General features: G+C 36.8%; 1 protein-coding gene across 4 annotated transcripts; it reads right to left on the bottom strand.

Annotated features, from left to right (window-relative positions):
* Positions 1-15,955: 15,955 nt before the first annotated feature.
* SLC27A6 (solute carrier family 27 member 6) lies at positions 15,956-56,824 on the bottom strand. Of its 4 annotated transcripts, none has more exons than XM_052778521.1 (11): positions 56,515-56,821; positions 55,678-56,329; positions 46,519-46,725; positions 44,365-44,523; positions 43,187-43,311; positions 32,338-32,532; positions 24,047-24,137; positions 22,026-22,224; positions 21,322-21,419; positions 19,173-19,303; positions 15,956-17,085 (listed from the first exon to the last, which is right to left on the bottom strand). In XM_052778521.1, the coding sequence occupies exons 2-11, from the start codon at positions 56,189-56,191 to the stop codon at positions 16,909-16,911; spliced, it is 1,896 nt and encodes a 631-aa protein (XP_052634481.1). In that variant the 5' UTR covers positions 56,192-56,329; positions 56,515-56,821; the 3' UTR covers positions 15,956-16,908. The 4 variants fall into 4 exon arrangements, with proteins under 4 accessions (XP_052634481.1, XP_052634482.1, XP_052634483.1 ...); XM_052778522.1 differs by having other exon boundaries at positions 56,579-56,821; XM_052778523.1 differs by having other exon boundaries at positions 32,338-32,529; positions 55,678-56,823.
* Between the last annotated feature and the right edge of the window lie 3,227 nt (positions 56,825-60,051).

The following is a 60,051-nucleotide window of genomic DNA, read 5'->3' as shown; positions in this document are numbered from 1 at the left end:
TGACTTGAATCAGTTCCAGTTTTCCAAAAGAAAAGATGACAAATACTCAGTGAATTCTGTTTATTTTCTGTGACTTAAATTGCTTTCCAGTTCTTAATTTGTACTTTATTTTAATTCGGTGTAGTTCTAAAATTCAATATATTTTTAAAATGTAGCATGGGTAGTGGTTTTGTTGATTGATGGTATCTTAAATGGGCTTCCTTTTTCCATTATAGCAAGAGAGGTCTATCTGTATTAACAAAATATGCCACAGCAAGTGCTTACCTTTCTACAACTGCTGTTTACAATGAATACATTTGAATACAAATTACTCAGTTATTATGCAGAACTCATAACTGATATTTTGGTATGTTGGCCAGATTTAAGCTTATTTAAATAACAGAAGAATTTCTGCTAACAGGGTTAGATTTATGCAATGGCAAGGAAGCAGTACTCAGGTTCATCCAAAACCTGGACAAGGATAGGCTCCTCTACTGCAGCTGACCACTGCCCCCCCCCCCCCCCCTCAGGTCAAGGAACAAGCAGGGAGATGGACCCGGACATGCAGAGTGGTGGCCGCTCCTCCCTCCTTCCCTGTACAAGGTCTCACAGGCAGAGTAGCGCAAATGCTAGATCCCTGTGCACATATGAAGAAGGTAAAGGCTGATAGCTGCTTTCTTTACCATGCAAGCCATCTGTCCTTACCAAGTGACAACTAACCTTTGCCTTTATCTGCATCCTAACTCTGCTCATACCATACCATACCACCTTGGATCTTTCTGCATTCTGAATTCTCTCCCTTCCCCCACCAACTCCACAGTCAGCCTTTTCACATGTAGTTTAATTTTAGTTCTGAAAGCACTTGAGTCTTTTTGAGTAGCTGCCTGTGCTTGGATGGTACTGTCCCATAGAGGAAGACACTTCTGATAGAAGCAAATCTCAGACTGAATTTTTCCTCCCCTGACTCTGGTCATCTTCAGTTTTCAAAGTATCACCCTGAGACAGAACTCGAGAAGGGACACTTTCCAAGTATCACCAGCTGGATGTAAGTTAGATTCACTGACCTTTCATGTGTCTTTTAATCATGCAGCTCCTGTGGCAGTGGCAGATCAGGCTGCTTTTAATTAAGTTGCAAAGGTATGGCACCATCACAAATATGAGGCTCTAGCCCATCTAGAAAAACCAGCATAGCATTTTTTGCTTCACAGAAAGAAAAGAGGGTATAATGTGCTACACAGGGAAAAAGTCCAATGATCCACATTACACTGGCCTAAAACAAAGATGTACTTTTTACCCAGTTTGAACAACAGAAGTGTGTAAAAGCATTTGCAACACATCTCTTTTTGGCACTTCACATTGCAAGTAATGTATGATCGGTCATCGTACACAATAAAGAAAAATACAACTTCTACTAGAAAGTCAGTATTACTGATCTCCAACCATGGTTTTTTAAGATGCTGCCAATCTCACACTTACAAGATTAGCATATGCTGAAGTCATAAAAAAGCGGATATAATCACAGCGAATATGCCTTTGGGTGGTACATACAACAACACGCTATAAAGAAATATGTTGAAAACTACTGAAGTATCAAAGATTTTAAGTGAAGGCCAAATTTCCTTAGCTCAATTCTGAAACATTTCTGTCTGCATCAAGTCTTCATACTAACAAGTCCATTGGCATTCTGCTCAGACACAACACTCTGCCTGCCACCTGGGGCCTTCCTTTTCTGCAGCAGGACTGAACAAGGTCATCTGATCTGTAGCCTCTGGAAAGCATTTTTTTGTTTGTTTATTTTGAGCAGTTAAGGAGCACTTCCATCAGGAGCTAGGATGGATAAGGTGACAGAGATGGAAGCTTATGCTATGTCCACTTTAAAAATAGAGGCATGTGTTATGTTTCAGATTGAAGGTTGGAATTCAGGGCATTAAAATGTAAACTTCTTGGTATGGAAAGAGAAAAGAACTTACATTTTTGCAAGACAAAACCAGTTCAGTATTCTAACTTTTGGATGAGGGTTTATCAGTTTCTCAATTCAAAGTTTCGGAAGTATATTTTCTGCCTGATTCATTTTACTTGTTTATTTCAGTCTGCCTGAAAGCCTCTTACATGGTCATCTTCTGTAGAACTAAACACAATGTCAAGATGAATCTACTAAAATTACACACTCCCCAAAGTACTCCATTGAAAATTACAGTAAAATCATGTATAGAGTAAGCCCTAGAGAAAAATATTTACTGCTCTGGTGATGCCATCTCTATCAGTGAGAAAAATGTGAATGGTGAGGCATGTCCTGTAGTTAACAGTTTTGTGCTTTGAAAGTGCAAAGTGAGCAGGTAGCTTTAAAAGTGGAGAGAGCTGACAGATTTCTTACAGTTCAAAATCCTCTTTGGCATAGCAATTGCCTGAAATTTACACGACATCTCCAGTAGGAAGGAAGTCAAGGAAAAGGGAACAGCCATACTACTACACTTCATAAACTGGCGTGCCTAAATACACTGCCTTTCTGTGCAGTTTAATTGATTTTCTATTATATCATTGTTACTCAGTTCCCCTGTGATATTTCAGAATTATTTTCATCTCATGTCCAAATTACTGCTTTTATTTGCTGTGAGGGCTTGTCACAGATTATATTGTTAAAGCAATAGCATTGCCACAAAAACCTTCGTTACATCTCGCATCTTATCCTGAAAATCTGTATTAAGCTACCTTGTAGCAATGTAAGCACGTTATCACACAGCTCAGCACAGATAGATAGCTTCATTTTGCAGTCCTGGCTTTGCAGTCCCAGCTGAACTCTCTGTTGACTTTAATATATCTGGCTAGATCTGCACTGCATTTTAAAACTACCCTTGACGCTGGGCTTACAGCCATATTTACGTGCTATCTATGCTACATACCTGAGATAGCGTCCCTTGTGCTGGCTCTGGAGTAATTCTGCTGATACTGCTGGGGGGAGGACTTTGCACTTCAGATTCATGCCAACTGCAATGTGGACTTGCCTCAGCACCCCATACTTGGCACAGCCACTGCCATTTATCTCATCTGCAGGAACATTTTAACATTGCACAAAATCCTTTCTAAGAGACGTCTGTATTTCTGCTGCAGTTACCTATAATGGTAGCCTGTGTACGGAGCAGTGGAGTCTTTGGGCATTCTGGATGTCAGACTGACCCCAAGATCAGACAACACATGCGTTGCCAATATGTGAGCTAATAAGCTTACAACTGTGTTGATGCTGTATGTTCGAATGACAGACAGGTTTTTGCAGCAGTATGGATGGAAATGGGTGTGACCAGCAAAGAGCTCCTGGAATTTCCTGGAAGAATAAAGCACTCTTCACCTGGTTGGTTTTGCTTCCTTGCAAGGTTTGGAAATGAGTTAATACTGGTTTTAGCTTTACTTCTAATGTCATCTGCCCATGTTGCCCCTTTTATCAAGAACTGCCAGATTATTTTATTTCTTTATTTTTAAGATTGCCCACTACATAATGATACCTTAAAGTAAAAAGCTCATTATTGGGACAAATCTCTGTCCACCATCTGATTTTCACCTTGAAAGGTGTTTTAAAGCTCCACTGTTAATAATCAATTTGATACCATGTCACTTAGGCTATATTTTGTTTTCCTAAATTCCTTTCATGTATGACAGCAATTGGAACAGGATAGTAAAGGTGACAATAGTAACCATATTGATAAAATATATAAATATAAAAGATAAAATATATATATAAAAAAAGCTTACTCACTGAATAATCATATGATTGTTTTCACTGTGATATGTGAAAATAAAATGTCTTAGATCTTTTTTCAGATATTGTAGCCCTCACATTTCTGCCAATATAAATAATTACATCCTTCCTCATTACTGGCATTAAATGTGGTATGGTAGTTCTGTTAAAGCACATTCTTAATGATTCGATTATCTTTTACCTTTGTCTGAATCACAAAGTACAACAGACAAAGTTGTCAACATTTAGCAATTACTTCTTCAAGATCAAGTATTGCCGCCATATCTTTTCAGGGCACAGAATTACTTGGAATTACACCAGCTCTTGGTCCAAAATTTCAGTTGAGTTTCCTTTTCAGACAGGTTTATTAGCAAAAATTCTTTTAAAATATTAATGTAAATGTACAAACATATGCTTTGCCAGTCAGACAGAATCTCACCAAACAGGAAGGGGTTTTTTTGTGCCCTGGCTTCAAGCTGGCTAATGACAGTAGTAGAGATGTCAAGTTGTACCTGGTAGAATCCATTTAGTTGACTGAAGGTTGATGAACCTGGATACTTACAGCATTTGCTTTATAATATCTGCATCTCTTGCAGTCAGTCTTCCATCATCTTTATATGCATTAGGTTTTGTGCATTATTTAAAGTTTCTACATAATTTTTCCTTTGAATCAATAATGTTTGGTCACATGGGACACAGTTGCTATAGCGAAGATAGTTTTGAACTTTGTCTGTACTGTGCCTTTTGCTTGACCCACAGTTTATTCTTACATCTTTGATGACTTGCACATTTTTGGATCAAATAAGCATCAGTCACAAGCTACTCTTGAAAAAATTCCGTATGCAAGTCCTTCTTTGGATTGTGTAGTTCCTGTCCAGTTCAGAACTCTTCTAGTTGCTGTGATCCTGTTGTATATTCAGAAGTTACTTCATTTATTATTTTGTTTATAAGGCAGAAATCTTTTATGAACAGTTGCGTTTGGGGGATCTGTAGAGTTTCCACAATCTCAACAAACCTTTTGTGCTCGTACTTGGAAGAGTTCATACACTAGCCAGCAGGCAGTATCTTTTCATGTAATCGCATGTCTAAAGTGACACCTTTTTCTCTTCATTCATGCTGTTAGCAGTTATGGACCTTTCCAGTTTGTCTAATTGGTTGGACAAAGATCTAGGGAGCTATCAGACAAGTTCCCTGGTTCCCCAGGTAACCAGGTTTTTCAAAATTTGAACATTTTTTTTCCTGCAAATGAGCTGTTTATTCATGATTGAGTGGCTGCAAGTTCAGCTTGCTTCCCAGTTTTGTTGCCACCTCTGCCATTGCACTCTGCTTTGTTGACTTCATGCTTTGGCATCCTGTCTCTGTCCCCAGCTGTCATGGCTTTTGCTTTTTTTGCACAATAGCTGTAATAAAGGTATACATGTGTGTTCATACTACTAATATTTAATGGTACACACTTGATGTAATAGTATATATATAGCCACTGACTGTAGCTGCGGTAGGATGGGCAAGATTTTCTGAGCAGTCATTTGTGTGGAGTGTGCAAGCCATGAGCATATGGAAGTTCACCTGTGACTCGCAAGGGTGCTAAAGCATCATCCTGGAGAAAGGGCTTCCCCTGGCAGGAGGAAGGATTGCAGAGAGAGCAGGTCACATTTAGGGCAGAAGAACTGGCCTCTCCCCATCTGTACACTGTGGTAGCCTTTTCCACACTGGAAGATGAACATTTTGGTAGGATGTGACACTTCTTCCGGAAATGGGAGTAGTTCAATTTTTGAACTGTACTGTCTGGTTTGTTCTTTGTAACTGATGTGCATGGGATCACAAATGCTATTCATTTTCTCAGACAATCACTATTTTATTATGTTAAGACCTACTTTGCTTCTAATTGTAAACTGTATGAACTTCTTGTAATAACTAAAGCAGTAGTTTTCATGTACTGATTAAAAAGGAAAGCATTTGATGCATTTTAATAGTCAGGATAATGAAACACTTCTTCAGCTGTCGGAGGCGAGTTGACATCATCCCTTTTGTCACATTCTGAGAACAGAACTGAGCTTGCAATAACAGTCCTTATTCTCTGAGGTTTTACATAGTTCTTCACAGTCAGCAGCTTGAAGACATTAAATTCAGCCAATAGCAATATTTAAATTAAAAGAAGCCTCAGGGAATAGTAACTAACACTATTTTTCCTAATGCACCCATCTTTATGGGCTGCAAAACCCTCTGAGCTGTCTGTTTCAGGATCCTAGAAATAACTGAATGTGCGTGAAGAGTTAGCTGTGTACACACAGGCTATTCCAACAGGGAAGTATTGCCTGGGAGCTGGGGGTGGCAGCAAGCCAGCCGGAGGCAACGCTTCCACCATCAAGGACGTGGTCCTGCAGCAGTCAGACCAGAAAAGCAGAGCAGTTCAGGAACAGCCAAGTTTCTGGTGACGAGGCAGATCCAAGGTCAATCCAGGGAAGCTGGGACAGCAGGTCAGGGTTAGGATCAGCAAGGTGTCTGTCAGCAAGGTGTCTGTCTGGGCTCGGTGATACCCGTAACATAGCTGAGAGGCCTGAGGTTAGAAGCAGCTCCCTGGCAAAGGCGGGAAGGGCCCTGGCAAGGCACCTTGCAGCTCTTCCCCTGCAGCATGGTGCAAGCCCCGGCGGCTGCAGCGTGCCAGGGCTGGCCACCGGCACAGGCAGGCAGACCCCCCCGGGGGGTGCGGGGCACAGCTTGCAGAGCCTCTTGGTGCACGCAGGGTTTTGAGGTGAGGTCTGTCATTGTGTAGCACAAAGTTTGAAGCCTAGCTTTGGCAGATACATCATCGGGTGAGCAAGTTAGCCTTTAACCTTTAAAAATACAAATAGATTTTTTAGAGCTAAACTCTAGTGTTAATTGAAATACAATGGAATTTTTGCCCTCTGCTGCTTTCTCCGTGTGAATAGCTACCTGAATCAACAAGGTGCTTCTATTACATTTTGCCTTGTCTTTTGCTTTTGACATGCTTTCCTCTTTGGCATGCTTTCTGACCTACATTGGAAAGCGTAGTTCCACTTGTATCAGGTGTATCAGCAAACTGTAACAAGAAGGAAAGTATTAGATATTTTTAAGGAGAAAAGAAGTATCTTCTGTCTGCTCTTTCACTGTCAGTATTCACCTCCATTGTATCTATTTTTAAATTAATCACCCAAGTCCTCGGTTTTCCAGTTATAAATATTTTATTTTGAGGATGTAATTTACTAACTCAAGAGCTCTTTCAAAAGCTTTCCAACTTGATTACTGTCATTTGGAACATCTGCCTGACAAACTTCTGCATTAGGAGCTACTGAATGAAATGTGGTTTTCATTCCTCAGGAGATTTGTAGGTTTAGTTCCAGGAATCCTTAATCCATGAGTGATTTTGCATTAACTAAAGAATTATCCCTTGCTTCCTGTTTCCTTAAAATTAACTTTTTTTTTTTTTAAATGGAATAACAGAACACAGGAGAAAGAAGAGGTCCAGAGCACAGATATTTCTAGCTAGAATCTATTGTCAGTATCTTTGAGAGACCAGAATGAATAGCCTCATCGTCACTCCAGGTCTGGTGACACCTGCACAATTAATAGTTTATATTCATAACAGTGAAGCTGCATGGCAATTGACCCATTTTGCAAAAAAATACATAAATGTGTCTGAGAAATTTAGTAGTTACAAAACTGTTTCTTGAATTGGGTCTTAGGGCTGTAGTATCCAAACAAAAGCGAAAGATAAAAAAAAGCTGAAGCAAAAAAAAATTGAAAGGTGCTTTTTCTTTTCCTTAAAGTTCAACAATGGGGTCTACAATGAATAGTTGTTGAAAGCCATGGCTAAAAAATCAGTAATTTGAACAGGGTTTTATTAATAAAGAATGATGCAATGGAATATGCAGGCCCCAAATTATTCCCTATGTGTTTTCAGTGGGTTCACTGAATGGCATTGGTAGTGTTACTAAGAGTTTCAATGGCTGAAATCCTTTCCCTTTTTCCTGATAATCCTTGGGGATTACTTCAAAGTGGAATGATCATATGCATTATTTGGGGTTTAGAAAAGGAAAGGGAAAGCAGAACTTCAGTGCCGACTGCAGATTATGGCTTTGAGCCATCCATGTCGCTAGGCGGAATGCCCTATCCTCTGTAAGAATTTACAGTGAGAGAAACTCTGTGATGAGCAGCACCTGAGAGATGTGTGAAATAGCAGTTGCAATACAAATTCTAATTGTTCAGGAAAAACTTGTAATAAGATTAAACAAACCTGCAGTTTTGGAAACTTGACATAAATTTTTCAAATAACTGCTTCTGGGCGACTCCAGTCTTAATGTCAGAGCAAATACATAATTCTCTTGCAGCTCAAGAACATCTATGTAGAATGACATCAAATGAGTCATACATTTGTGTTTTAGTATTTTACTAAATGCAGCAGGCCCTATGCTATCTAGCACATTGCTTCAGTTGATTTCACTGTATAGTTTCAAGGTCCTGCCAGCTCCTGTACTGAGAATATGTAACAACTTTATTTATTAAACAGAGACAGGATGGTGGTGACACAAAGCAAGACACTGTGATTTATGGGATGTGGAAAGAATGATTTCCATTTAAATTCTTCAGATCCCTGAATATACAGGTTCTGAACATAACTGTGGGAATTGCCAACAGAACCTGTATATTGCAGCTAACACCAGGGTATTTGTCATCCGCTGTGTAAATAAAGACTCATCTGAAAAAGCTACTGGTAATTTACTGATGGTCCTCATTCAGCTCTGGGAACTTTTTTTATCTAGAAACAGTTTTAAGAAACTCCTTAACTGACAGTGGTCTTTGTCTACCAAAGCAAGGCAGAGATTATTTTAACTGGGTCACATGATGTCTAAGAAGAACAATACTTTTACTGAACATCATATAGAGAGGTTCAAGAAAGAGCTAGCTGAACAAAGGGAGTGATCTCAAAAATATTTGACAATATTTTGCTTTCTTGCATGCCACATTTCTCTAAAGGAATTTAGTTTTAATATAGCACAAGAGGAAGACAAAAGGTCTTTAAAAATAATCTGTACATCTGGAGAAAATTTACTACCTCAAGCTAGGTCAGAATATACCTGGCATATGGCATAGGGACTCCTCATTGTAGCAGAGGTATGCCAGTATAAAAACAGACTAAAACAGTGGTGAGTCATACTTAATGTTGTTTTGAACTATTAATTTCCCAACAAAACCAGTTTGTTGATGGCAGATTACAGGTATTTGGGTAGATGTAATCTTCTCTTCACAAAAATTGGATTTTTGTGGCCAGCAAACTGGAAATGGAGTCATATTGCTTATACTCCAAAAGAGGTTTTCCTCATTTTATGACAGAATATGTCTTTGTTACTGCAGTGATATATGACTGATTACAATGCTTTCACATGCCATCAATAAATAATTTCCTCTCCTATCTTTAATTTATAATTCTAATGAAACACTTGGATAGAAACTGGGCTGAATGCATATGGCTATCTTTTTGCTGACAATCTGTAGAATTACGAGCATTTGCAAAAAACTTGTTTTTGTGTAATTCCAGGATAGAGCTCAAATATTTCTGTGCTCCCAGCAAATGAGAATTAGATTTCTACATGCTGGCAGAAGACAGATTAAAGATATAATCCTTTTCTCACTGTTCCCCTCTAGTTGATTTAGGCAGTTCTTGCTCTTTGAGCTGACTTTTGTGGATCCTATTCTCAGACGTATAACTCTCCCCTTACATTTTTCAAGGTGCTGTCAATCCAATGTAATGTCTGTGAATTTCACTAAGCATTTGAGCTCTTGAGCTAGGCACTGAAACAATGCCTGTAGCAACTCTGTTTCCATCAGCTATTCAGCTTCAAAGATGAGCAGCATTTTCTCCGAAGCGTGATGGCTTCAAATGAAGCAGGAATTTAGATCTCTCTTGTTTTGTATGTGTATATATATATATAAGTAAAGACAGAGAGATATACATGTAAAGATATAGATATGTTTAAAACAATAAAGAAGATGGTAAAGGTGGAAGGTTATAAGTGGAAGAGCTCCAAGTAGTAGGACTTCAAAGTGTGCCACACCCTTGGAATTTAATCCAGACTTTGCCAAGATGATAGTCTCTTTGTATCCAAGATTTTGATTTGGCTTATTACAGAACCAAGGATCCACTTACAAATCTGGAGTACAGTCCAAATTTTCATACCTAATGTTTTCATTCTTGGTTTTTAAAGGAAGTTTCACAGGCTAAGGACTTCATCCCACTTTCTTATGAAAACTTACATAGCCAGGAGTAAATGCTAGTCTCTACCAGAAAATGGTAAGGGGTTTGAAACCTCCTCTTTCCTCCCTGTGTCTCTATCTGATTGGCTTAATCACCTACAGTTCCATAAATTGCAGTGGCTAATTAGGGATGTACTGTGTTTACTGCCAATTTGCAGTTTCTTTAACAACTTTATTTTAAAAAATGTAGGAAAGGTACCAAAAGTTTGCATGATGAAATGCAGCTAATGCAGATATTTAAGAGGTGTCTTTTTAGCTACACGCATGGTGTTCATTTAATTAGAAACAAAATGGAATTATAGTCTAGAAGTATTGAATTTCATTGTAATGTTAGTGAACTGGAAAGCAATGTACAGTTCCTCTATGCTGTTTTTTAGAAGCTGACAGACATAAATACCTTTTAATTTTAAAGCTCTACTTTGACATTTGAATGAATGCCATCATTAGCTTTTTATGCATCCAGTAAAGATGATAGCTGGTAGTTTTCCATAATAAAAAAGTTAAATGTCAGGAGACAATTTTGATGCTCATATCAGTTTTGCTGTCTATGAATATTCCTAACTTAGAGAGTCATCATTCAAATGTAACTGAAATATAGATCTGAGAGGGCTCTTATTTACTAATGTAAACGTGTATCTGTAGCATCCTGTTGCTGCATACCTTTAGGACAAGAAGCTGGTAGAATGAGCTGATGCTCAGGCATCCCTCTCCAGAGATCTATGTTCAAATTCATGCTTCTACAATACCAGTAAAAATGAATCCTCATACATGGAGAGTACCATTTGGCACAAATGAGTCCCTCTTCACAGTTTGCTCATGAGCTAGGACTCAGGTGTTTCTGCCTGAGCTGGAAAACCTGTGTAGAAAAGCATGTCCAGTGGGGGGGGGGGGGGGGGGGGAGGCAAAAAAAAAGGCAGTAGTATAGATCAAGTCTCTTACTATTAAAATGCAGTCCACTCAGTGGAGAAAACTATTAGCATATAATAGAAGACAGGTGTCTTAATACATTTTTAGAAAAGTACTGCAAGGTGCCTAGTAGCAATGACTTTGAAAAAAAAAACCAAACAATTTGGAATACCTGGGTAGCTAGGCAAGAGTTTCATGATCTCATAGCTACCTATATTTTATTTAATTATGTTGGCATTCAATACCATTTTTTTAAAATTAGTGTGGTTATGTCCTGTGTTTGGAGAAAAATTTGTCATTCACCAGATTTTCAAAGGCAGCTACCTGGTAAAATCTGCGTGTTTAATTTCTGTGCTTTTAGTGAGGCCATGAACCTAACTAGTACTTTATTTTAAAAATCCCTGAGTACATTTTCACATAGCTAGTATAAAAATGTGTCCAGATTACTAAACTCAGTACTCATTATTGGGTCCAACAGAATTCCCATGTGACATGACCAGTTTCAGCATTAGTTCTGTTCCTAACATACTTTTACCAATTTTTTCAAAAATTAAGAATGCAAGTATATTTTGTTAATAGCAATGAGAAAAGAATGAATGAGAAAGGAATAATAAAAAGAAAATTGAATGGAAATTGTGCTAGTCACTACAACATGTTTTTCTTGAATCACAAGTAACGCTCTAGTTGGCACAATTCACAAAGTCATCAGTTAGTTTCTCTGCCATCCATCATCCCCTACAGGCACCTTTTGCTCTTTATATTTCTATTTGTTTAGGTTGAGTAACTTTAATCAGAAAATAGTATCTTGATGGCCATGAACACTTTCATTTTTAGAACTGTAAAGCTCTGTACCTGTATATAACCATCTGATTAACTGTTGTTAACATAAATAGTGTCAACATCAGAGTTTGCCAATTATGGATACCTTCCATGTAAATTAGATTGAATGAGCTTGTCTGATTTGGAAACCCACGAGTGTATTTTGGCCACATATAGTTAACAGACATACAAACACCTGGCAAAAGAGATGAGTAATGAATTTTACCATACAAAATAAGTTGTCTGGGTTTGGATCAAATCTGCTTTTTTAGACAGTATTTTAAAACCAAAGATATGTCCTTCCATACAGTAAGCACTGTAAAAGACTCACAACTCTGCTTATCTGTACTCAGCAGGTTGCACTGAATGAGCAGGACTCTTTTCATATTAGAATTGCCATCAAGGCATTCACTCCTTTCTTGGAAAATATGCTTCAAATAATTGAGTACTCAGTACTCAATTTGTTATATTGTGGTTTTTTGTTGTTTTTTTTTCTTTTTTTTTTTTAAGTGAACTGAGCCATTTAGTTGAGTTCTAAACCCCGAACCACCACAAAGAGCAATTTACCAGTCATGGCCAGCCTTATACCGGTAACACTGTCCATATATACTTGCAAGAGCTATTAGTTTTGTCAGCATAGCAGTGTCAGTTACTTGACAAAAAGGAGACAACAACAAAAAGAGGGGTTTTGACAGTCTAAAAGTGCCCTTTTTATAAGTAAGAATTATTCCTGTGTATGGTACGGCTGACATAATGCAACCCCCCCCCCCCCCCTTCTAATGCAGGACCATGTAATAACGGGTACTATACAAACCTCACGGTGCCAGGAGCAGCTCCAGATGGAAATAGGTCAGTGTATCTCCTGCTGCAAGGCAGCAACGAAGACTGCTTTGTTATATTGCAAAAGCAATTCCTGACTGTCTGATTTGAACTGTGTCTGATGCAGTCTTTGGAGAAACTATTTTGGTAAAAGATTCTCAGACTGTGGAGAACTTGTGGATTTGTTAGTGATACAGGAATTTCATTTCACTCTGATAATGACCTTGTTTATTTAAAATGAGTATTGCCATCTACATCATATAATCTATTTGTCTAATTAAAGGTATTATATGTAAGGTGTTATGTCCTGAACACCAGGACAAAATCTGATGATCTTCTAATGTTACCCTTAATTATCAGACTATGCTATCAGTTATTGACAGAACTGCTAATAATATACATCACACTAAATTTATTTCTAAAATTACTGCTATTCGTGTGCAACTTTATTTGGCTGTCTGCTAAATATTTGCATCTAATTTTACTGTACATAGCATTTTTCAAGATAGCAAATTTTAAACAGGACATTATTTGCTTGAAATTAGTTATGACTTAATGAATAAGTTTCATAAATACTGGTATGTGTCTTTCAATTTCTGCTGTGTGTGAGAATGCATATCAGATTACTAGTTGCATTGTTAGTTGGGGACAGGCTACTGAAAATGAGTCATCACTTTTTTTTTTAAAGTAGAGGGTCTTTTTTGTCTTTCCTCTCATAGCCATCCAGTATTTTTCAATTTTAAAAATGCAAACAAGACTACTCCTCCCTTTACCTCTTTTTTCCTCCACAAAAAAAAAGTGCAAAACCAACAGTAGAAGATGTTTTCTCTACGTTATCTGCAGGGAATTTGTAGGTCAATTGAAATTCATTCTTTAAGGTGGCTGCTACAGGTATGGGAATGCTGGTGGGAGTGTGAAGGACAGTTTAGATGCTTCATCTCTTGAAAAGCTGTATTTATGTGACTTGGGTGAGGAGTATAAAATTCAGGCCATGATATGCTTAGGAACTTTGTGGGGTTTTACCATCTCCTGGGCATCCTGAGAAAGATTTATGAAAACTAATCCAGACTATAACTGTATTAACTGCACCTGATTCACTTGGACAAGAGAGAGGATATGTGTTTACCGTTGCAGAATTTTACCTTCCCTAAATGATAATTCCAACCTCACTTTTTTAAAATAAACATTTCTTTCATCATTGACCATCCCCAGCTGCAGAGGAAAACTTCAAGATATATCTGCTAAATCTCAAAAATAATTACCTTTATTTACTTTAATCTCACTCTCTTCTTAATATGTGAGGTTAGCAGTACAGCTCTCCATCCACACCCCAGCCACCCTCAGCTGCTTCTTTACCCCTACTACATGAAATGAAACTTCCCTGGCAAATACTGGGGCATAATTTTGCAGCAGCAATCAAATCCTCAGCCCTCAGGCATTCCACATGTTGATCTGGGTATGGGGTGGGAAACGAACAGGTTGGTCTGAATATTTTCTCATTCTGAAAGGAAGGCCCTTCCTGGTGTTTGACATGAACATCATTATCATTCAGCCTAACTTCAGTGCCAGTTCAACAACTTACATATCCATGGGAAATGTGACCTTTTGCTGCAACATGCTTCAGTGCATCTGCTGGCACCTAACCTACTGGCTGAAAGAGAGAAAACTACTGGACTGAAAATAATACACTGTTTTCCCCTTAGGAAATACAGAGCCTATGGTTCTGTAGATTTTCCCTTTATTTTCTTGATGTCATAAGCATCCTATCTCTTGAGATAGTGCATGGGACAGGACTCTCTTACTAGCCTTTGAAAACAGGCAGACTGCCCAGGCTGTCTTGGTTACACTGAGGAATACAGGGGAGTAGCTGGAATTCTGTATTTCTCTAATGGTCACAGCTGGGAAACAAACACCTGTAAGCTGCTCAAGCCGGCTAAATAATAAGAGTCCTGCTGCTGCTGAAATGTACCGCAGAGCTCAGAAACACCAACTGGCTGCCCTAGTGGTGGACAGAGCATGAAAGTTAGCACACATGCATTTTTCTTCTAATGTTCTCTCCGACCTAACCACTCCACACAGAAACAACCTTCTTCATCTTAGATACTTTACAAAATAAGCCACCAAATGGTGACACTCATAAACAGGTTTTTGTTTCCATTTTGTTTGTTTGTTTGTTTTGTGTGTGTGTAAAGGTATTTACTTGTTTCCTTATCTTTTTTTTTCATGGTTTTTTTTCCCCTCTCATTTCTGTTGCATCTAAGTGGTAGAACCTTTCCACTAGTCATAAATAGTATCAAATATTGTAAAGCAAAATAAATCAAAAAAGTGGTAAATCTGATACCAAAGCCAAGCATTTCATTTCAATGTATTAATTTATATTCTATTACAAGATTAAACATGCTACCATGGATCTCAGGGTACATTTCTTGGAATATTATTTTAAAAATGTATTATTTGCCATAGGAACTGCATAATTTTTACTGTTATAATAAAAGAAAAGGGATCCTGAAGTATACTTAGCATACACTGATGGTAAGATGGGCGTAAGAGATAAAATAGTTTTGATTTCAACAACCAATCCTTTGCTCAAAATTATAACCTAACTTGCAAAGTTGCATTTAACTTTGTGGTAAATACCTGATTCTCAAATTTGCAGTTCTTGACTAGAAAAGTGCAACTATCTGCAGAACAGAGCAATGGTACTTCTATCTGTCTGAATAAGTGGCAACCCCCCTCCCCCCGCAGCTTTCTGTCATAGACAGCCATTTTGGGAACTACATAAAGAAACATATATAAAAAGTGGGACTGCTCAGGAAGTGCTAGACCATAGTGACCCCGTCCATCCTTACCCAGCAGTCCTCCCCTTTCCCCATTATGTACTTAAGAATTACATTAACGTCTACCATAAAGCATGATGTTGGTGTAAATAATGTTTGGTCTTGCGGCTTTGTAAATTGCAAAATCATAAACTTGCTTATTTATATTGGCAGTCCCATAAAGACTATGATATTCAGAAATATAAGCAAGCTGTGAATCTTTGTATACTTTTTCACTGCATCCTTGGTTTGGGTTTTTAAGGAAAATGAATGAAAGTGATAATCAGAGAATCAAAAGTTAACACAAGTTCTACCATCTTGTTAGATGAACAAAGTAGAAAGAAATAAGAAAAGATAGTTTATTTTTTAAGTATATTACATCCTACTCTTTTACAAGAGCCTGGTTTCATACCACAGTTATGACAGAAGAGAGACTTATGATGACCAGCGTTGAAGACAGTCACCCTTTCAGTATTCTATGATACTGCTTCTGGCTGCCCAACACTGTCATCACGATTCATTAGAGGAGGACACTCTGCAAGCAGTGTATCAAAACAGGCTACAAAACAGACTTTACGTGATCAGACTTAAATCAAACTGAGACAGTACAGAATTTGGTTTAAATAACCTTATACTTTATTTAAAAACTTTTAAAAAGCGATGTGTTAGAACATATGATTTAGAATTTTAAATTTTCTGCTATATTTTATACTCATAAAATAATGATCTCTGGCAGTCATTAATAAGAGTGAGGAAGCTATTTGTTAGTCAATATGCATGACATAAAGTGCTGTAATAATTCTTTTTATGCTATACAAGCAATTTTCCCCATTAAGTGTGCACATTTTCTCTGCCTATTCTTGATCTGCTGCTAAACATTTCACAAAAGTTTGCTCTGTCTTCAGAATTTGACACTCCAAACAGCCAGTTTAGCAAATGAAAGAGCATGGCTTATGACAAAAAATCTCAGCAGTGATGTTAGTATAAACCTCTTAGTTTTGCGTTTGTTTGGAGAGTTTTCTTCTGCTTCACTTTCTTTCATCTTACGTTCCATCAGAAAAGTCCTCTGCAGAAGAGTTGTTTTCTCTTTCAGCCACTGTCAAGTCTTTATTTCTTAAAATATATATTCAGAAGTATATATGATATGTAAACTACATTAAAAAAATGTTACTGGCATATTTTCTCTCTCTAGAAACAACAACTTGTGTCACAATATCTTTATATGTTGAATCTTTTTTAACTATGTTTCATACCACATATCATTCATGTTCATTTAGTACTAAGAAAAACTATCAGACTCAGCATTTATATTCCAAAATTAAGATAAAATTGATTTCAGTTATGTTTTACAGGTCATTTACTTAGATATTGGTCTCAAGAGGTAAAAAATGATTAGTGAACAATAATGATCAAGTGAGGAAAGATACAAGACATACCTGAACATAAATATCAAGTATATAAAATATTATTCTAGATAACTACATACAAATACTGGTAATTAATGTTACTGTTTTCTCATACAGTACCTTGTATAGACTGTCCCTTAATAGTCTATTATAAGGTTAATTAAAGTTTCATTTTCCCAGATAAGATCATCTCATGTACTTCTTTGGTTAACAAGACATATGTGTTCTTAGAATTATCTAAAAAATAAAGAGGATCAGTAATCGTAGATGGATTAAAACCTTCATCCACCAGTCGAAATTTTTGCTGTTTGAATGTTCCAGTCATTTCCATTTTTTCCTATAGAAGAGAGAAAGATTTATTGTTCAATAGAAGAGCTTCTTTTCTTTTGCTCACATGCACATTTGTTTTTGAAAATCTTACTTGATAGAAGGTTAATACTGTTCTCATTACGCTGGAAGACTAGAACTTTTGTGCTGCTATGGACCAACACCTCGAGACATGGTGGAAAAAAGTGACAGCCCATTGCTTTCTGCATCGCTGTGCTGTGTCTCATCACAGTGTCTCATCTGGTGTAGACCCAGCCTGCCCGAGACAATCTAGGTTCTTCATTTGTGTGCATTATGAAACTACACATTGTAAAGAATCTGAAAGTAAAAACTGTCATCATCAAGAAATTCTTACTTAAAAAAATCAGGAAATTCTCTGTATCTATGATTACTGTCACGTTAAATAAAGGGTTGAAAGAATCATGTACTAAATCAGCCATACTCATACTCAGCCAGGTCCAAATAAAGGTGGATCTTTACCGTATATATTTACAATGTTTTCAAGCTTCTTTTCAGTGTCACTGTGTCCCTTGGAAAAAGTAGTGAGAGGCATCTCTAGTAAGAGTCTTTCCTCTATCTCCCTACCTCTTTTCTGCCCCACTTTATGACCTCTCTCCATTATCTTCTCTTCTGTCTTTACATTTTTATATATATGCGAACAATCTCTGAAAATGAAAAATTAAGTATTATCTCCAACAACTCAGAGAGCTGTTGTATCTACTCCATATCTACCTCCAGATTCTATCTACCTGCTTTGGTTGGTCTAAGAAACATGCTGACATCTTCTGAAGTATGACTACATGTCAGATCAAGCTCATAAGGTTTTTAATGTTTTCCCTCAAATTTCCACCCACTGCCTTCTTTCTTGGTTAAGGACAGCAGTACCAACAGCAATTCATCTGTAATGTAGGCATTTAAATTCTAATCAAAGTTCCAGATACTTAATATCCAAGCTATGTCCAAGATTCAGATTCATTCTGCCCAGCATAAAGGTTTTTTGTACATCTGTATAGCAATAAATCTAGACTAGGTTCTTATCATTTCATAAACTGACTACTGCAACATTCTCAAGTGTAATATTGCTTGTAAACCTGCTGCAAAATGTTATCTTCCTGGACTTATGAGATCTATAGATATACATATATTTCAATTTCAAGGTCCTTCATAACCTTTTCCTTTTTCCCCCTTTATTCTGAATCAGTATTCAACTTCTGATTGGCCCAGGGAACTACTTTCCATAATTCATCTTCTCTTTTCAAACAATTATTATTTTTTTCATCTTCTCCTCAGACTTATGAGACTTCCTTCATAGGCATCTTCAAAAACATTTTTCTGTTTGCCTTTGTCATGATGTTTTCAAAACACTTACCAAAAATGACTATGCTCCTCAGACTTCACCTATTGTGATGACCAGTATTTTATGTTTGCTATACTCTCCCATTTTTTTCTAGCCATATGTAGTCCATTGTATTACATTTACATTTTTAACTCTTTGGGGGAGGGACTATTTTTTTTCCCCCAAATTGGACAGTTACTACAGCAAAGTACTAGTACACAAATAGGGATGACTTTGATGATTATGATGGTGACAATAATAATGTACATTTTTAATTCACCTTTTCAATTTACCTAGTACCTTTTCAAATGCTTTAACTTTTGTCATTATATAACACAGCAAATAACATTTCATTTATTGTGCACAATCGGTGTCTCCTGCTTTAGCTCTACTTCTCTCTTCTCTCATTTCCACTGAATAAAATGGATTTTAGATTATTTTCTCCAGATGCAATTGTTCACATTTTACTAATCTGAATCTTTTTGTTTTCCCATGTTCATGCTTCTAATCTACCTAAATCCTTTGGTATGATCTCTATCCCTACTCATTTGTACAATTCCTCCTGTTTTAACATAATCTGCAAATTTAGTGACTTTTTGTGTAATTCCTTTCCCAGGACTCCATTAATGAAGACAGCAAGTAGGACCAGTTCTAAAACTAATCAACTGATATATGAACAAGCACTTTCTGTTATTCATTTAGCCGTCTCTGTGTTCAAATGATGTAGATGTTTGTATGCACTGTGCAATAATGCAGCTTACCTGCACTCTTAAAAAAAGAGGACAAGCATAACTTGGTAGATAGGTCACAACTTGCTTATACATTTGCCCCAAGTCTAATGATGTATTCTGCTTTAAAATAAGAGAGGCCATTCCCGCTTTTCCTTCATGATCTGGGGGAAAGGAAGTGAGAGGAGAATTTTGAAATGTGAATAAAGTTGGCATTTTAGTGATGAACCTTACAAAAAAGAACTGTAGTGCATTAATAAACTGACAGTCATATATCATCTTCTGAGTTGCAGTAAAGCTGGAAAATTACATTCATATTTTATATGGTATTACATATATTTGGAGATCACTCAAGTGATCACTTAAGCAATAATGCTGTAAATGAGTTTGGCAGGTAAGAGTAAATGGAGTCCCATGTTCAATATTAATCAATAAATGTGGAAAAAACCATCAACACCATTCCTCTCTCAAAAGCAAGAGTGCTGAGCCTCTTTCCTGGATTAACTAATTATGTCTTCTCTTCAGTTTTAGTCTTTCTCTCTTGCCAGCATCTTCTCTCAAACTGTGGATCTGAATGTTGTTAACAGAGAGATTAAAAGTTCTTACTGGTTTGTCTGGAAAGAGAGCACTGTGGGTCTATGGGAAAGACCAAAATGGGTAAAATCTAAAAGCAATGAACTCCAGCAATCAAAAATAACTGCACACTTCAACCACCAGCTAGTAGTAACAGCAGAGACATTCTGCCAACCTTATCTTTTGTCTCTGTTCTATTTTTTTTTTTTTTGCTAATGCTACAAAATCTGTAAGGAACTTGATTTCTTTAAGTGCAATTATCAAGACAGTTGCATAAACTGGATAGGAATCTGCAGGCAAATGTTGTACAGGAAATTTGAAGCTCTCATATTTTTGAGTCTGATTTTCAGTCAGTCTTCTTTATTACAGTCTTTCTTGTTGTGTGGCTTTAAACTAGAGGTAAGTGACACCTTTTTCACATTTTAAACTCTTATCATTTTGTGGTGGGTTCATCCTGGCCAACAACCAAACATCCAGCCAGCTTCTCACTCACTCCCTTCTCCCATGGCATGGGAAGGGAATAGAAGGAAAGCAAGAATACTCATCTATCAAGATAATGGCAGTTTAACAGGGAAAGCAAAAGCTGCATGGACAAGCAAAGCAAAATCAGGACTTCATTCATTATTTCCCATTGTCAGGCAGAAGTTCAGCTTCTTCCTGCAGGGCAGGGCCTCATTCAGTACATGTGGTGGTTGCCTGGGAAGACAAATGCCATAACCACAAACATCTCACCTTCTTCCTTTCCCCAAGCTTTTATTACTGAGCATGGCATTATATGACACGGAATATCCCTTTGGTCAGTTTGGGCCCACTGTCCCATCTACGTCTGCTCCCAACTTCTTGCCCGCCCCCAGCATACTCGCTGCAGGGAGAAAGCCTGGATACTGTGCAAGCTTTGTTCAGCAATAGCCAAGCGTTGGTCAGTTATCAACATCACCAATGAAAATACAGCACCACACAGACTCCTATAAAGAAACTTATCTCTATCCCAGCCAGACCTAGTATGTATTTTAAAAAAAGACTTAGCACGAGTGGGAATCAAGCCCCAATGATCTCATGAAAATTAACAAAAAAAAAATTATTAAAAAGAAATGAATGTATTTTCTTTCTTAATAATTTATTTATTTTTCTCTTCATTTTATTTTTCATCTTGTCCTTGGTTTTGTAATGTATCTGTTTACAGATGGTTTATGAGGCTACATGAAAAATGAAATAAGACAGAAAAATGTCTTCATACACTTACTTTCCTTTAGAGTTGCTTTAATTCTTACCTTGCTGACATTTTATTTTGACACATGGATGTGTGGATTTCCCACAGATGTGAATTTAATAAATCTTTAAACTTTAATTTAGATTATGTAGCTATCACAAATTCATGAAAGGTAACTTTTCAAAAATACATATCACTGCATACACATAAAAACGCATGATTCACTGGCTCATTCACAATCTGGTAGTATTTTCATTATCTACATCTACATTTTAGCTAGGTATTAAACAGATGACTCAATCAGAAGTGATTCATCGGTTTAAAACATGAAATAAAAGAGTTATAAGGGTTAACAACTAACCTAGGGGAAGAAAAATATACAGCTAAAGCTTCTTTTACCTGGCACAGATACACCATACACATTTGCTTCTTGGATGAAGTCCAACATTACAATGACATCAGAAACTTCTGTAGTTGCAACATTCTCCCCTTTCCATCTAAAACATGCGGAAAAATAATTTAATCCCATGAAAACATATGGACACCTCCTCTTTAAAAAAACATTAACTTAAGTAGGAACTCCATTCATTTCAGACTAACACCACCTCAAATTTTCTCCCACTTGTCACATTGGTATATTGATCTGATTACCAGAAGACAACGCTTGCAATTCAAATGGTACTGGATATTAGCTATCACTATACAGCACAATGAAAGCTTATCATAATCTAAGAGTTTTCCAAATTTTGACATGTATCTAAATGTATCAAATGGGACCAGTCATTACTATTTGATAAATTTTTTTCCATTTAGTATCCAACTTCCTTGCTCACTGCAAAACCATCACTAGTTACTATGCTTACTGGAAGGACTGTACAAAGAGCTGTAATTCCTACAAAACATTGTGGAAATGAGCTATCCAGCTCCACAGGAACACTTTTTACAAAATTCAGCCCCTGTTATCCACTTCAAGAGCATTATAAACTACATCACAATAGTAATAAACTGCACACTTCTGGTTGAAAACAAATAGAACAGTATTATTCTATTCTGCATGTCCATGTTTTTTAATGAAAAAATCTGAAAAGAAACAATGATTATACCTGAAGGTATCTCCAATCCTGTCCCAAAAATACAGAAAATTCTCATGGTCTTGAACCATTAGATCTCCAGTATTTAAATAAAGATCTCCCTTCTTAAATACCTCACAGAGTAATTTCTTTTCTGTGTGTCTCTTATTGCCAGCGTAACCAAAGAAGGGGTTCTTCGCATTGACTTTGGAAATGAGAAGACCAGCCTCACCTATACAGAGAAGTTGAAAGAATGTAAACCTAAGGTATCATGCACATTTCCTGTTCTTTACATTAATATCAATTTGGTACATACAATTTTACAAGACCAGGAACCAAGCTTAGCAGGGTTCAGTACATAAGACCCGAAAATGAAAACTTACCTGTTTCGACTGCTTTACAATTCCTGTGGTCACCTCTACGTGCAAAGTGACCACAAAGACACAGTACAATATTGTCCACTCAAATTCCCAGTCTTTTGTATCTCTCCCTGATGACTCATCGAACCGTTTTCTCACAGAACTGTTACCTATCAATTGTGAGTTCACTAGCAGGTTTACTATCCTCTCAAAGTGCAGACTTCAGGTGAATAGTATGTCCCACTCCCCACACCTTAATGAATTTCTAGTGATGAGTCTCAACTTTATCAGCTTCCTACTGAAAAACTGGTGTTAATAAAAAGCAGGTGTTCAACCCAGGCATTAATTAAATCCCTATTTAGTCTCCTTTCAGAAGTTCTGAGAACACCTCTTATGAATTTTCATTAATGTGATATAGCGTTATTGCTTTCTTTTTGGTGTAAAATATAGAAGTTTTAATACAATTTGTTTTCTCAAAAAATAGGGAGAGATGGGGATAGGATTATCCTGTTATGCATGTAGAGTATCAGGGTGTGAGTTTGCTGAAAGCAGAATAGTTGTATGAACTCCTAACCTTTCTGGAAGCACATTCTAACAACAAAGCTTAAGAGTTACATTACTTTGTATCAGAGACAAGAATTATAAATATGAAAATATATAAAAATAAAAATGTGTCCAAAGGTATGCACAATTTTTAATTTAAGACTGCCTCTTCATGAAAGAGCTGTGTCTTTTTTCCGTAAATTGGTAGTGTTTTAGGTAACAGCATTTAGTTCACTGGTAGTGTCACTGCAGCCACGATGCTCTGAAGATACAGGACATGGCTAAGACAAAGTCTATAGATATAATACTTTTTATTAGACTGACTGGTGTAATTGAAAAAAAATTAGACCACGTGTCTAATTAGAGCATGTGTTCCCCTCACAGGTCAGTCTGACATCCCTACAGATAATTTCCTACAAAATTTCATGTTTGGGAGACCGTATTTTCCTGAAAAGTTCCCATCTTTGATTAAAACCTGTTACAGAATCTCTTAACTCCTTTGAAAAATCTGTTTCAGCTCCCTGTTAAAGCTGCCTGCCTGACCTTTGATATAAGTTTTTCTTGCTTTAGCTTCCAAGCATTAATTACAGCTGTTACCTTCCCACAGTACAACAGAGATGCTTCAGTATCTGATAAACATTTTGAATATAGGTATAATTGAGAGATACGAGATATTTGAGAAGTATTTTGAAGACAGCTATAGTCAAGCAACGACTTTAAAAAAAAAAAATTTGATAAGCTTAATCAACTCACTTAGTCAGGAACACTTAATTTCTCCCCAAAAAGCATTTGCTCTAATCCCCCAGTCTTTCTTGTAGATCTCTTAGGTAACCATCTCACTATGTTAACTTCCTTTAAAAAACACAGATGTCATTAACTACATATTCAGAGATAATATCACATCCTCACTTTTGAACATTGCTCTTCTGTGAATATATCCAAGGATCTCCTAAGTTCTTCTGGTGTCAGCACTGGTATGTTTAATAATGTTCTGTCTTACATCAAAAATTATATTGCTTTTGTCAGAGCAAAGAGTAACAGTTGATGTTGGCATAGTACAGTAATTTAATAGCAAGGCTCCTTAAAAAAATTATCTGGAGTATTTGTATTACAATTAAAAGGCTGTTATAACCTATTAAAATACATACTTACCTTTCTTAACTTTTTCACACCAACCATCCTTATTTCTAATTGGTTCATCTTTTTGGAAATCATACTTGATTAAATCAAATGGGAAAAAAAGCTAAAAAAGGGAAAAAGGGCCATCAGTTATTCATCTACACAGTGACATCTGGTGGCAGCAAATATAAGCAAGTAAACCTTTACTCCAGTCTTGCTCATCTAAAAGTAGAATGTAGTTTCATTTAAAACTGAAAATACTTTGTATGTAAACTTACACCATTTCCTGGAGATAAGCAACACCAAAACATTTTTATCATCTTGTAACTTTCAAAAATACTTGGTGAAGGCACAGAACCGTAATTTTGTAAATTTTCTTACAAGTAAGTTATGGGATCCACATATCAGTGGGAGAGCCTACACGAGTCAGGGTAACAGAAGCATATCTGGAATTTAACTGACATCTAAGGGTGGTGGCTGATATGAAAAGTGTTCTTGGGGTCTTCTGGCACCTAAAACAAGTGGGAAAACAAAGGCCAAAATCTCCTTACAAAGGAAACCCTGCTTCCTGTTGGGCTTTACTCTTGTTTAACTAGCCTCAGTTCTTTCCTCAAACCTTCTCAGGCTGGTGTATGGTGGAAAGTCTTATCATGAGCACCAGCAGAAGGATACCATGTTGTTTGACATGGTTATGTAGCTGTGCATGTTCCACAGTTATATCACAGTTAGTTTTGCATTTTTCCGAAATACTGTGAACCCTTGAGTCCTGACACTGCTGACCTAGCTGACCTCCTAGTTATGTTTTACAACTAACCTTCCTCTTGTATAAGGATCACAGAGAATGTGGCTCTGAGTCAGCTGAAGGAGAAGGCAAGACGCTCTCATCAACACTAGAAATCGCAATACTTTTTTTCTCCAATATACAGGGTCTGACTCCTATTTCGCTTCATTTTTCTACTGTGATACAAATCCAAATTAGACCTTTGAGAGACATTGACAGATATCATATGCCTGATACTACATGGACCGCTGTGTTTGCAGTTATTATCCTAAGGCTTTAGTTTGCCCAGATGGGGATTCTGATTTCCCTTTTCATAAAGAAGTATATCAGCAATCTATTTAACAACTACTCAAGCCAAGGATATACGACTATCTTCTCCTGGAGAAATCCTGACAGGCAAAGAAAACAATTTTAAAAAACATGTGAATATATTCCTGCACTCTTCACGATAAAGAATGCAATATAATTTAAGGATGGTGTTATGAAAGTAACTGAAGTAAAGAGTAGGATGCTAAAACGTAAGCCCCTTTGCTTTTCTGCAACTAATCTTAATGAAGAGTTGCATAATTATGTTATCCTAATTTGAAATGTTGCTGTAGCTACACCACATAATTTTGTTTTCAAGGAAGTCTGAATAAATAGCAACTTGAATCAAACACCAAGCACACAATTTCAGCCTCATATGTACAAACTTATTTCACTGAGTCTTTTCAATGTTCACCACTGTGTTTTCCTTCTACCCTAAGTCTGAAACAAAAAGGTATTTTTAACAATTGTTCAAAGCAACAAGGTAATAGCATGCAAAAGCAAGTCATTATCCAAGAATTGGACACTTTTTGAATAAAGTGAAGGGTATTTTTTTTAATAACTACAGACTATAGCATTTACCAAAGTGAAGAATTTGAGAGCCAAAAAGTTGACCTTAATTTGAAAATAACTGTATTATTCTTGATGAACAGAATGGGAGGTATTCATAATACACAAGTCATTTTTTCTTAGACTCTTTTCTTTTGGCCATCTACATTTAATTGCTGTTCTTTTTCACTTTCTTTTTTACATTGATACTTACTACTTTGATAGGTTTCATATGACAGACCAAATGCAATGAATAATATAAATTATAAGAATGAAATGGTATAAAATGAAATGTTATTCTGATATTTTTGTGTTTGATTAGAATAGCAGTGTGCCCTGTTCAGATCCATTTTTATCCGTTCATTCCTTCAGAGCTCAATAGCTATAGCTTATCAACATATTAGTCTGTATGATGCATCATTTTGTTATAAATACTCAGAAACTTTAATTTAGTATCTGCGATGATCTAAAAACTGTTGATACTTTTACTATTTATGTTGCTGCACACATTTTTCAGTGCCTGCAACTTTAGAGTATTAACTATGCCTATTCCAGTTAGCTTTTTGAAATGTCATGCAAATACATAATTAAAAGGAGAAAACACCACATACTGCATTAGACATGCATAATGAAACTATGCCAATATACATTCAGTGCAAACAGCTTTCTTTTCACATTAAATACTAGAAAATGAAAGCTCCAGAGAAAAGCATTTAGTCTGGGTACAGGCCTACATTTGTTTTATCTCATTATTTAAAATTTATTGGAAAAGAGGGCCTGAGCTGTTGAAGCATTACCATATTATTTTCACAGAGTACTGCATGCAGCATTCATCATTTTAATCTACATTTTACTCCCTAAAGCACCACATAAATGTACCAAACAAAAAGCATCATTTATCTAGCTGAAACTTAAAATGAGTTAAAATGCAACATTATTGTCTGTTACTATGCTGCCTGGATGTTATCTAATAACAGCATTCCCTCCACCACCCCCTTTTTTTTTAATTGACTAGAAATATGTGAGTTTAAATATTATTTTGCAAGTAGTTTTGAAATGCCTAAAGTTTCAAGTTATAGTGAATGTTCACAGAACATTCATCAGAGAACAAAGATCACAAGCTATTGCTTTTTAATTAGTTACTTGTTTTAGAGATGAGATACTGTTGAATTGTCTAGAATATCTGTTTATAAAACAAAGCATTACATTACTAGATTTAGTTCCAAGCATCTTAAAAAAGTGAAATGTAAAGAAAAAAGAAATCTGCTGCATAGTATCACCATATCTTATAAATGTTTTAAAATTATACTTGTAATGCCTTATTTATGCCATAAATAGTAAATGTATAATTCCTCTGCATAATTTTGTTTAGCCAAAGTAAACACAACCAAGAAAAAAACCTTTTAAAACTATGCTTGATATTAACTGAATCACCACATATTATAATAAACCACCTTGGAATACACTTGAAGTACCTCAGATTATTTTAGCTCAAAACTAGTCCAAAGAGCAGAAACAATAATTTTCATTGGCCAATGAATTTAAGAGCTTCCATTGCTTGGATTAACACATGCCAATGTTCTACCTGTGAATCCAGTTTTCCAGGGTCTTAAGATTTGCTTAAACCTAACTTTGTTTACTTTTAAACTAAAAAGTATCTCTTCTGCCACTTAAGTTCTGTGACTGCATGAAAAAAGTGCATAATACTAATTCTGCGTTGCTGTGTGAAAGACAAAGTATTTTATATGTTGAAATGATCTATGATTTTTTATTAGATTTAAGTGTTTCTCAACTCAAAGCTGATTTTGATCCATATAGTTTTGAGTAAGAGAGATTTAGATTCCTGTAATAGTTGGAATACTTATGTTTAAAATAATGAAAAAATACGTTTATAAATAAAGTTTGGAATTTTTTTTTTACATGCTGTTTTTTCAGGTGTACTTGCCATGGGTTATATTTAGCCCTTCTTACAAGCTTCCTTGGACCTCATTAGTCCCACTCTCTCATTGCATGTTCTCTGCCATCACTCAGAATTTATTTCAGTGTAAGAAAGAGGTTTATATGTATATTTCATAGACACAACTGAGAGTCTTACAGATTTTTCCCATATCACATTTACATAAATACACACATAATGTATGTCATATATAATAAAATCAATCATGAACTACACACATATGTATGCCAGGTGTAAATATTAAGCAGTAATTTATTATATTACTATGTTAATCCATACACTACTTTCTTTGTAAAACATTTTAAGTTTTACAAGCTAAAAAGCTATTCAGAGACTTCTACTTTCCTGTTCGTTGACTCTATGTGAACATCCTTACTGAAGGATTTATTCATATACCACAGTGATGCATTCAAGCACATGGACCAATCCCTCTTACGTAAAGAGTATAGTGTGAAAATAAAAAAGTGCAAACAAGAGCACTGCTTCGAGTTAAATTCTCACACACAGTGGCCTCTTGGATGTCTGGCAACTGCTTTAACAATCATCTGTTTATTAACTCTTGTCTTCCAAATTATTTATGAAAATTAATGTGTTATGTAGAATATTGATATTTATCCCAAGTATTTGTCCCCAACCGTTAGCAGTTACTGACAGAAAAGTTACTTTATTCATTCTGAGACCTCAATTTGTCTTTTAAAGTTTTAACTTTTGTCTCCATTTCACCTTTAGAAACTGTGCCATTGCCATTACCTACAACAGCACTGCCTTCCTATTTCTTTTCCTTTTTGCCTGCTAAAAATATTATACTTTGAACCTACCTGCTATTATTCCCACTATACTTTCAATATATGTATGTATGGGGTTTTATACTGTATTTACTTCATTCCAATTGTGCAATTATGTCAGTGGAAAGAGCGTAAGTTTCTTCCTTCTCCTTTACTGTATCCCATACATGAACACACGAGCCTCTTTTCCCCTTTCTCAGTTCTCTTTCTTTCTATTCCCAGTTTAAGAAATAGGTGTTTAGGAAATCCCTAGAGAGTATGTCTAAGGGTATCTCCTCATATCATCCCATGTGTCAAGAGAATAATGTTTCAAAAGTTGTTGTAGCATTTCTTTGAAGAAACAAAAAAAATTAGGAATTGGATGGCTAGGCCTTGTCTGTGGCATTCTCTGCTTTCCAGGAGACAGTCTCCCTTTCCAACTTCAGATCATTCATGGGTCAGCAAATGAGAAATAAAGCTGCTCTCCTTTACATATTGCTAGATGTCCAGTAGATGTCATTCAGACTGAAGTAAAACAAACACAAAAGCTACACTTCAGAATGCATTGTTTAATAATCTGTAAGCTGTAAAATGTATTTTAAAAAAAACACAACAAATTCCTGAAGTAAGTCAAAACGAATTTATCTATGGCATTAAAATACATGGTTTGTGTCACAATACTCACAGATTGTGGAGTAATCAAACACACATATAAAAGGTCCCCAAACATAAGTATTTGTTTAAATATGTACTTTTTTTTAAAAAGAACATCACTAAAATGCATGTCTCGTGGTATTTTCAACATTCCTTCTCTCTCTTAATCTCTTCTAGACTTTTCTGAAACTGCACTATATCTAAACCCTTGTTCATGTCAACACTACTCTGCTTCAGCATACGAGGGAGCTAGCTGCTCCTGCAAACAATGTCATGAAGCAGACTGAAGGAACTGCCATCCAGCAGAACTGCACCGGTGACAGAAGCAGAGCCCCAGTAGTTAACAGCTTGCAGAATTGTTAATTTGAGACATATAACTATTGTACTATTATTACTATGTCATGTTGTTCCACTGACACAAATTCTTTCAGAGGGAGAGACTGTGTATGTTGCACAACCATAAATGCTCTGGATCAAAACATATTACTTATAAAAAAGCTCCATCAGGAGCTTTGGAGTAGTCTCTGAAACCTCCTTGATTTGGAAGAGATTTGGGGCAGTTCTATTTCCACATAAAATGGGTCACATAATCCACCCACTGACCTGGCTAGACATAACATGCCCATGTAACCAAGGCGAGGTAGCTGGTCTCTGCATTGAATCTGGTTTTCAAGTGACAACCTTCATTCTTCCCTCAAACTCTACAGTCACAGAATGCCAAATTGGGGGAAGGGTTGGGAGCCAATACACCTCAGGCCCCTTGGAGAATAGTAGTAACTAAACCTTGAGCCTGCTCACAAATAATGTGCTTTAGCTACTTTCCTTATGACAGAAACCACAGCAATAACTGAAGACTTACTGTAGATTTATTTCTAGGGAAATGAGAGTATTGAAAAAGACAGTGTAAAATTGATCTCAAGCCAAGCCAAATGGAATGAATGGCTTTTTCTGGTTCATAAAGTATCTTATGGTCTTTCCATATTCATACTAAGTAAGCAAGGGACAATCCATAATTATCTTAGCAGACTATACTGATGTTTCCATAGACTATAACAGTTCCAACTCGGAATAGTATATAAATTACAGAAAAGAAGACTAGTGAGATCAAGTATTCAGTTACAACTGCATTTAGTTTTTAATTGCAGTTTGCATGAGCTATTTTTTCTCCTAATCTGCAGTGACTAACTCAAATCATAAGTCCAATCATTAAAGAGGAAAAAGTAGCATGTTTCATGTGCAAAAAACCCCCAAATACTAATCTTCCTTTTGGAAACACAAACAGCATATGTTATTGACACATGAAGTGCCACTATTAATACATGCAAAAGCCCCACACTAGTTGATTAAAACCACAGACAATTAAACCAATAAATACGTAATTTCAAGTCTAATCCTTTACCTGCTGTAACCTTTAAATGGTATTTTCAAAAGGTTAATGACTTATGACAAAACTCTGTCTAAAAGTTCTGAAATACTGAAAACAAGTTTACTCAGGTTTGGAACAAATATAAAATTTCATAAGATTAAAAAGAAAAAGGTTTAAAATAATTAAAGCATGTGGCTTAGAAAGCTCTGAAACAAAAATTAACATTAGCTCTAAGGTTCCTGGTTCACCTACTGCTCCCTAAATTCCAGATTCCAGATTTCCTGTAGTGGATCTGTACCCTTCTAGAGCCATCCATCAGCACCAGATGTCCACCATGCATGCTACAGAGCATCAGTCATGTAGAATAGAGAATCAGCAGAGTTGGTCTGCTTCAATTCCTGAGCTCTCAACAGTTTCTGAAAAACACACTAGCTCTTGTGGTGTTTTTCTGAGTGTTTCCAGGTTCCTCCCTGCAGTCTGGGTTCCAATCCCAGAAATGAAGTTCCTCTGGCCCCAAGTTGTAAAGTAGTCTGCAGTGATCATAATGTGGTAATGCTGTATTGAAGTAGTGGACCCTGGAACATATGCTGCCTAGAAACCTATTTGCATGTCATCAGAAGATACCTCTGATACATTTCCAAACAATATTTTTACATCATTCTCTGAAAAAAAGTTTTGTCAGGACATTTTACTATCGGTTTTCCTCAGGAGAACAAATGCCACTTAAGTCAGCAGGATTTGTATATATAGATAGGTATCTCAGTATAGATACATATCTCAGTTAATTTGCAAATTCTAGGCAATGTGTGTAGTCCTATTTATTTCAAGAAGATAAAAAAGTGGTGTAAATAACAACAAAATGCTAAATATCTAGTCTCCTTGCTAGAAAGACTTGCCAAATAATCTTTCATATTGTTAGCTAAAGCTTGGAACACGTTACTTACTGACTTCTCAAACCATTTAAGAGATGGTATTAATAGGATGCAAAGGGAAAAACCTATCTGTGAATTTCAAGCTGAAATAAATTCTTCTTCATTTACTCAGAAGGATGAAGGAAAAGCCACCATACGTGATATAATTAATATGGATTCCTCTTTCCCAAGACATATAACTTCCATTGCCAAAGCTGATGAAGTAAAAACCAGAGACTATTGAATAAGCAGTGAAAAAAATGTATGTTTTTTCTAGTTTTAGTAACCTAGTACAAACCAAATAAATACAGCAGACGTGGTAGATAAAAGGGCATAGAATTCTTAAATTAAATGCGCTTGGCAAGTATTGTCTGTCACAATTACTCAACAGTGATTATATTTGTATTGTGTTATCTTTGAGATTTCTGAATAATGATACAGACTAGATGTAGAGTAGTTTGAGTGGCTTATGTTTAATTGCACCTAGGTATAAAATATCTGTTAAAGTTATATCTGCCTATATGTTGCTTTATTTTAATTACTATTAATTCCTATTTATGCCAAATATTTACATAGTAATATGTGATATAAATATACTCTTTGAAAACAGCTCTAAATATAATCCATAGAACGCTAAGTCAGAACAGGACACTTGTATGTTTATTTCACAGATTATGAGTTCTTAGGTATTAAAACAAATCCAACTTCCTCTTTGGTCCTTTAATATATTAGAGGTTTGAAATGATACTTGGAACTTACTCAAATGTCAGAAGAGAGGCAAGGTCTTTTTGACTCTTGCGAACTTCAAGAAAAATCCAAGTATTACTGCTGAAAGTATAACTGGGTGGGGTGTTAAGCACTATCTGCAATGCTTTGGCAGCCACGATTTTACAGAGAGTCAATTAAACTTGCAATAACTAAGCTAGAAAATTTACCTTGGACTTATGACTGCAGCCCCATGTCCTGTGGTCAAACTGAGAAACACATTTACCTTCAGTACTCCTATTTACAAAGTACAATGTAAATAAATAGTCACCTTATAAAAGAAATTGGTGCATCCAACAGATCCAATTTTTCCTGTGTGGTTCATGAAACAAATGTTTCCTTCAGTAGCACCATAAAACTCACAGATTTTAACAGCACCAAATCTATCTAAAAATTCTCTCCATACATCATTTCTTACTCCATTCCCAACTGCTAGTCGGACCTTGTGATTTTTTTCTCCTTCCTTCTGTTAAAAAAAGAAAAAAATAATTTAAAATATAATATACTGATGACTGTATTTGATTGTTGCATATATCGTGGGGAAAATCTACGTTCTTTAAATACATAAAGTATAAACAACAAAAAACTCCCCAACAATTAAGAAGTTGAAGAAAGCTGCATAGCTCTCCTACAGGTAGAGTGTAGAAAACTGCAATCAAAAACCCATTACCTTGTTGAACAAGCAACTTATTTCCTGAATAAAGGCTGCATTAATTTATATAAATGCTTCCATATTTTAAAAGTTGTATCATCTCAGCCTGTTTTCACTCAGAGGAATTAGAAAACTGGGAAGAACAGAGAAATGCAGGAATTATTTCTGTCAAGGGATTAAAGTCAGCAGACATTAATAGTTACTTTCTTGTGTCTTCAGACTGATTATTAGAAACAATCAGATTTCACACATTTGTAATATCTGTTCATTCCCACACATTGCATACAAGTCGTCTTCTGTATTTCTTTCAATATTAAGACTTGCAAGGCTTTGTTCAATGTTACTTGGAATACATTACTTCTTGGTGATCTTGAGTCTTTACTGTTGTCAACTCCCATGTTTTATTACAAGAAACACAATAGTATGTGTTCATCCAGTTCAGTGAGACTCTCTAATTTTATGAATACATTCCCCAAACTTGCAATTGCATGGAGCACCTTTAAAACACAATCAGATTGAAGTTGAAGTATCAGAAGGCAAAAAGTCTAAAATGTTGTTTGGTTTTGTTGGTTTTTTTTTTAGTTACACCGATATTGAAATAAGACTCCCTTTTTAATCATTGCAAGTAGCAATATAGAATGCCCCAGAAGTGAGACAGCACAAAATAAATATAGGTACAGTTTGTTACCCCATACATTTAAAACTACATAGCACTCTGGTACTGCAACACTGTCTGTATATACCTCTATATATGTACACTTACACAAACGTATACAAACACCTCTATACATATGCGCATATATATACATATTCACACTCTTTATATATGTGTGTGTGTGTGTATATATATATGTATACACACACATCCACATACATATACTAAAGAAAGCAGATAGTCTCTGTTTTCTGTTCTTCTATTCTAGTTTCCTTTTCCCCTCCCAACTCTAATCCAGTATGGATTAGGTATGTCTTTATAGTGAAAATGCATTTTAGCACCTTTAATCTGGCATAAAATCACAGCAAATCATTTCTGCAAAGAGATCTGGTCAGCTGACTGAAACAGGAATCTTTATATATTTCAGATGTTAAAAACAAGCGAAGTTTCTGCTGAGTACACAGACAGGAGCGTTCCTCAGAGGCTTATGCTTTGGCCAAACTCAATTTTTCATAAGGATCATGAATTCTCACTTCTGTAACAAAAACTGCAAGCACAGTGAAGTTTTAAGTTCCGCCTCTAAATCACAAAGACTAAGTAAGTTTTCTTCTTCCTTCTTCAAAACCAGTAACTCATAGAAAGATAAATTACTTTATTGACTTTCACAGTCTTTCTTCTGGAAATTAAGTTCTCTTGCTGGGATGATTCAGCAAGGAACTCACCTATTTCACTAGATGCAGACAGCTCTTGGCAGACTACAATCCTGCTATTTTACCTCAAACCTACATCACTCACCAGCCTCCCTCAGTCACTAACCATTCTGTTTTTACAACAACCCAATTCTTCTCTTTTCCCTTCTCCTCTCCTACCTTACTTTAGATAGAAAAGTCATTTCTAAACACACAAGCACATACTTCACTGACTTCATGCTAAATCATTATTAAGAAGTGCTGCATTACATCATAGTACAATGAAACTGACCATGGCCGTAGCCTGGAACAAAGTGTCTAAAAATTGCCCATAGATGTAATTTTTGGTGTGGTTTGTTTTTTCAACTTCAGATGCAATATCACAATGCAACAGTGTAGATATTCATATATCTGAAATAATAAGGTCTGTTATATTACACATTCAAAATCACTATACCATCAATGAACAACGAAAGTATTCATTTTTTTAAGAGAAAGTGTTTCAGTGCTACTTTGAACTTTGTCAGGGAAGCTTCTAATTCTTTTTTGTCCCCCAGAAAACTGTCCACCATCTTTAGAATATTCCAGTCAGTTCAACTTAAAACTTTTCAAAGTAGGTTATTTTCCTTACATTTCATTGTTAAACTGAAATTAATGTGTCAGTAACTGAACTGCAGTTACCCCTTGCTGACACCACTGAATTATTCAAATGTACTGCCTCTGCTAAGATAGGAAAAATAGTCCAAGAGATTCTTTCACAGTAATCCTTTGTTGCACAATGAACAGAAGAGACAAATATGTGCATATATATACACACACTAATTAATTGTGTCATTCATCAGGCTAGGAACATTCAAAATCTCTACAGACCAAGTTAACAAGCAGGTGAGTTTGCTTCTATTATCTATACTTCAAGAAAAATAAAAGCATTGATGGCTGTTTGCTGAAAAGACACAAATTAGGATGAACTAGAAAACAATGGCCCACATGGATTATGGATTTTCTCCAAAAGGACAAATACAGCATCATTTATAAGTGCAGTTACATCAATACTTTCAATTCCTCATGTGATTTTAGCTGGTTTATATTACTACAGCACAAAGTTGTTTCTCTAGTGGAAAAGACGCAGAGTAAACCTGACAGCTCAGCATTCTACTGTACTTGCAATGTTAACACCTATCAACAATACAATGTATGACTATCTCACTTTAGGAAGTATTCTTTTAAGGCATTCAGCCCTTTTGCAAAAATACAAAGAAGGTGTATGATGTCATCAAGAACTGATCGCAGAAAGCAAATTTTCTTAAAAGAGAGGGCAGTAATTCACTTCTTCACAGCTAAGGTAAATTTTCTGCAACTGTCATATTTGTGATTTAGTCAGCTCCATCACAGTTGTACCCATCTGTTGATAGAGGACTCCCTGAAGGGTACTGCAGGGCTTTCTGGGGAAAACACATTAAAACTGTCATGCATTTAGCAGTCTTTCAACTATAGGAATGGAAACTATATGTAATTTAATCTCCCGGCCAGTTTAATAAGTATGAAGAGAATGATTATAAGGGAAACTTTAAACAGTGGTAATTCACATTAGTTTTACATGTGAGTAAATTCATATAGCTATTTTTAACATATTTTTACCTAAACTTTTTTATAACTAATACAGGACATTAATTTATGTTATCTTAATGTGTAACTAATTTTCACTGGAAAGTGAACCACAGTAAATAAAATGGAGTTAGCCATTTTATCAGCTTTTTCATGACTTGATCTACGTATTCACCATCTGTATTATTGTCCCAATCACTGCCAGAGTCCAACTCTAGGGCAGGCATGTTGGTATCCATGGGCACCATGGTCGAAAACTTATGCAGTAAATAAAATGCAATAAATAAGAGAAGGGAAAGAAAAGGGATGATAATTCCAACAAATTCTAGAAACATGGTTGAGTGACGCACGCTTAGGGTGTCCTAATGTATGAAAACGGAAATACATATGCAGGAACTTATGCTTTAAACAGGCTATGGTACCAAACAGTCATACTTTGAATTTCTGCCATATTGAGACAGCATTTCATCAACTAGCTTCCCTTCCGTACAGTAGATAGAATGATAGGAGTAGGAGGAATTCCAAGGAGTCACCTAGTACACATCTCTTCTGGGACATAAACTCTGCTATCCCTGTGCTGTTCTTGACACCTGAACGAGCTGTGGCATGTCAGCCAGTTACCCTGCAACAGTCGGTATGCAGCAATTGCCTGCATGCGTATTCTTAGCCTGCCGCAACAGCATAGTACTTAATTAACACTTCCTTCACTAAAAGCTGTATTTCCTCACAATATCTCATTTACGAAGGACTCCAGTGCCTTGCCCTGGTCAATTATCACAAATAAATTCAAATAATGTGTGTCCTGTGATAATTTGCTCATGCTTTGTGTTTCTGAATGGGATTAATAGTTCTCTATAGATAATTAGGAAGATGGATTTTAGAATAACAGAATGTTAGAACATCTTTCTGAGGTTTTTAAAAATGTCTATATCTTTATTCTCCTGCACTGTGATTTTATTTTCCTACAGAGTGATTCTGAAATAAAATGGGGATTCAGTCTATAACCACTTATTTCTAACAGTAAAGATGAAACATTTTTTTCAATGACTTTTTGAAGCATTAATAAGCAAGAACTGTTCTTAGTTTACACCTGGACTTTTCTTCAGTTCATTCTGCTAAGACCTTTGAACCGTATACCAAATATCTGCATACATCATAAATCAGTTTCTGACACACTGTTTCTCCATTTTGACTGCTTGTTTCATTTGTATAGTAATCAATTGACAAGTCAAGATCTGCCTTATTACACTAAATACCACATACCTGGGATTTTTCATCTGCTAGTCTTTCCTCCTTAAGTGTTCTTTGTAAACTATGTGGACTATCTACATGATTAAGTTGTTGACAAAAGAAATGCCTTTTAAAGGGCCATCAACAGTGTACTAACTGGTGCAGGAAGGATTGATGACTGTAGCTATATAAAAATGTACTTAACAGTTGCTTTAAAAGAATACAAGAAAACAGGTTCATTGTCTTACTTATAGCATTTCTGCAGCAGGAAAAGCCAAATGGAAAGAAGCAAAGGCAATTTCAAACAAAGGAGGCATGAAATGTTTCCTGTATTATGGCCTTGATGAAACTAAAAGCAATCTCAGGGCCTGAGAAATGCAAACATCTGTTAAATATAAAATATAATGGACAGACCACACAGGATTTACATTCCTGTATTTAAAAGGAATGAGTTTAACAAAACATTCACCAGTTCTCTATTGACACATTAGCCCTGAAAAAAGGGGCATCAGGGAATTAGTAGGGACACTGTAAGATGAGAGATATCCTACTGCCATGATTATGACAGATGTAATAAATTCTTCAAGATGCATGCTTACATTCACTTTTCAGTAATGCCTTATTATAAATTGCAACTAGATTTTTTGAGCAAAATACATACCCAAATTTAAAAATACAAATACAAGAAAGCAGGAAGAGTACTGAACACAGGCACCATAAGAAAGGAACAGGAATTCTAGGAACAGGACACATCCTTCCAGTTCAGGAACTCGTGGGTTGCTATTTAGTATAGCCACTCTCACCATGCTTTCATTAATCAATCTCCTGATAATCTAATAGATTAGATTATAATGGGAGTTTTCTTCCTTTAGCTCTTCTAATAGGAAGAATTCAGAGAATTAAAGCATGCACAGATTATTTCTTGTGCTCCATATTGCACAGTATTCTGTGAGCAATATGAAGCTTTACTTTGTGAAAGTATGATTGAGATTTCTAGGCTTCACTACCAGGGCATTTTCTGCATCTCCACTAGCTTAACCCAAAAGATGAGTATCTAGGAAAAGAAGCTGGAAGGAAGGAAATTGGTCATGTTATATGACCTCTTAAAGACTCAGAAAAGGCTTGAGCCACCATGCTGGAACCAGTAGCTGACATCACAACTAGCCTTCAGTGCTGTTTTGAGTATGGAAAACCAATGCTTCCTAAGGCCAAAGGAACTCTACAAACATTACAGAAAACTTTTTCAGGAAGAAAACCTGAAAACCATTACCATTATTAGTGGGAAGAATGAGAAAATAGACACAGAATCATTGTGTGGATGGAGTCCAAGAAAGGTATGCCAGTACATTTAAATATCAAAAGGCAGTAGCCAAAATGGACGGGATTATAATCTGCTTTGAAACCCACTTTTTAAAAATAATGCTGCTGTTGTAGTCATGGCAGTTTAAAGCACAGACAAAGTTTGTTGTGATATACAGTGTATTTTTTATTAGATCAACTGATACAGTCTGGAGGCAAAAAATACAAGCTTCTAAATCCCAGGTCCATTTCTAAACTTCATTTCAGATGTGCTGAATAGGTCCTTAGTCTAAAAATTCTATTTTCTCAAACTGCATATACAAACAGTGTTCGATTCTCCTTTTAGGCACTGTTAATACTGTAGTAAGTCAGTAACAACTTCGATTAAGAATGATGTTTGCTTATGACATACACAAGTGGTTGCAGATTTTTTTTAAAAAAAGCCAAGAATAATAAATAAATTTCAAAATTCCCCCCAGTAAATAAAATTGTAAAGACATATAGAGATTATTCAGAGACTTCAAATGGATGGTAGAGATGTGGTTATCTGTAACTGTGACACATTACTGGTTTGGGGTATTTAATAAAATGTTTATGTTGAAAACCTGCAAGGGGCTTGACAAATTTCCACTCTACATTTTAATGATAAGAGAAATAACAATTTCCAGTACTGAACATAAATTGAGCTAAACCTTAATGGGGAATAAAATGTGATGTTGAGTAAAACCTGCATTGTAGAGAAGTGCCTGCTGACTCATTTTTCCTTCCTTACCTGACTATCAAATCCCCTTCCTTCAAAGAAAGCTGTTTCTAGGTGGCAGACAGTGCTATCCAACATACATAAATCCCATTCTTACACCCCTTCCTGCAACGCTTGAGTCAACAGCAGGGAAATAAGTGTTCATTCTGTTTGCTTATCCCAGCAGCATTCACTTCCTTGTTTTCTCCTTCTAAATTACTATTGTTCTAACACAGAAGAGTTTTAATAAAATAAATCCTTAAGCATCTTTTCTAAAGTCACTTCAGAGAGCTTAATCCCATCCAAAGAAACCTTGGCCAAACTGGATCTAGTAGAGAGATTGGCTTGCTTCATCTTAACAAAATAAAGTCTGAAACCTGAATGGTCTTATACACTTGAGGTAACCCCAAGGAAATAGGAAATGTTACTGATGCCAAAGGATAACACTGGCTCAATACCAAATGTACATAAAACAGGACAGACAATGAAAGAAAATTTCTAAGCAATGACATAATTAATTGTGAAATAGACTTTGATTACAAGTAGAAGTGAACTCTGACTTTGAGAGCTTACCAAGTTTATGCAAGGTATCATAAATCATATAATTAATGTCATAATGTATGACAGCTTACAAGAGTAGAAAACAGGACATAATGATCAAGAAAACCGGTTTCTAGCCTCTGTTTGTAAACCACTTCAGGTTTCAGGTCTCCTTTACAGAAAAGCAGGAAAGAGATCCTGCATTACCATTCATATCTTTCCAAAAGCTTCAGGATGCAATGTATTATTTAAATAGCTCATTACTTCAAATTTGAAATAAATCTGCAAGTGCATTAGGAAGATTTTGTATACACTTTAAATGTTAAATTTTAAATGTGCTGCAACCCTCTAAGGAAAATATATCCACAGATTAGTAAAGAAGTATTGCCAAGGCCTCTGCTTAGAGAGGAAATAGGGAGCTACACTATGCCATACTTCTGAAATTTCATAGAACATTGTTAATAGAGACTTAGAGCAATGTCAGCCAGCAAGACCAAGTTATAATTTGCTGAATATTCTCTTTCACTGGAGTAGTCATGCTAATATTTTAGAGCAGGATCCATTTTGTAGCTACTGATGGCTACTAGCCATCATTGCTGGCTCTTGTACTTTCACTATGATCAAAAGACTGCAGAAAAAGAGCTTGGAAGAGGGCAGGCACAAGGATTACTCAATTATTTAGGAGCCCAGCAAAATCTGTGAACGTCACATAATGCAAGGTCCCTGTACTCACACTTAAGGAAAAAAGGCAACTTCCTTTTCTAACCAATGTTCTTTCCAGACAACAGGTTACTAAACCAAACTGGATGCAGAACAGGTTTCAGAAAAATTCTACTGCAAAAGAGTCTTCAAGAGCTAAGAGCTGTGAGTGGGAGGCAGAAAGTTCAAACAAGACAAAACTAATAAGGAAATCTAAGCCAAGAGCCTATATGCTACCACAGAGACTTGCCAAAAGTTCTGTTCAAAATCTGTGAAATAAGAGGCCACACTGTGGCCTCCAACTATTAGAATTATAACATTTATTTCAAGTTTAGTGTTAAAGAAACAAATGAAGCACTTAAGATAATTGTTATGGTTTTAATCTGTGTTCATTGGAAGGGCTTTATAGCACTCTAACCTTGAGAACACTGCCCACATAATATCTTCACAGAGCTTTAAAACTTGTATTAGCCATATCTTTCTCATGCTGCCAGTATATATAGTACTTCTAAGTTAATGAAACTTAGAGAGAGATAACAACTTGGCAAATTATTTCACCTACTTGAAAAATAATAATGGATTGCATAACATATTTAAAATCTTTCCACTTATTCGTGTGAACATGTTTCTCTTCCAGTTTTAACATGACAAATACTTCCTATTTTTCTTCAAGTACCTAGCTGTCAAAATGATTCATTTTGTAATTTTATTTTTTCTTGATAAGGTACATTAAGGTTCTCTTTAGCCAGCTACCAAAAAAAATCAAAACCAACCCCCTGCCCCGCAGCCTCACAGAGCAAAGAGTTTAGACATGCCAGCTCCTTTAACTTTACGATGGCTTGGTAAGGATTTAAAAATGAGTGAGTTTTTGGTTTAGAAAATGAAGTATATTAATCTATCATTCTTGCTTTAAGACCCTGAACAGGATAAAACAGGGAAAACAAAATGCCATTCTCTAACTGTACAGTTAAAGGACAGAAAAGGGGAACAAATGATATCTGAGGCTGCAGACGCAGCAAAAGTTGGGAAGTGTTGGAGAGAAGGGATATGACTGGGGAAGTCATGTTAGTCTACAATGAAGAAAAATCACAGTTTAGAAAAGCTAGGCCCTTCATATGTTTTGATTTTCCTTTTGGTCTTTAACTTGACTTTACATTATCCTGTAACTTTTTGTTTATTTTATTAAAAATTTAAAAAACAAACAAACAAAAAAACACCAAAAAAAAGAAAGAGAGGGAGAAAGGTATCACTATTCTGATTTCACATCTCAGTCAGTGGTGGTCACTGGGACATCAGCGATATTCAAGAACATCCTCTTTGCTGAGGCATGCATGGATAGTGCTGCAGGATCTAGGACTCACCACTACATTACTTAAACATACTTCTGAAAATTTTCAGGAGGAAAAAAAAATCCAATATCTTATGAACACTGACCTTTTCCATTCACTGGTCAGCAACTTGAGATATTAATGGAAATTGTTATTCTGCTGGAAAACAAGACTGATTTGCATTCTCTTCAATTTATTAGCACACTGCTTAAGGAGGAGGTTATTCTGAAAATCATAAAATGAGGACTTGGATTAGAAAAGAATTTTCAGATTAATTAATTTGAATTATTGACACCATTTCCTAAGAGATGAGTCATTTCAGTAAAATTCACTGAAAAAGAAATAAACCACTGATTATTTTTTTTAAATCACAAAATGAAATTATGATAGAGGCAAAGGGAGAATGTTCAAAGAAATAACAGTTGCATTGCATCCAACTTCTGTACACTTTCACAAATCTCTGTGTTCTCCTAAACATTTTGTTACATTAAAAGAGGATACCGTTCTTTTGCTTAATGTTATACAGGTACTTGGAAGCTGTTATTTATTTTTACTTAGTATTCAAAATAAAACCTGTTTATGATCATAAGTAACTGTGTAAAGCCATTTATTAAAATGCTTAACCAGATAAGATAATGTATGATGTAACATTTAGGATTTATTATTGAAACACAGTAGGACAACCTGCAGCTCCTAAATGGATGGAAATTGCCAGCATTAGCAAGATGAATTTCAGTTTATACTGGACTATGAATGTTTGTTTCATATTCATTTTGACACATTTAGCACAAGCATTTGAGGATAGAAAGTCAGTTGGGTTTGCTATGCAGCAGGTTTTAGCTGTTCTGTCTATATTATTCTCTACATCTTGAATTAATTCCAACAAATTTTAGTCATTTAGCTTTGCCTAAGCATCTTGGGCTCTCTCTATCATCAATGGGTAGATACAGAAACACACCAGCAAATAGCCAGATCAAGAGTTAATTCAGTTAACCTGAGTCAGCTATACTTGGTAATTACAACAGGTTCAGCATACTTAGGGCTCAATACCATGTAGATAGACTATCACACCACTGACTGCCAAGGGAAAGGAAGTATTTTCAAGTTAGGGCTAACACAGTTTCAGAGAGGAATGTCACTTTAACAAAACTAGCTTTGCTGTCTGGAATAGCTTTCTAACTGCAACAAAAGGCATTCTTCCTTTGAGCTGCCAACCAAGACCAAACCCCTTCCAAATTTTAAAATATGGTTTAGATGGTTTCAAAACAAGCACATGTCACAAGCCAAAACAGTGCTAAAACATGACCTACAAAACTTGAGACTTCTGATATGCTTACATGCCAAGAAAAAAAGTTTTGAAAATTCTGAAAAGACATTGAACAGTAATCCTGGTTTTCTGAACTTACATTGTGAAACTCTTGTGAAATATTTTTTCACCAAATGATACTGAATCAGTTTTTAGTCTCGAAATATTTCTTTTAGTACTTTAACATCTTCCTGAATCAAGCCATTTGTTTTTTTTTACAGTCTACAGATCATCAAATATTTGAAGAACCTCACATAAAAAGAATGGCAGAGGGACAGGTTGAGTACAGTTTTATTTCCCTTTTAACATAACCACACTAAGAACAATAAACTTAAACATCACTTACAGATGAATAGCCATCATTTTGGTTCCACTTACCACTGGCTGGCTGCAAAGGTAACGACAAAGTTCTCCAATGTACTGGATGACAGTCACATTGTACTTTTTGCAGTCACTCCAAAACTGACTAGCTGAGAACTTCTTTTTTAACACACAGGTTGCACCTTCATGGAAACAGTAGAGAAGGAAATGAAGCATTTTCTCTATATGGCAGCTTAGCTAGCTATGTTCACTATTCCTACAAAACAGAAAATGAGAGGAACTAAGAGCAGCCTTGTTCAGAGAACTATATGGTATTTATTAGAAGACATGCATTCAAACCTGGTAGAAGGGAGATGAATCCAGTCTCCTCCTTGGTGAGACAGTAAACCAATAGATAAGAGGTTACAAGCAAGAAGACAGCTTCTCTTAGTTGGTGTTGTAACATTATTCAAAAGAGTTTAACTGGAAATATCCAGAAAAGTCAGCCTGAATTAGCAAATAATTTGGGTATCACTGAAACTTCATTTTTCAGCAAAGAAAGTATTCATTGATGCACATTCAGACAGAATTAATCCATAATTGAATGATCTTTCCCTTGCTCTGACTTGTCCTTGATGATTCAAGAAACAGGAAATATTTGCCATCAAGTTCTAAATAATCTTTTATAAGAGAGTCATTGAGGACACCTACATTGTCCCAGTAAGATACGTATTTTATTGTCCGTGCCAAAACAGTATACAAATTAAATGGAAAAAAAAGTTATATATCATCTAAATATATATGACAAAGCTGAATGTTTACTATAAATATATTTGTCAGTCTTTTTAAGTTCACCAAACTATATTTTAGTTCTATTCCACTGTACAATGCTTGGTCTGTACATCCACTAATGCATTATACACACTGCCAAAATATTACAAATGTCCTTAAACTCCTTTTTACCTAAATAAAAAAGAAAGTAAAAACATTTGTGACAAAAATGACTATAACTAATTCTTATCCATTCTTATCTTATCCTATCCACAAAGATATCTTGTAAGAGATCCTTTGCAATTACAACGCTCCTCTATCCCCAAAATACAGAAATACAAAGCTATACCCAAAAGAGTATTCATTTGATTTCGGCAAAGCATTAGTTTCCCTAATGGCAGTGAACCTAAGTGTGTTTTATACATTTTTATAACAATTAATTCTCTATTAACAACACAGTTATGTGTCACAGAAATGAGCCCTACCCAATTCAATGCATCCACCGATGCCAAGAAGAGACGCTGCACTGTGATAAAGAGGCAGAGTGATATAAATGATGTCTTCTGCAGTAGCACCAAAAGCCCACAGTCCAGCAGCTCCTTTAAGAACCTGCATGTGACTGATGACTGTGGCCTTTGGAAGACCTGTAATGAAAACACAAAACCATGCATAAAGATAATTCAATTTTTTTTTTTCCTGTGTAAGGTCTCTAAAATCACAAAAGAATCAATTCTTTCTTCCATATAGAGCCAACAAAGGGCCAAAAGTTTTAGTGTACATAGGGACTTCCTTTAACATAAAGAGGCATCATACTAGATCTCTTTCAGGCAAGAGTCATAGTGACTGTAACATCATTAAGAAAGGTATAGGATCTACACAAAGTAGATCATGAAGTGGGTGCATATCTAAGATATGTACATCTAAGTCTACCTTTTTGGTTCAGAATGCTAGGAAGACTTGTAGAATTAAAAAAAAAAAAAAAATCCAGCAAAAAGTCCATTCCAGTTAGGTCCTTCTTAATGAGTTTCTTCAGGTTCAGCACAGAATTTCTGTTCAGCAACACAGAGACTCACATGCAAGAGCTTGGGCTACTACTCTGGTACCCATTATTTTGAGTAGGGGATGTGTTCTTGCTTCATATATGTTCTCATATACACACAGAAATTTCAGGCTGAGTCCTGACGATGAACAGTGAGAACTGTTAAAAATTTAAAAAATGTAACAGTTCAGAAAGTTTTCTCACTTATTCTAGCAAAGCTATCATTCATTTGAAGACTGAACTAGAGCTGTTAACTGGAAGTGTAATCTATGGAGATTCTAGCTACACTTCAAAGCTATTCCAAAACCCCTCACACTAAAGAGAAAAGGCAATAAGCCTACATTGCCAATGAACCACTTATAGCAAGAAGTGCTCTACAGAATCTTAAGTTTTTTCCTACTGCCTGTACAGACAGTTGACTACAGAGTGTGCAAGACACTTCTTCCTTGTAATTAAGTTTACCAGTCATTGATTTTAGGAGCAACACTATGTTCTTGTTTTATCAAATAAGTGTGAAAATGCTCAGTTACTTTAGATTAGAATTAGTTATTCCATACTGTTCAGACTAAACAAAACTTACTCTTTTAGTTACACAGTATATAAAAGAAATCCAATGTAATTTAATGTAATACCTACAAGCATTCAAAAATATTTTAAATTCTACATAACTAAAATTTTGAGACTTCACACAGATATTCTGAATGCAGTTATAAGAACAAAATCCTCCTACCTGGTGAATTCTATATTTTTTAGCTAAAACTCCTTACTTTTAACCAGCAAGCTCAACAAAATTTGTATTAGCAACGTTACAAACATACCTGACCTTTTGACAATATTTATACCTTCCAAATTTTTTTATGCTAGACTGACATTTTTATTTCCTAATTTTACCCCAGAACCCAAAGCAAATAAATTAAATAATTAGTTGTATGAGGGAACAAAGCCATAAAACACATCTTCATTTTAAATCTTCTTGTGACTAAAACTGTTGTGTTCAGCTGAATGGGAATGCCAATCTGCTTATCTTAACATCATGCTGCTTTTCATGTCAGTGATCAGTTTTTTTAAAGTCTTAGCTTCCTAGCTCCTGCAGCACTGGTAATAAATTCAGCCATCTGTTTCTAAACTAAAAGGCTAGTAACTTAATCCTATTTTCTGTCTTTACAGTGACCTGCATAGAACATGATTTAATGAAGAAAAACCAAACGTGTATTTGCTTGTTTGAAGATTGTTTTTTGAAGTTCTATATACAATGTTAGCTATATTAGATAGACAGTGGTATGTGATCACAAAATAATATTATCATTGTAAACCCACCAAAAGAGCAAAACATTTTATAAACACTTTAGCTGTGAAGTAATAAGAGGTAAAAGCTTCTCATAGTATTTGCACAATGTGGCAGGAAAAAACCAGAAGAGAAGCCCATAATCCACTGAATATAAACAGTCACTGACAAAACATGCTATTTTCTACCATAATGCTTCTAGATGAGAATATGATATTCTACCATGAAAAGATGAACCAAAAGATTAGTGTTTCAGAAAATCAAGTTTCTAGATGAAAGCTGAAGGAAAACATAGACTCTTTAGCAGACATGTACTTGTTGTTCCTGAAGTAAATATATATAAAACAGATGACTTGAGGTTGTTGGCAGAGTGTCGATTAACTGGAACAGGATCTTCAGATGCAGCCTCTATTTTGTCTAAAAGGGTATGCACACTTGGAAAAGTGGAGTCTTTGGTCATTATCCAAACATTAACGTCTTTCTGGAGGTCAGGAAGAATTTCTTCTAGTGTCCCAAGCAAATCTTAAAAATTAACATAAAATAATGTTACTTACATTATGTCTTCACAAAACCAGCAAATAAAGTATTTTTCCTCTGAAAGTTTTATTTTTTATAATCAAAAGAGGAATGAAAGTCACCTCCATGGACATTAATAAATTCAATAAAATAATGACGAACTAGAATGAAAATTCACTGAAAACAGGATATTATGTGGTAAAAATACTGCTGACCCCACAAGGTCTAAGTGTCAGCTAGCCCTCAAGGCAAAATGGTGAGCCTTGATTACTAGCTCCTGCTTCCCACCTCATTTTGGATAACCCTTGGTCATTGCTAAGACCAGAATGAAGTGTAGTTAAGCTTCAACTTCAAATAAATCACGAAGAAATCTATTGAAGATACAAGGCATATATATACATAGCTGGCAATTACAGTGGAGGTTTGCCTGGATGCCCTCAACAGCAATCTCTCATCAAGCAGTATTTTTCTTAAAAGCACAGAAGTGACTAATTTAAAAACAAATACACAAACAAAAAACTGTACCATATATGGAGGTACCTGAATTACACAGAATAGAAATACGATACAGGCCCGTGGCTTATTCAGACACTGCCAAAGAACCATATGGCTATTTACGTAGCGCTTTGAGTGGTTTAGATACCTTATTTTAGGTACATCAGATATTTTATTTTCTTATAATCACATGTTCATTCACTAAAAGGCATTCATTCTATTGGCTTTTACCTGAATATAAGTACAAACTCACTTTTATAAAATAAAACCAGCAGCATAACTAAGATCTATTTTGTTGGCTTATCAGGAAAGAAACCATGAGAGAGGGTCCCAGGTTAAACAAAAAGAAAAAATACAAATAGAGGCCAATGCTTAAGTAATACATTTGGTATTTATATTTATATTTCTAAGCATTTTTACAATGTGTCACTTTCTCAGAACACTGCACAGGCATTAAAGTACTAATCCAGGAAAACTCTCAAGAATAGGAATAATATCACTTTCAATAGAACTATTCATATACTTAAAGACTCATTTACACTTAAGTGCTTTGCTGGATCTCAGCCTATGTAATTAATCTTGCAAATATTCCTGTGAGTATAAATTTATGTTATTATCTCAGTTTTTATAGATGAATAAACAAACAAAGTTGACATGCCTCACCCAGAACCTCATAATGAGGCATTGCCAGGGCCAGCATTTGAAATTCTGATGTCAGCGCCAAGCTAATTTTGCGAATATTAAATACGGATACCCTTAACAGAACTCCCTTGCATAAATTTTACACCAAAATAACTGAAGATTTTTAATCTTTCAGAAAACTACTTTCCTAATGACAGGCTGCTCTATATATTTTACTGAATGACATACTAGTCTCTATTACTGTAACAGAGATATAGCCAACTGTCACCAACTAAACATATGTCTTACAAACCTAAAGCCTACAGAGTACAAGTTCTATATATTTTATGAACGTTTAGCAAATAGATCTGATGGAGTGTGACATTTAAAGTTTTGTGTCCTAACTTCCTTGCACTGTAGAATGATTTCAGGAAGGAATCACTCAAATAATTATGAAAATCTAAAAGATAGATAGTCTCCTGTTTGAATTATTGGAGTACAGTCCCCTTCCACTATACATAGCAACAGACTGAAAAAATGTGAATAAAAAATAATGTTAAGGACAATAGTGTTATCTGCAGGAAATCCCAATGCACTGAAAGTCAAGGTTCATTAGCATATCAATTCTGTTTTGCTGTTGTATTATAAAATTAGGGTATATTTTTCAAGTAATAAATATGAAAATATAACAGCATTATTCCTAATGAGAAACAGCTATTAATAAACCAAGTCTGACAGAATAACTATATACTTATTACCTTCTAATACTGATTTTTGTCTTCTTATTATGCATATATATACATATATGTCTCCTAAATGTACTAATGATAGTTTGTGTAGCTATAAGGTTAGTCTGAGAACCTAGCAAAGAAACACAGGTGTTAGAAGTGGCTAGACCTCCATTTCTGTTCTCAAAAATAGTAAAGGAATACAGCATTCTCTGTCATTCTTTATTGGTGCACTGGCTCCAACTACAGTGCCAGCAAAGATATTAAGGATTGTTAATTGTTAAGGATCGTTAAGAATTTCTGGGCTCCTCCAAATTCCAGTAATAATTTGAACCAGCCTCAGCTGTCCATCCTGTGTAGTGTCCTTACCAGATAACAAACGTGATGTACAAACATTGAGAAAAACTGCCCAACAAAGTCATCATGCAAAATTATGCTATGTAGCTGAAGTGTAATTATAAATGAAATCTCACCTATTGTTTAACTGAACAAGCAAAAGGTTTGGCAAAAAAACCCTCAGTGAGTATCACCCGTTTAAAATACTGCAGATACCAAAGGGATCATTGCGGCATTTCCTTATTTTCCATAGATAAATTAATTCCTTCTTGCATTTCCTTAAATTGTTTTGCTTTTTACACTTTTGAAAGTGATGAAGATGAAGCTGTATTACCTACCAACTCTTAACTTCTCTACAGAAGACATCTTTGTTTAGGACTGCGCGACATGAAGAAATTAGCAAATATTTCTAATTTTTTAGTATTCAGAAGTTCTAGATAAGATGTGCACCAAGTTCGTTGTGTATTTGAGTAACATGAAGTGCAAGTCTGTCACAAAGAAGAGGACTTACCTCTTCTTTTTCCCTCTTTCCTTCTTTCAAAGGAAGAAAGATGGCAACTATTAATTTCAACTCTAGACACAATTATTTAAGATTCAGGAATGACAGGAAGGCATAGCTCCCTTTTAGTAGAATGAAACATATTTACTCTAAATAATTAAGATCGATCTTTAAACATACACACTGTTCATTGTTTCTCTAAACACTCATAAAATCTATGGGTTTTGCTGTTGCACAAGGCTTGCTTGGTTTTTTAACTACTATTGAACTATGAATAGATTATACAATAGGATTTTTCTTCTGTGCTCAGGAATCTAGTACTTCGAACAATATATGTGAACAGCTTGTAATTATACATTATCTTGAAAGAAATTTCTAGGTAGATAGCAGAGAACAGCAGAAACATTAAGTGATTTCCTGAATAAGAAAGGGTAATTTAAAACAGCTGTATTCAAAGTGCCAGAAACTGAAAATTACTTCTGGAACACACAGGAGCATCGGGTGTTTGAAGAAAACTCTCAGTTGTACTAACATATTTACAAAGAATAATTCTGATGATAGTCAACTAATGTTTTGTTCCATGAACAAAGAACTTCTGTGCCAGATGTTGTGTAGGGCTCATTGGTCTTTACATACCTTCTTGTGCATGTGTCAGGAAGGAACAGCCCTCTTGGAGGAACTAGTTTATTTCTAGAGGTACCTGGTATGTGTACTTTACCATATAGGAAAGCAATTATGGTTAAACAGTTTAGCTATTTAAACTTGTGGCTTCTCTAAAGTACTTGTTTGCTTTTTACACTATGAAAGTATATTCAGGTTTTGGTTTATCTGTTTGGGAAGCAATGACTGTTTATCTGAAGTTTGGCAATGTAGTCAGCAGTTCTGTGTGCGTTGTTTACATAATTTGTATGTGAATATTTACCATTTGCTAACTATTTGGCTTCTACTGGGAAAAAAAATATCTGTAATTGGTCAAGATGAATATGCTTCTCCACTTTTTTTGCTTTTTATTCTGCCTCTTGCTCTTAAAGCATTTCATTATTCAATAAAAAGTTTGTGAAACTGTTACATTAAATTCACATGAATACATAACTCAGTTACATCTTTAGAGAAAGCAAGAAAAATATGTTTTGGTTTTGAACTACTGTGCTTGGCTGCAAGTTGCACAAAAGGTTTTTTATGTTATTTTCTAGCAAAGAAACAAGGCACCCTTTTGGCAAGGACACAGCTCTACACTGATGAAAGGAATACATCAGATTATGAGATCAACTTGTATTGAACACAAAGTTACTCAGAAGGAGAACTGTATGAAATGGTTCTTGCTTAACTTTGATGTGTACCATGGCTGATATGCTCAGTAAGCTATGGCAAGTCCAAACTCTTCCCCACACTGTCTGGCCTCAGAAAATAATTGTTACTGTACTTGATGCCCCAAGTGACTCCTTACACTCAGCTCTTACTCTCACTAAGTAATAATAATAGAAATTACAAGTCAGTTGTGGCTCAGGATCAGTGTTGGTATCTTGAAACGCCACTGAAGGCAGTAAAGGTAGTAAAACAGAAACCAGCTTGGGAATCACAGTTGGCACTGTTTTCCACACAGGCTGTCTGGAACAGAGGCACAGACTACGTAAAAGCAAGCAATCAAAGAGATATGGTGTCTAACAAAGCAGATAAGAGTGTCTTCTGCAGGTCTTCTACAGTTTCCTTGTCCTAAATGTTCAGGTCTAAATAGCTTTTTATTCCAAATAGTTAAGAAAAGATGGTTTGATAAAATCCATTATTTTTTTCACTCAGTGACTAACATATGAGAGATACTGCTACTTGTATATAATACCATATGACCTTAATTCACACATAAAAAAACCCCTTTGTTTACTCTCTTTCTCCAGGATGTAGATACACTTCTGTCTGAACTTTAGTCCTGACAGCATAAACCCTGGTTCTGAGCTTAGATGGCAAGGTGTTCAGAAAACACACAGCAGCAGCAGAAAGTGCTGCTGATGCCTCAACAGTAAAGAATACTTGCACAGCTGGGAGATGTAATTCTGTGAGGAACTGCAGAATCACAGAATTGCTGTGGCTGGAAGGGACCTCTGGAGGTCATCTTGGTCCAACACCCCTGCTCAAGCAGGCCCACATAGAGCAGGCTGCCCACACGTGTCCATGTGGCATGTACACTCCCTGAACAGCCTTTGCTATCAGGACTGACGTAAACCAATCTCATGGAATTTAGTAACGCAATCCTTTCACAGTTGAATCCTTGCATCAGAAGTCATGGTGGCAATCTGGCATGTCCTACTAAGAGCTGAACTCTTCCGAGTAGCAACACACTATAAATGCACAGGCAAATTCTGTTTGTACATTTCTGGTGGGTCACTAAATAGTAAGTGTTGTTTAATAGTATTACTGTTACACAGGTACTGTCCAAAAAATGTAATGCTTAATTCAAGCAAGACTCCAATAAACAGAAATATTCCCTAGAAAGGACACAGTGCCTTAAAAGGTGCCTTCATTTTAAGCAGTACCTTACTCCTCCGTTTAACCAGTAGTTTTTAAACGAATAAGGGTGGCATAATCTGTAACAAATGCAGTAACGACGAATACCTTTTAAACAGGTCAGATTGCTGTTAGAGTAAGCTAATGATGGCAGTCTGATAGAAAAAGGGCATACAGCTTCTTTTTTTTTTCTCCTTTACCAAGTTCCTCATTTACTTACATGTCAGTTAACTGCTGTTTCATTAAAAACGCAGTTTTAAACTGCAACTTTTGGATCTCTTTCAACAAACGTTCCCCAGAATGGGAGTGGTGGTAGACAGTGTTTCTGGGAATGGAAGTGTGAGAATGTTACGTTAACAAATTAAAGCAAGAGCTAAATGATCTGAGAACACAGCGGACAAATCAAAGCAGCTAAAGCAAAAACTGTCTCTGCCACAGACGCAAGTGGAAATACTGGAAAGGAAAACAAAGTCTAAATATTCAAAAATCAGAGAATATATATTTGCCTTACAGCTTGTGGTTGGATAAGAGGGGATAAAACAAGTTACTAGATTGTGTTAAATAACTTGAAAGAACATTGCTGTCATGGAAAAAATTCAACCTTTTAGAGATAGCCATTTCGTATAAGAAACAGGCAAGAGGGAGAAATTTTGAAGTTTTTGTAACATATCTGAGGCTTAATAATAAAACATTTAATTGCAGAGAGTTTGTAGAATACAGAAGTCAAAACCAAACCCCCAAAACTTAAGTACCATTGGAAGACTCTAATCTAAAGTCAGAAAAAGCAATCAAAATATCAGAGAATTGTCAGACCAGAAGAAAGTCTGACTGCAAGTGCTGAAGGAAAGACAAGATGATACTAATTGGACCAGGTTACCAAACCACAACCTCTGGAAAATACGCAGGCACAAAACAAAACTGAAGAGTACAAATTCCACAAATGACAGTGATCTTTCTTGCAAGAGACAGCATGAAAGACTGAACAAGGCATGGAAGAAAATGCAACCATAAATAGTACCCAGCTTATTTGGATAGAGGTATCACATCTGTAAAAAATAAAAGCATTTCAGAAAAATGACAAGATGTACCAAAAGAAGCTGCAAGATGCAATCATCTTACGCAGAGGAAGGCTACATCACTGTTCTGAGCAGGGAAGATTTAGCAGTAAACAATTATCTGTGGGAACTGTTCCAGATATCAGGAGAAGGTGGAAGGCTCCCTTCAGCACAAACGAAACCTTAATATTAAGTGGATTTGAATACAGGTTCCCGATTTAATGTGCCATTACAGACAAGAATTTCAAGAGCAACTTCGGTCTTGCTGAGCACAGAAAGTTAATGGTCAAATCGTTAAGGGGATGATTTCTGCTGCGCTGCAGTGTACGAACAAGATTGAAGGTCATCCAAAATATTGCAAAGATAGTTTTGTAATGGTTACAAGAAATGGAATTGGTAAGTCAAGCCTACATTTGTTTGTGGAGGGTGAAAAACCTCCGTATTTTTGAAAATTAGAATTTCACTATCCAGAAATAATATCATTACATACTAATCTCTGATTAAAAAAACAACCTTAGTTGCCAAACATGATGCCCAACTATGACAGTGATAGATATTGGACCACAGGTTGACTGCTTTTAGTGTAAATATTTGCAAAAAAAAATACTATGTTCAAGCTACTCACAATCCTGTGGAAAATGGTGCCATAAGAGCAAAACACACAAAGTTCAAGTCATGCCTACTTTTGAGGAAGAATCCCTTGAAAGACACACTAACACTGGATGAACAGACCTCTGAGAATTATCTGTGTAACCTCAGTGTTAAATACTGCCCTGCAATTTTTATAAACATTAGGGGGAAATTATTATGTACAATAATTACGTACGTTTTTGTTTCAAGAGTGGTATGAGTAAGTCCTCACAGTCACTGAATGGTATATGAACCTTCATTTGCAAAACCTGGACTTCTTTGGAGAGGCTCCTTTTCCATATGACATGGCCAATAAACAAGAACATAACAGAACTTCAACTTCTTTCACAGATACCGATAAAAAAGAGCCTCTAAGCCCCGAAGAAGAATATTGTGCAGTTTTGCAGGCTCAAAGGACTGACAAACTTAATGCAGAGACTAAAACCCATGAATAAAGAAAGAAGACCAACACACAAAAGATCAGCTCAGAGACTAATTTTGTTGGTATCTCTTGTATTATCTGTCTGCATATAGCTCTTCTGTGAGCACAGGCAGACTACTGGAACAAGTTAGTTCAACATAGTCGCTCTTACTATCAGCTGCTGGTAACAAGAGTGGATAAACACAGACCCCGTTCTTTTTTTGCAAATGCTTTTTTCATTCATTAGTTAACCCTTCATTTTAATAAAGACTACTCTTAGATACAAGTCTTGATCCAAAGTTCTCCTTCACCACAGCCAATGAGCAAGAATTTCCTGAACATTAATTCTGTTCTTCAATTCATACACTCAAAAGTACATATTCATGAAAGGGTGTTAAATGAGATTTTTTTTTTTTATTAAGTAAGTAAGAAGGCAAAATTAAAAACTGTCAGTTCAGAAGCATCATTATCATGTGTTTTGTGATTATATTTAAATTAGCTTTTGTTTCACTAGCTAGTTTTAATTACCAAGTATTCTTAAACCAGCATACCATATACAATCAGAATGAGAAAATTTATAATTAAAAAATATGCAAGGGAAAAATCTTAAATACATTTTGAAAGCACAAATTTGCAGCAGCAGAGAACAGACGGAAGGAAATTCCACCATTTAGGTGTCATGGATACAGAACACCACAACCTGTGTAATAGGAATAAGGCAGGAAGTTGTGAAATAGAAATAAGGCAGAGTAGACTTGAAATAATAATTTTAGAGAGGCAGGACAACATTAATTTTTTATCTTTTGAAATATCCTCCTCCAACGAAATGTCAAGGTTCTGTGTGATCTTACAGCATTGCAAGTGTGCTTTCACTTGATCATAAATGCTAAGCCATGTTTAGGTTTTGGATCTGTCTTCAGTTTATACATCTCTATAATTGAAGACAAATTTGAATATATAATACACAGTATGCCTACATCACCATCTTAAATTCTTTTGAAGCACTTAATGAAAATGTAATACCTTGGAAACTTACACAACACAATTATCTCCTATTCAAACACAGCAATTTCTTCTACAAATCAATGCCAACAGTAAGTTGGTTATTACAAATCAGCCTCCTATGTGCTACACCTGTAAAAAAACCCCCTCAGTTTTAGTCCTTGGAAGACTATCGTACCTCTGCAAACAGTTGTACAGCAAAGGTTGTACTGTCTGAGCTTAGACCTTCTAGTTTCCAGTGGTTTTGATCACTAGAAAGATGTGGAGATAGTACAGGAGAATAAAGTACATGACTTAAATAAGTTTAAAATTGACTATTTAAAAAGGAATGGGAAATTATTCTTAATAGATCATTTTAATCTTTTCTGAGACACTTTAAGCAACTACGTAAGTGACTAAATGCTTGGAACAGGGTGTACTTAGATGTTGCAAACTTTCCTGCAATGCACATTTTTTAAGAAAAGGTTAAATGGATGTCCCCAAAGCATGGGTATACTTGATTCTGCCTGAGAGGCTTAAGCTTTATGATCTCTTGAAGCCCCTTCTAGCCCTAGGTTTCTTTCATTCTGTGAACATCTGAAAACCACGTTTCAATAAAGGAGCTACAGAGGCATACATGGGGGACATGTGACATTAAAAGCTTTGGATGTACGAATCAGGTGTATACTCTACCTGCTCCCACAACCAGTATCTTGGGCTCACAGCTACTGACACAGTGCAGGAGAGATCTGGAGCGGACATTGAAGTTGAGGAAAGCCACGACGCAGCCCAGCTTGGCCAGTCCGAACCACACGTGGATGAAGTCTGGCTCGTTGCCCATCAGCAAGGCCACTGTATCGCCCTTCTTCAGAGCCCCGTGGTGCAGGAAGACCTGCGCTATCCTGTTACTCCTCCTGTCCACGTCCCGGTAGGTGTGCACCTTCCCTTCATAGATGAGGAACGGCTTGCGGGGCTGCTTCTCAGCCAGCTTCACAAACTTGTCCAGGACAGTGACAATCCTCCCCTGCAGGCGGTACATCTCCACTCTCAGCCCATACAAAAAAACTTTCAGCAGGTATCTCAGGTCAGCCCAGAAATAGGGGAAGAGGAGTTTCTGGATGATGTGCAAAGAGACAATTCCGGCGGCAGCGCCCGGTACCCAGGTGGGCAGCATTGGGAGTGGATAAAGGTCGTCCCAGCCACTCATTTCCTTACAGCCAGGCGGCTTGACACACGGAGTCGGGACGTGGTGAGCAGCCTGGCTGGGTGCGGAGTTCAAGGAGAAAGCCGGTCAGGGCTGAGGCTTTTCCCGCCCTCTCCTCCTCCAGAGAAGTGCGCCGCCGCCCTGGGAAGCCGCACCAACTCCCGGTCAGGCACCAGCAGTGCAGGGGGAGGCAAGCAGCCGGCGGCGACCGCCAGTCGCACACCTCCGCCCCGCTGCCCGGCTCAGCCCCGGCTCGGCCGCCGTCCACAGCCTCCCGCCTGCCTGCCTCAGCCCCCCCCCCGCCCCCGCTGCGGCGGGCCCTGCACCTGCGGGACGGCACGCCCCGGCGGGAGAGGCTAGGGCAGGCAGGGCGGGAGCCCCAGCCCTCACCACGCACGGCTGAGGCGAGAGCCCCCCTCCCCGGCGCCCGGGACTCACGGACAGCACCAAGCTGCTGGCGGGCGGCGGCAGCTGCTCCCTGAGCCGGTTGCATAAGGCGCAATCTGCTGCTCACCCCACCCCCGGCGGCGGGAGACCGGGAGGTTGGCTCCTGGGTAAGGCAGCGGCCGAGCGCAGGAAGCCTCGCCTCGGCATGGCCCTCGCCGCGGCGGGCGGCGGCAGAGGGAAGGCCGGGGCTCTGGTCCCTGGGCGGACGGTGGGACGCGCCGGGGCGGGCAGGGGCCCCGCGTTGGGCTGTTCCCTTGTTTCTTGTAGCGGTTCGGCCCCGGGAAGTCACTTATCACCGTTGATCCCTGGGGCTTGGCTCTGCACTGAGGCGTCGAGCAGGGCTCAGCGTCCAGCCGCTGTCACCTCAGGGGCCCAGGCCAGCCCGCTGCCTGTGCTCACACACCACCTGGGCCTCAGGAGCGGTTTTAGACCAAGGAGACCGGCCTTGCAACTAGCCCAGGTCTGGGAAATACCTTCAGGACCGGTTCAGTCCATCTGGAAGCTGGGGCCTGGGCCAAGGCCGTGGGTCAGTGTACCATGCGAATATCTTCTTCTTGCTGAAGGGACACCGCTGGCAAGAAGCAGTGACGCCTGGGCACGGTGCTGATCCTGCTGCTGCTGAGGTCTGTCACCCCCAGCACTTCAATGCACTGATGGCTCCCTGCCATCCAAAGGCATCCACTGCCGTTGCTCTCGGTGAGACGCAGAATGTAGTGTTCATGTGTTTTAGTGCAGCTGAGTCTGGAGTTACATGGACCGTTGGAAGCTGAGGTCATTTTATGACTGACGCATTTTCTGCCCTTCTGTTGGCCATGAGCAATTGGAATCCATAACTCTAGTGCATTGTGACAAAAAATCAGAAGGTACTGGCTTATTTTAAATCTGTAGCCTATAGTAAATGCATTTTTTACAGGATATGAATGTGCTTTGAAGTCATTCTGAGTTTTCTAAAGTCGTAAAACTGTAAGTACTGGTAGTTTACAGTACAAACACCTCTGTCTGCATGTTGCCAATATCACAGCAGAATAATCTAGCCTTTTGTCATGTTCCGCACCCCGTCCTATTGTTTGCCTCGTGTACTGGGCTAGTGCTCCAGGGTTTTATCTTGACTAGTGCTCCAGAGTGTTCTGCAATATCTGCAAGAATGTACTTCTAATCCGTCCAGTGGCACTTGATATTCAAATCTCTTTCCTCCCCAGAATGGTACATCTTAATTGTGAGATCTGAAAGCTGGCAGTGTAGCCTTTGTTTCCATTGTCTTCTTCAGATACTAAGCCAGCCTGCTATGTTATTTATGAACCTTGGAGTCAGTGAGGGATGTCTTCCTTCTCTGGACAAAGAAAAAGTTTATATACCAGAGGTTACTTCTTCTGAACTCATCTTGAATTTTATGAATAGCATGGAGGGAATCACATATCAGAAAGGATATGCTAACCCTTCTTGATACTGTCTAGCACAAGTGTTAGTAGAAACCTTGAAGAGGGTAGTAAAGCCTGAACAGTAAAAGCAACTTGTCACTCAGTTCTTTCTAGAATCCTCCCTTACTACATCCACACAGCGTCTCTCAATTTCTGCTCTGCAGGTCTTCTGGCCACTGGTCATGCTTCCACGTTCAGAGTAGAACAGCCCTGACAGACCTCTGTTTCTCTAAAACACTTACCTGATATCCCATTCATCCAGCCTGTACCTAGCCCATTGGCCCTGTCTCCTGTTCTGCTAAACCCCCAGCCATTCTCCTTTACTACCAGTCTACAGCTTCTTCTCTTTTTTTTTTCCTTCCTTTTCCCCCCCCTTCTTTTCTTTTCTCTCCTGCTCTGAATATCAGTCACTCTTTTCAGCCTGTAAACTGTCCTATACTATACAGCTTTTCTTTCTAGGGCAGAGGCAGTTTGCATATGGCAATTTAAAATGTTTAAATATTGGAAATACACATGACAGTTACAGTTTAAACATTTCATACATCAAGCAAATGGCCTAAATTTGTCCAGAGTCCGCCTTAAAAAACTTATGACTTACTTTGAACCATGGTATTTTTCCTGCAAAGCTTGCTTTGTCTAACTTTGGTGGGTTTCTTAGCTAACCCTGTTCACCTCAGCAAGAAACTCCTGTCAGCTTCCTTTCTTTTTCTGCCCAAGTCTTCTTCTTTATGTCTAAGCATCTCCTTAGCCTCTTTTAGAGCCTTGTGACAAAACAAGAAAATTGCTATCAATGAAGTGTGTATGGAAATGTTCATGGGCGAGGAAGCAACAGCTGCAAACGAGCTGAAAGGGTGAACTGTACTGATAATGAAGAATGCAGTTTTCAGGCAGTCAAATTGAGGAATGTATTGTTTCTGGCAAGCCCAGAAGGCACACACTCTGATTAAACCACAGTACAAATGACTCATTATGGGGCAAACCTGCCTTCTCACCAGAAGAGGATGACAACAAGGGTACAGCATATCACATATGCCCTTGGTCTCCTGTTCCCCAGTAGGTGGTAGGAAGACAAGGAACTTATAAAGCACTCAAGAGATGCAATTCAAATGCCACAAACGGATTCCTCAAATTATTTTGTTGGTACAAGGAGACTTTTCCCTCCACAGTAAATGTGATACAGATTTCTGTTCTACAAACTCAAAACCATATAAATCACTCTAAATCACAGTGCACACTGCCTTCCTCAATGTTTGATAAAATGACTACAGTAGATAGTAATGGAAACAGTAGATCATCGGTTTCTCAGGCTTTTTGGCATATGTTCCACATCATGAAGTTGGAGAATTGGTACTTTATTGCTGAGAGAAAAGACTTGATTTAACCAGAGCTTTTGAAGGTAGATTTTGTACCAAACCCCCACTAATTTTAACAGGAAAAGTTCAGTTTACCCATTTTTTTTTTTTCTGCCCTTGAAACTGAGAAACACAAGGAATAATGGAAATTTAATTCTGGCCGTTTGACTCAAGCCAAAGCTCAGCTTCATGGTCATTTCTTCATGTCATTTGAAAAAACTTTTTAGCTCTTGCCTTGAAACCCTGGGACTCATATGAACTGTCTTCCCTGTGGTCCCATATGCACTAAGAATGGAATGAGGGTCAGGGAAAAAGGTGAGCTGAGGCAGCAACAAACACATTGAGAAGTGGGAGGCAACAGCTTCTTACACCGCTTTTCCATACTAAGAATGCTCCTTACTACTGGGACATCTCTCCTTTAGGTCATTGTGTAGTCAAACTATAATAAAGCATGAGTGGTCTTTGTTTGTCAGCTTCAACTGCAGAGACAATCAGTTTAGCTCAAAACTATATGGTTTTGACTAATTTTTGTCATAAAGTTTTTAGTCTAGGCTAACTCATTTGTCTTAGCCCCAAAGGAATGGAGAACAGACACTTGAAGGTTTGAGTTGTGTTCTCAGCTGGCTCTAATACTACTATTTTCTGT

The sequence above is a fragment of the Harpia harpyja genome, chromosome Z, assembly GCF_026419915.1.
Source record: "Harpia harpyja isolate bHarHar1 chromosome Z, bHarHar1 primary haplotype, whole genome shotgun sequence".
In the NCBI taxonomy this organism is placed as follows: domain Eukaryota; kingdom Metazoa; phylum Chordata; class Aves; order Accipitriformes; family Accipitridae; genus Harpia; species Harpia harpyja.
The sequence above is the reverse complement of the archived record's forward strand: the minus strand, read 5'-3'. Positions and strand labels throughout refer to the sequence as shown.

Bases quoted from the DNA above. Each gene is read 5' to 3' on its own strand.
- SLC27A6 (XM_052778521.1), bottom strand. From the start codon at position 56,191: ATGAGTGGCTGGGACGACCTTTATCCACTCCCAATGCTGCCCACCTGG. The intron at 44,524-46,518 runs GTACATGTCTGC...TTTTCATTACAG, and splicing joins ATTTACTTCAGGAACAACAA to GTCTTCCAAAGGCCACAGTC. The intron at 19,304-21,321 runs GTAAAAGAAGCT...CCTTTCCCCCAG, and splicing joins GTATGGTGTATCTGTGCCAG to ATCATGAAGGAAAAGCGGGA.